Source organism: Cornus florida, unplaced genomic scaffold (assembly GCF_030987335.1).
Source record: "Cornus florida cultivar Cherokee Brave unplaced genomic scaffold, ASM3098733v1 CherokeeBrave_3.0.0_Hap2_Chr05, whole genome shotgun sequence".
NCBI lineage: Eukaryota > Viridiplantae > Streptophyta > Magnoliopsida > Cornales > Cornaceae > Cornus > Cornus florida.
Window position 1 is genome coordinate 103906374 of NW_026775575.1, and position 70120 is coordinate 103976493.

The following is a 70120-nucleotide window of genomic DNA, read 5'->3' on the forward strand; positions in this document are numbered from 1 at the left end:
AAGTGACATGTAGACTATGCTTTGACATTTCAACGTGTCACCTGGGTGTCTTTGTGAGTTAAGACTAGGTGCCATGTTGGATGTGCTTTAACTTTTCAACATGCCATGTGACTGCACTAATAAATCATAAAAAATCTTACACCTAAAATTTATAAACGCCAAAATATTATTACTTTAATGTTGATATTGTAGTACCTAAATTTTTATCTATCATTATTTCAAGGGTGATTTTGAAAATAAAAGTATGAAACTAATTGATGCGAATTAAAGAATAGGTTTAATGGAACTAAAAAAGTTTGGGATAGGTGCAAATCGATTTTAGTGTGTTACATAATCTCAAAATAGAATGGGAGTAAGGCCTTATTTTATTAGGAATGCCTATATAAGTCTATGCTATTAAGATTTGAATAATCGGGAGTTTGATTATACAAGAAAAATGTGTTAACCCAAAACTACATCCACAACTAATATGTGGTTATTAGGTACCATTTCTCTAACTGAGCAAGTGATGAGGTAATTATATGAAAAATGCTTTTTAAAATATGAGGACTTCGGACGAATGAAATGCAAGTGTTAGATGCATTCAGTGGGTCTAAGTTGGGTCCCATCTGAATGTTTCAAACAAATGCAATCCAACAATATATATAACACTTGTCTTGATTGTGTTAATTTGATTTTTTTTAGTAAATGAAAATTGAATTAAAAAGAGAAGAATGGAGAGAATATAACAACACGACAATTCTAATCATAATTTTGGTTTAATCCGGGGAAAATATATGACTACATGGTCTACAGGGAAAGAAAAGTGGGGTCCATTGATCTTAGGTTCAAACCAACTGTTGGTAAGATGTTTGTACATTCATATTCATCGTAGATTTATAATTTTTTTTTTTTTTTTTTTTTTTTTTTTTTTTCCGGAAGGTAAATTTATAATTTTCCTAAGCATAGTGTCCATAGATGCAAGCCACCTGCTCCCCTATGGGTCTTTTTTTTTTTTTTTTTTTAATATTTTATTATACTTTTCTCAAACCATTCCAGACCAATCACAATCATATATCTCTACATTTATAAAGGGCTTGGGACGGTGGTGAAGGTTGGCTCCTGATGGAATGGGTGTCATGTGTTCTAGACGCTAGCAATAAATTCAAGAGGTTTGGAGCTCAATATTTTTTTTCTTTGTTAAAATCTTCCACACATTATATAGTTACTAGTTAGACTACTTTCAATGCTATTGTGGAAAAAGCTGTAACAAAAAAGGAATAATGCTGCCAACAATAATTGATATTTTGTGCGATTTTAATACATAGCGTGTATCATGATACATAACATGTATCACAAACTCTTATCCATATATAAATATATATAATTATTTTTGACAAAAATAAGAATATTATTCATCAAAGAAATTAAATTACAATCTGTTTGAACCTCCAACATGATATCAAAATTATGAGCTATATGAGAGGTTAAGAGATGAACTGAACTGATAATCTCGTCATTAATGATAAAATTGGGAATGGTGTAAGTACTCTTATCTGTATTAAATAAGAATAAAATCTCTCATCCTAAATTGTTTTTTTTTTTTTTTTTTTTTTAATGATTTTCACGTCATTTGATAACAAAAGCAGATATAATTAATTAAATATTTTTATTTTAAGATAAGGGTTAAAAAAAAGAAAAGAAAGTGAATTAGCTAGGGTGTCTTAGGGATAAGAGAGCACATTGTTTTGGATGTGGAAAAAAAACAAAAAAACACAGAAAACATCTTGCACATGTAATGTAAGAAAGCTTGTGAAATGGGCTGAAATTTCTTGACTAAATTTTCTTCATCTGGAGGTTCAACCACCACCTACTTTTTCCCTTGGCCAACAAACGATTTTAATGTAACAATGAATTCATTTATCAGTTACCTCTTTGTTATAACCCCATCTCTTTCTCTCTCTCTCTCCCCTCCATGTTTTAAGAGTAGCACTCGCACACACAAACTCTTCTCAAATAGCTAGAGGAGTCAAGAAAGGTTTGTGCATGCTGGTGGGTTATTTCCATGACCCATTTGCAGAAAACCTAATAGTACATCATTCCATTCTTCATCTCTTGCCTTTCCTTTCTTGGTTATGTGTGGTTTGCCTATTAACCTAACATATATAGTGTGATCATTACCATATATACATATATATATATATATATATATATTATCAATGACACATTCTCAGTTAATTATACATTAAGCATGCAAATGTATATGCCTTAACATCATCGATCTTCCTCCTGATTCTCCCTAACTCCCACCTATTTTTTCTCTCTCTCTTGAGGTTAAATATTACATTTTCTGTGAAATGGAGGTTCTGGACAAAACCAGATCAATTTTGACAATAGGAGGCAGGCTTATTAATGAAGTCCTGAGCTTCATTGTGTTCTCTATTCTAGACCTTCTTGATATCCTTCTATGCTATGTTTACAAGGCTTTCGATTTCTTCATTGAAGCCGAATGGAAGCCTTGTTATTGCTCTTCCGCGAAAGAGGCCATCACTAGCAGTGGACAAATCTTGGTCTCCGAACGAGGCGAGTCCAAGATTGTTTGCCTCAGTTCTAGCAAATTGCAGCTTGAGGAGATCTCAGACACACTCTACACCCGTCCATCTTTGGTGTCTGATGTCTCCAAATCTACCGTTAGCGAGCTCAGGAGGCTGAAGATGGAGAAGACCATGATACATTCTTGCGAGAAGGTCAAGAAAGGGTCTGTCCGATCCACATTCACCATCAACTCTACCATCGTGGAAATCTTACAGGGGAAGATGGGAGGGCAGCAATCTCAACCCATTCCGAGATGGTCTGATTGTGATTGCAAAACTTGCACTTCTTGGACCTCCTCTTGCAAAGAAACACTCTTTGTCCGAGCTGAGGGACCAAAAGGTAATAATATTTTTATGTAGTCGATCCTAAATAGTTAGAAGAAGATTTATTGATTTGACTTAGTCGAGAATTCTAGTTAAGGGATTTTTATCATTGAATAAGGTCAAAGTTTTGACTCTATTCAAATAGTAATCTCTCAATTTCTACTAGTTTTGTTCTTTCATTTTGATAATCGGAGTGTTCGGAATTAACGACTCCTTCATCCGAATGGATAAGACTCGAATTATGTCAAATTGATCGCACTTGATTGAGAGGATTCAAACCGGAGACTTAATGCTTCATGAGACACTGAGTTCCAGAGTTTCACCATTGAAGCCAACCCCTTAGAGTTTTGACTAATAGTCCTAAGAATCATTATCCTTGTTTTTTTTTTTAACTGACGGTTGATTTTGATGTATCAGATAATGTGCAAGAAGATGTGCTGTTCATTCATGGTTTTATTTCATCTTCCGCATTTTGGACGGAGACATTGTTTCCGAACTTCTCTCGGTCAGCTAAATCCATGTACAGGCTATTTGCGATCGATCTGCTCGGTTTTGGGAAGAGTCCCAAGCCAACTGACTCCCTTTACACCCTGAGAGAGCATTTGGACATGATTGAAAGGTCTGTGATTGAGCCACACAAACTGAAATCTTTCCATATAGTGGCACACTCTTTGGGGTGCATTTTGGCTCTTGCACTTGCCGTAACGCATCCGGGGTCTGTTAAGTCATTAACTCTTATTGCACCAGTAAGTTCTATTTGTTATTCAAAAATAAAAATAAAAATAAAAATAAAAAATAGCTATCATAAGAGTGCTCACTATTACTGTTAGATCTCAAGATCCTCTTTTGTGGAGAACAAATTATGTGCCTCTGTATCAAAACGGTACCACAAAGAGTTCAAAATAAGGTCTGCATTGTGTTCCGTGTCTGTGCACAAGATTCCTTTTAATATGAATCTAGCAGCTTTAAGTACTGAAGTTAAATTATAGTGAGAGCACTCTGGTGATAGTATTATAAGTTATATATTTTTATAAAATATTTACGAATTGACAAATATATGTATATTTACACGGAAACAAAAATGGCAGCCATATTTTCCAGCACCAAAGGGTGAACAAGCCACACAATATGTGATGAGAAGGGTAGCACCGAGGCGCGTGTGGCCAGTGATTGCTTTTGGCGCGTCGATTGCTTGCTGGTATGAGCACATCAGTCGGACAATTTGCTTGTGTATCTGCAAGAACCACCGGTTGTGGGAGTTTCTCACCAAACTTATCACCAGAAACAGGTATTTAATTGCAAGTTTCCAATTTCTATTACCCCAGTTTGCACTTAGCACAACGTTGAACTCACCTAACGTTAAGACCATGCTCTTACTCTCTCATCTATTGTTGCGTTTAATTATCTAAACTACCCTCCAGCTAATATATATATATATATATATATACATATATACATATTTGTCAAAAATTTTAGTAAAATTACACATACTTAAAACATTGGGGAATTTTTAAACTTTAGGAGAGATGATTCCATCTGACTTAATTGCCCACTATTTAGATATATATTGAATAAGTGCCTCAATTAGTAGGTTAACTTGTCAAGAATCAAAGATAAATTGTATTATGAAAGTGGCGGACATATTAATTGTGCATCTTTTTCTTGGTAGGAGTGGTATGTACATATATATATATATATATATACATACACATACGCATAAAATCTATAGGAGCAATACCTCACGACCAGTGCAGATGATCTGTCCATATCAAAACCCAACTTTATAGTTGGCCTAACCATGATGGTTCCATTCACTCACTAGATAACATTTGTCAAAGTAATACTGAATGAAATGGGATATATAGAGAAAATGAGTGAGCAGGCTAGTAGGCACTGAAACAAGAGGTTGAACCATTCATTGGTTAACATATAGCATACAATGAATGAGTGAAATTATATGTTCTCTTCTTTTACACTTTTTAACTCGTTATATATGTTTTTCAATACATTACATTTAGTTGTAAAAAAATAAATATAAATGTGCTACAACATAGGTCTAATAGTGTTAAAAATCACTATAGTACCAAAATTTACAATTGAAGGTCTGGACGCCACGTGAACATAAATATTAGACTAGCCATATGACCTTTTATTCGGCCTAAATAATAAACCTTGGGACACTTGATTGTCACGTGAGTGGTAAATGACTCTCGACTGTCACATAAGTGTGGTGAGTGTGTAAGGCTCTCACGAGACAACCGAGAGACTATTGTCGCAAAGTTCAGTATGGTCACTTTATTATATATTATGGTATATAGTACTAGCCTAAATTGGACATGCATTACAGTTTGGGCTCTTGAGGATGAATGATAGAAATGGATAAAATTAGAAATAGAGATAGATCTCAATGGATCTACTGATCGATGTGTTATTTATTGGCCACCGACCCCTTCAGATGGAGAAAATGAATGGTCTAGCTTTGCTGTTCCTTCTACATGTGCAGTACATGTTCATATGAAACGCAACTAGTATCTGATGTGCTGCAATAAAAATAAAAATTAAAAAAAAAAAAAAAAAAAAAAAAAAAACTTGACATAGCAATTCCTGTAAAGAATTGTAAATAGATGATACTTACATGTAGCATAGTTGTTGACTATATGATTTTCCATTTTTTGGGATGGTACTTGCATGTTAAACTAAAGTTTAACTTTTAGAAGATTCTAGAGGAAGAAGATCTAGAAAGATTAAAAAAAAAAAAAAAAGACATAGTGTCACTTATTGAGGGTATATCAGTCAATTTATATGCTAAGGGAACACACAAGTCAAATGTAGTTAAGAAATTTCCTTGAAAAGGATGGACGCAGATTCGGTGTTGGTAGTAAATTGGTTTTCATATTTGTTGTACCATCTTGAATCCTCTGGTTCTAAATTATAACACATAGTACTAAATATTAATTTTTGAACCATTTATACAGAAAGCGACTTGTTTCTACTATTGATATTTGCATTGATTGTAACTTTGTGAATGCATAAATATTTACAGGATAAGGACATATTTGATTGAAGGGTTCTGTTGTCACACACACAACGCAGCATGGCATACCCTACACAACATTATTTGTGGGACTGCTGGTAAAATTGACGCATACTTGGACGCACTTAAGGACACCCTAAAGTGCGATGTCAATATATTCCATGGCAGAGATGATGAACTCATCCCAGTTGAATGCAGCTACAATGTACAGTCTAGGGTACCTCGTGCCCGGGTTAAGGTGGTCGAAAAGAAAGATCATATCACGATTGTCGTCGGAAGACAGAAGGCTTTCGCTAGGGAACTTGAGCAAATTTGGAGGAATTCAAGGGGCTAAAGGGCTTATGTTGGCGCTAAGAAGAGAATATTTGAAGTACCAAGTCACCATAAATTTCTATCTAGCCAAAAACATGGATATAGATAGTCTGAAGTTCGCAAGTTTTTTTTCTTTTTTCTTTTTGGCTTCGCTTTTCTTCTCTTCATGAAGTGTGAAGTTTTTAGTTAGATCCTGTGAAATATTACCCATTATTGTTGGGGTGTGAATGCTTCATATTGTTACTTAATTTAATAACCAACCCAGAAAAAAAATAAAAAAAAAATTCCCTAAGATATCCACTTTATTTAGTTAATTATAGAGCATGCTTTGGTCTTTATATATATATGTATCTTGTTTTGAGATCTTTATCATTATTATTATTATTATTATTATTCTTAAATATCTTATCTTTGAATTAATTGTATTGAAATTATGACTCACTGCATTCATGTGGCAGACTCATTGCTCATTGTCATACTGTCATAAATAAATATAAATTGAAGGTTGGCTGTTGCTTCTCTTGAGCTGGTTCTTCTTTAAGGGCCATTAATTATTGGGTCACCTTCTCCAATATAAACGACTTTAATTTTCATCCTCCACTTCTAAATGTCACCAATTATATTTCTTTCCAGTTTCTGTCTAAAGTAAGTACGTCCATTGACCACAAAATAAGGCCAACTTTCAAATTACAATGACTTGTCAGTTGTCATCAACCTTTTAAGTGATTATTAGATATAGCTCGATCAGAATCTATCTTCTTTTTTTTTTTTTCAAATTCCAATTAAAGTGAAGAACGATGTGAAAACAAATAAAGAATGAGTAATGCAAGTCAAGAATTACAAGTTGAATGAAGAGCAGCTGTGTTGGTGCAGTACCTTTATCTTATCATTAAGTGAATTTTATTTATAGTGTTCGAGAATTTTGATCTACAGTAGAATGTGCGACACATGAACATTCATGATGATCTTGCTATAAAGACTATTATCGCACATGATGCGTCTTACTTTGACTAATACGGATGTGATCTTCTAAGTTTGTTTATGCCCGACGTAATGGATTAAGAATGTTTATCTAACTATCATTTTACTTAAGTCATTTCGGCCCGTACCATGTCTTTTGAACGCATGCATCGTCCGTCCCGGCCAAAGGAGCCATGGTCATAATTGTTTATTCAAAAGAATAGATTCTATTGCGGTCGCAGAATGAATCATGGTATTTTTGTTAACGTGGTTTAGAGTGAATCGGCTTAGTCATGCTTCTTTCACCTTTTATTTACATTTCGTTACGTTACACTAAGTTGAAACAAATACCAATTTGAATTCAAACAATATGTAGTGAACTGTTTAATTTTTTGAACGATCATATATAATTGATCAATTCTATGAAAATGTTATTGGAATATTCTTTTGGTATTTCTTTCCCACTTCCTTTTATTATTAATTCAAAAATGAATCCAATAATCAAAATTCTATCAAGTAGAGCGTGAAGTTCAATTATTGAATTCGTTTTTAACAAACAAGTAACTAGTTTATCGGATCAATTGAAGTAAAAAAAACAGAGTAACATGAAACCACAATAAATTTATTTATGATTAATGAACATTTCTTCACTCACAATTCCCAAAATGTTCATAACAAACAAGCAACCGCAAGCTCCAAAACTGCAAATTAATTTAATTTCAGCCAGAGCAATGGACAATTTATAAACTGATCTCCAAGTCAAACAATGTGTGTTTTCCATTTGAAACCTCAAACTGCTACAACAGTAGTATATACTCCACAAATGACATGCTTTTCTGAATATTATGTACCCTTTTAAAATAGAAAATACACCAAAAAAAAAAAGAAAAAGAAAAAAAGAACAATTATGTTGACAAACTGAATACACTTAAAAAACAGATATTGGCAATGAATGCTAATTGATTTTTATGATAAAGATGGTTGGCCTCATTTGAAAAGTGGTGATGCTTAGTTAGTTCTGATCTCAACTACTACCACCTTGAAATGCCATATTTTTTTGGTGGCTTAGCGTTTAATGAGCGGTTTCAGTTAATGCACCTCTCTCTCAGCTATACTCTCCATTTTCAAACCTCCATATTTATGGTGGGCCATACTTAATTAATTCTGGTTTTGATCAGATGTTGCCGTTTGGTGATAGACAATTTTCCTGCCGTTTGACAGCTACCTTGTAGAAGCTTCGTCTTCCTTGCTTTCAACACGTACTGTTCATATTTACTCATTTCTAACTTCACTGGCCACACAATTTGTCCTCCATGGATGTTCATTATAATTAAGACTTGTCACATTTTTTCTGCCTCCGACAAGACTAATTTTCCATCCATCTCCAATCACGATAACGCTATTCCTGTAAAATAGAGCACCGCCCTATATGAATGCTCAAAGAATCGATAGAACTGACTAGTACTGGAATCGAAACTAATACTTTGATTTTGATTCCTAACGATTCCGTTCTGATTTCAATTTCTAGGAACTACAGGGAACAGTTCCGTTTACAGACTCCGAAATCAGAACCCAAATTGTAAAACAATTTTATATATATATATATATATTAGATTTTTAATTGTATAATTACTAATATATATGCCTATTGATGTCTACAAAGACATAGTAAATGTTTGTTCTTGTGAGTGTTTCTCAAAAAAGACACGGTATTTATTTTGGGGCAAAGAGAATATATATCAAAATGTAATTTTGGAACTGGAATCATGTGCACCCATATGAGAATATATATCAAAATGTAATTTTGGAATTGAAATCATGTGCACCCCTATGCAAACGTATTTAAGTCTCACTCTTTATATTAAAAATTCAGATAGCAAGGATTAAGACTAGATCCCACAAAAAAAAAAAATTTAAATCACAATTCAACAATATAAAATTATACGGTCAATTAAATTACAATTTTAACAAGTGAAACTCCAATTAATTGATTGGAGAAGAAATGACATATGATATACCAGATTAAAAAAGAGAATTTAAGTGGCTAGCTCCATTTGTACGAAATAAAAGACACTGATAATGTTGATGATGAACCCAATTCATCAAATATCTATAATCACATTACACTCAAATTTTTAAAAACATAATGCCTTGGACATTAGGACCACAATAAACATATATGAAGTAAATTTATGAAACCATTTCTCGGATCTTAATTGTAAGTTGAATTAGGATGGTGCGGTTTTTCTTTCGGACCACAAAATACATATATGGAATACTTGATGCACTCTTTACACAATTGTGTAATTTATGAAACAATTTCTTAATTTTCTTGGATCTTAATTGTAAGTTGAATTAGGATGGTGCAATTTTTCTTGGATCTTAATTGTAAGTTGAATTTTTCTTGGATGTGTTATATCCAATTTTGAGCGTGATGCAATTTTAATTAAACCATATAGGAAGTGCGATTCCAACACAAAGGACACACATTAATTGCTTCCAATATATATATGAGATAAGTGCATAAAACACTCATAAAATATACTTAGTGTAATACTTTTATCCCCTATTTTAAAAAGTGTATAAAAAATACCTGTAATCTTTTCACATTGTGCTGTAATACCCATTTTGTCTTTTTACTCTTCTGAAAATGCCCAATGGAATATATATGTTAGTATAAGAGTGTTATGTGCATATTACATTTTACCTATATATATATATATATATATATTGAAATTTTTCCTTTATATATATCTCTAAGCCTTTTTTTTTTTTTTTTGGAACTTTGAAAATTTGTAAAACAAAGATTTGAATTTTTTGACATTTCAGTTTATGTTTTCTACTAATTTTTTTTTTTTAATCTTATATATATATATACCATCACTGTGAAACAATAAATAAATAATAAATCCCAATATCAGTGTGCACTGATTATCGAGTTTGGAGCAGATTTGTTTTCTTTAGTTTGCACTTTATTTTTGTTTCTTATTTTTTTATTTTTGTCTTTACTTTTCTTTTATATTTATATTTATATTTTCTATTTTTATCTTTACTTATCCATTACCAGTGTCCTCCAATAGTGTCATTTTTGGTCATTATATAAAATTATTTATTTTTACATATGTTATAAAATGGTTCAATAAAGGTAATTTAGTTAACTTAGGGTTTAAATTTGTCACTAACCTATTTGCACTAAATTGAAACTTTAGGTTTTTTTTTTTGCACGTGAGGGGTGTCTATCAATAGTGTCATTTTTGGTCATTTTACAAAATTGTATATTTTTAAACATTTAAAAAAATAGTTCAGTAAGGATAATTTAGTTAACATAGGGTTTAAATTTGTCAAAAAGACCTATTTGCACCAAATTAAAACAAGTTTAAGGGTATTTTTTTTTTTTTTGGCACTTGTGGGATGTGGATATGCACCATAAACATATTTTCAGAAAAATAATAATAATAAAAAAAATAAAGACTCAAATATGAACACACCTTCTCGAAAAGTTGGGTGCTCTAAATAATGGCCTAATTGTTTCCAATATTCATATAATATATAGGTTGCTGTTGGCTAACCTACGGAAATAAACCCAAAAGTGATCTTAGTCCGCACGGCCTTTAATTAGTTCCTGAGTCCTGAACGGTTGGTAAAGGAAACAACCTAACAATTACCAGCTGTAATCAAGGGATTGTTCTTTCATTTCTTAAGAGTTCAGAACATTCTCGAACAACAGAGTCTTATCTGTCACTAATTCTGAAGCTCCATATATAATAATATATAGGGAAAATTACATATAAATGGAGTCAAAGTTCCATATTTACTTAGAGACTGAGTCAAAGTTCCATATTTCTCTAAAATGGATTGCTGAGGTGGCACATGGTTTTTTACTGTTTAGAAAATTGTGGTGCCTAAAATGCCCTTCTCTAACAAAAAAGTAGTACCTTCAGTGCAAAAAAGTAGTACCTTCAGTTCAAAAAAGTAGTACATTCGGAGAAAAAGTAGTACCTTCGCGGGTGTTTAAAAAACATGGTACCTGGACGCCAAAAAGTAGTACCTTCAGTTCAAAAAAGTAGTACCTTTGAAGAAAAAGTAGTACCTTCGCGGAAAGGTATTTTAGGCACCACAATTTCTAAACAGTAAAAAACCATGTGCCACCTCAGCAATCCATTTTAGAGAAATATGAAACTTTGACTCAGCCTCTAAGTAAATATGAAACTTTGACTCCATTTATATGTAATTTTCCCTAATATATATTTATATTCAAAACATCCTCCAAGAACGGAGTCTTATCATTCACAAATTCTAAAGGCCCAATTTTATATAATCTATTTATCTAAGAGAAGATCATTTATGGAACGAGACAGAACAGCTGAAGATTCACACGATTGTGCTTATGTGAGCTTTTCGACTTGTGGAGGGAGTGAATATGCATGGGTTGGTGATTTCAAATTTTGAGCTGGACCTGGATACCGAATTGGGCCCCTCCCAAGCCCGAATTACGCAATCCATAAAACGTCTCCACCTCCACCCACATTACATGGATAAGGAAATCTGAAAAAAAAAAAAAAATTTAAATAACAAAACTGAATATTTACGTTTCCACCATAATCCTCTTATTACAATATTTTAATGAGCAAGTGGAGCCTGTAGGGTGCTCTTAGTAGTCTCGCATACTCTTATCACAACATGGGTTCTTGCACCACTAAGTAATTTCGAGTTGGTTTGGGCTTAGACTGGGTTTATTTATTGGGCTTTTTATTGGGTTGCCTAATGCTCGGCATGATTGTATGATCCTCATGGATCCCCCTCGTTGTGCTTACTGGGCCTGATTCTTTTTAGGCAAAGTTTCCATTTGTAAAGGTGCATTTGCTTAATTTTCCCGAGAAAAAAAAAAAAAAAAATGCAAATGAATCAAGGGCATTTAAGGAAAGGTGCATTTGGTTCTTTTCGTTAGTTTTTTTTTGAAAATTAAAAAAAAAAGAGGAATAATACGTAAATAAAAAATTGGGAAACTAATATATAATTAAAACAATATTGGAATTGCTAAATTTGTAGAAATTGCTTGTGTATTTAGTTCCAGTTTCTTTTCCCCAGAATTCTGCCACGCTTAGCTTGACAATGGGAATGGCATTATCATCCGTCCTCCTAATTGCTGGCTACACCATTAACAGAGTTTTGTTATCTCACAATAAATCTTTTCTTTTAACAGAATTTTCATTGGAAAAAAAAATATCAACCAAAAGGTTTAGCTATAATTTTTCTTTTTTTAAAGGTTTACGGCATTACTCAGTAACCTAATTGGATACATTACCCCACTCCTCAAAAAGGTGTCCCCGTGTTTGAGTTCTCTCCCCTAATTTGATATACAAGATAAAGGATGAGTCACCATTAGCTTAATAAGTGTCCACCTTCAACATTTGTTTCATCTTGACTGTGTTAACCAAAGGTCTAATTCACAATTTAACTAATGCTCCAGGTAGAACCAGTTTCAGCGAGACATCTGTGAGTAATAAAACTCCATTTTTTTTCTTGTCAGATCGAATTCGTCAAAGTTAGAGAATGGTTGCCTAGAAAACTTGGCTCCATGGAACAATTTGATCTTTGACTAATGAAAAAAGTAGTTCACCTAGGTTTACCTCATACATCTTGAAGGGAAAAAATTGACATGTTTAGTTCTACGCATTAATACACAATTTTAATCAAGAAAATACGTAATAATAGAGAAAATGAATTTTTTATATTTATGAGTAGAATGCGGTAATAAATGCAAAATGCCTACTAAAATTGTGATAGCTATGTTATTTTAAGTTATTATCACACTTTTTCACCTTTCTTGTTTTTTTTTTTTTTTTTTTTTTTCAACTGAGATTCGAACCCGACCTCCCTTTAAAGAAGAAGGGGTGATACCGCTGGGCCAATTGGTCCTTTGGTTTTTCACCTCTATCTTAACATAACATGAGACGATTAATTTTGTTTTTGTGATAAATTATTCACACACAATTTTATTCAAAGATGGATCCTTTTTGAGAGTGGACTAGAGCCGCTTTGACAAGTAAATTTAATCATCTAAGTAAAAATAGAAATAATTCTCTGGAGTTAGTGCCTTCTTTAGTAATTAGTATTAGGGATTAAAAGGAACATAGTGACATTTGAGGCATCAGGCAATCCCTTTGATTCCTCTCAGTACTCTCTCTCTCTCACACACACACACACACAACTAAAAACTAACTTTAAAAAAAAAAAATTTTAAAAGGTCATTTGTATTGTAAAGTCAATCCACTTCCAAAAAAAAGGCTAATAAAATACAATTCCCAAATTGCATTTTCCCAATGAGACAGCCAGCCAGCCAGACATCATGCATCTCAACAACGATGTCTTAAATCAAGTACATAACCAAATCTCCACACAAAGTAATATAATTAATAAAAACAACTTTTTATTATTATTATATTTTTAGGTAATTAAATTTTATTTAGAGACAAAAACAAAAGGCCCAACAAATGAGTCATTAGCTGAGATAACATATCTTTATATTTTGATTACATTATATTATTAATTAATTGAATATTGACCGGTAGTGGTAGGACTCAATAAATAAATATATTTTTTTCTTATATGACATTATATATTAGTTAATCACACTAATGAGGTGGTATCAGCAAAGTAAGAAAGTCTTTCTTGAACAAGAGGGCCAACCCTTCGAGGGCAACAAACAAAAAAAACAGAACCCAAAATGGGCAGCTACCAAAACAAAAACAGTAACAATATGGCACAAAAACAAACACAAACGAAGACCTGAGGAACACAAGAATCAACAATGGACTTGGTGAGTCTCTGTCTCTGGAGGTCTAGGAGTGGTAATTATAATACAACTTCTTTTTCTTTTTTCTTTTGTAATTAATTGAGAGCAGCCCCAGACATATTTTAGAACAATCTTGCAGTGAGCTGCTTCTGTTAGTGGATGCTTTAGTGCCATTAGAAATGTTTTTTTTTTAAAATAAATAAATAAATAAATAAAAGTGCCATTACAGTTATTTAGCAATTTATTAGAGTTTATTTAGCAATTTATTAGAGTTTGTTTAAAAAGATAATTTGAGTTTTTGGTGTTGTGTATGCATGGACAATAATGGTACTGTTCAAATGGAAACTTTAAGTTACACATATGTCAGCTGGACTCAGGAGTGATAAACAAAGATAGATTTGGGGCTCTAAAATAGCTAGAGATGCTGAAACTGAAAGAATGAGCTTAACAATAATACTAATATATGTGGTTTAACTTTTCCATGCCAGAAAGACCCTCGCTTTTTTTGGCTTGCATTTGGGAGAAATCCTTGGGAGGTGCGACCTGCATAACTCCAGCTGACATCTCTGTCCCAAGATGCCTCATTAATTATTATAATTAATTATTATTTTTTAAATATTGAAAAAAGAAAAGAAAAATAAAAATTAGTAGACATGTCTTAGTCCCATTTAATCAGAGTCAGTGGTAAAGAGGAATCCATGCATGGCACAGATGTTGATGTTGACTTTACTCTACCAAGGTGGGGAGAGAGAGATTGAGGCCATTAAAGGCATTAAGTGTTGTATATGATGCCTCAGCTTCAGGAATTGATGACACAATGAAGCTTCAGTCTTCATCACCCCGTGTTTGCCAGGGCTCTTGTCTATATATATGAGACGACACCTTCTTCTCTTTTTTCTTTTTTTTAATTTCCTCTGTTGGAAGGAGAACATTTACTTTGAAATTTCAATTTAACTTTTGATAAAACTTTCATCCAAGTTTTTAACATATATTGACAGCAAAATGAAACATAAACATAGACATATACGAACACATTAAATTCATCTTGTCTTTTCGTTAATGATATCTTGCATTGGCCTACCGCCTCCCCGTGAGTGTATAGTATAGTTCCCAACCCTAGGTTCAATTAAGTGAAGACATATTTTACCCAGCTTAATAATGCAAGTTGGGATTTTACCACAATTTAATGTTCCATACTTTTTACATGTTCTTCACCAAACACATTTTATCATGGTATGCCATTTCTGTTTTTTGGTGCTTACTTATTGAGATATATAAATAATAAAGTTCCAAGCTGGTTTGAACAAAGCTATGATCCATTTTAGTTCCACTCCACAGATCCATATTGAAGAGAAACATGTTAATTTATCTAATTAATTATAATTTTTTCTGATGATTATGCTTACAAAGTATTATCCCACAACATTACTAAATGCTCCACAAGAAATCATGAAAGTCAGTACAAATTCCAAGGATATTACATTGCTTGAATTCCAGGGGAAGAAAAAAAAAAACTCACATATCATGAAATGTAGAACTTAAATCTAAAAACAAAGGAATATATAGAGTTCAGGTCCAAATTGCACCTATTCAAGCATAGTACTACAAGGTCTACGCAAGCATCAGAGGTCCGATCTCTCACATCAATCAAATTCAAACAATTTGCTTTTCCTGATAATAAGCTGTACTGCTATGGCGGAAGGGTTGCTTCTCAAGCACAACATCTTCAGATTTTTCTTCAATCAGTAGAAGTAGTACACTTTCATATATTAACATTTTTTTAATCAACCTTCAAGATACAAACATAATTTAACATCATTAAGGAGAGTGAATGAAAGAAAATCATAACAGAAATTCAGAATCACAAAAATACAATTGCTGTATGAAGACAGTATACACTATTAGCTCCAAAACATCACTTCATAAAAAATTAGGCCAATCTCTTCAGTCATGCAAAGGATGGATGTAATGGGTAGCAATAACCTTACCCTAGATGAAGCAGATAATGTAGTAAACTCAAGGTGAGCATGAATGAGTCTTAGATCCAGGAGCGCACTTTCACAATCTTTCGATCCAACGGTTGTGGGATCGAGGATGCAAAAGGAAATATGAAAAATGGATTTGTATATATTATTGTAGTTGTGAATATATATATATATATATATATATATACACGTGTGTGTATACCTAATTAATTATGAAGAAGCTAAGAAATGAAAATTAAGAGCATTTGTTTATGGCCGATGATTGATTTTCAGATAGGTTTTCAAGGGAGATCATGAAACCCTAATAAGAAAAAGAAGAAGGATGAAAATCATAAGGTAATGATGAATGTTAATAAAGTCAAAGCAGATCAGTTCAGAAACGGACAGAGGAGATTCTTGAAGACATCATGACCAAAATCATCATAAAGAGTTAGAGAGACTGACAAAAAGAAACATAACAACACTAATAAAATTTAGTAAAAAAGTTAAAAGAGTAATGATGATAGCACCTAGCTTTCCCCTCTTTTGTGACAGAAAAGCAGTCAAAATGGTTCATCATTATACCAATCTTCTCTTGCCCATTACCTAATTCCTACATATATATCTATATCCATATATATGTGTGTGTACATATTAGAACAGATATATATATAGAGAGAGAGAGAGAGGAGAAAACCCAGCTTCAGATCCTTTAACCAGGGATGATTTGTGTGAAAATGGAAGCAAGAATTGGGGGGAATGAAGCCTGGTCCGAGACACAAACACATGATCAAACAACTTCTCGATCTCAATTGTTTGATCAATTGAGATGAGATGATAGATCAGATCTAGTTGGTGACCTCGAGCCAGACAACATTCCCCTCAATAGAGAAAGGCTTCCACTTCTTCTTCACCTGTAATTCAACTGTATTTTGCACACTATTTGTGTGTGTGAGGGAGAGAGAGAGAAAAAAAAAAAGAGAGAGATGGGTTTGTGTGATTACAGTAGAAGAAGTATGATTTGGGGTGTGTGAGATAGAGAAAGAAGGGAAAGGATAGAGATGATAAATAAAGGGATGGAGAAAGAAAGAACTATTTTTGTGAAAAAAGGACAAACAAAGTCATAAAAGCATAGAAACAGACCACCACCCACGACCCTACAACTACATCTTTGATGAGTTGGTTCCACAAATGACCACCACCCACCCCTCCCCCATCCCCATTCTCTCTCTCATATTTCACTTCTCTCACCTCACTCATCTCTCTGAGTCTCTACCCATGCAATATATATACACATATAATATATATAGAATTCAGCTCCCTCTCTCTCTCTCTAGCTTCCTTATTGTTTCTCTCTCCACTCTGAAACCAAATCCAATATCTACCACAAAAATCATCATGACCTAATCACACCATCAGCTAATCGCTATATAATAGTATCTTAATCTTAACTAATCCAACCCAACAACAAAATCTATCCTTATTATTATTTTTCGGTAAATAAAATCTTCCCTTATAAATATATAGAGATTTTGGACATAAATCTACCCTTATTTGCAAACTCCATATAATCAACATTTAACACAATATATACTATTATAAATTTATATTGATGTTATTTGAGCCGTAGGATTGGGAAGTGATTATGGTAATGTAAACAAACCAAAGCTGAGTCAGAATATTAATTAATTTATTGATTTTACATAATATATAAATAAATAAAAATTGCATATTTGGGGGTTATCATAAGTTTGTAAAATACAGTAATGAGAATAGTAAATGTTGTACATGAAAAAGGGAACCCTCGTTCAGTGCGCAACTTTTTACTACTATGCTCCTTGGGGTTGGAGAGAGAGAGACATAAATTACTCTGCCTCTCGCTAAAAAAAATTCAGGTGCTCTCAGGACCAGTGATACCGATAGGTTTTCCCATTTTGATTAATAGTTTTTGGTGTCACCCCTATTTTCAGGGACTCTGACAATTGCTAGATGTCCACTTTTTGGTTTTTGTTTTTTTGTTCATGCATCCCAATTTAATTTTCTGAAATTTCAGCCTTTGAATTTGTTATTCATTTAATGCATTTAGATTCTCAATTATCATTTAATGGTTGAATTATTACATTTGATTTTATTTTTTTCAAAATTTAAAAGTATTTTTGAATATATATATATACTTTTCAAATGAAACATGGCTTGTTAAAATTGAAAAGAGGGATAATTATGTTTTGATATTATCTCACCTCATATTTTGGAGTTCGAATATTTTTTAAGTCACTTCAAAAAAGGATTTGGATATTTGTCCGATACACCACCATCGACAAACAAAAAGAAAAAGAAAAAAAGAAGAAAGATAATGACATTTTATTCACATAATGTGGAATTACTTCATCAAGTGATTTCAGTTCATGTTCATATTACATTTGAGTTTCAAGTACACACAGTTTAAACACTTCAATATATCATATAGGGATCCTAATGTAATTAGCCTCCTTTAAATTCAAATGATTTATGCCATAAAATAAGACTTGAGGAGTCATTAAGATCGAATTTCTCTAATTCATGTGTATTATGAATCAGTTTTATATATATATATATATATGTTCACCAACAATTGTTTTGCCATATATCTTCGTGAAATGAAATGAGAATCTCATGGCCATACCATAATAAATAAAAAAGAATGTTATGGGTCTTCAACACAATTGAACCATTGGCTTCCACCGAATCTCTCTGAATTATGGTTTAAGCCTCTAACATAATTATATGGACATGACTCTAACTTAATTTGATTTGTAAATCTTAAAACCATATGCTCCAACTTTATATTTATGAATGTTTTTTTGTGTATTAAAATCAACATATAATGAAAAAAAAAAAAAAAATCCATGTGTCATGGACTCATGGTGAACTGAGGCCATTTTGTTGTCCAACGGCTCATTCAGAAACTTTAAACATAATGTTAAAGCTGCTGTATTGAAATGATAATATATATATAGATATATAGATTTGTTTATGTGAAAACAAACACACCCTCTATAGCTTTTTCCTGCGAATTACCATATGAAAAGGTGCAAAGAGCAGTTGAAAAGTGAAAAAGGTGCGTCCCTTTAGTGCATAGCTTTCTCTCCACCCAAGCTTTTGAGGGTTTGATTGTGAGGAAAGAAGATTCTTTGAATACAAAAACAAGGGAGAAAATTAGAAACAAAACCCAACAACGTACATTGATGAAACACAAAAACATAAGCACACGACAACTTGGATTTCGTTTCCATCCCATATTTAATGGAACAATCTCATCACCACCTTCTTGGGGCCTGTCTACTGCTCATTTTTAAACCTAAAAGTGCGCAGATACTTGAACAGCCTGTCAATTCATATTATATACTACTGATATTTAAATTACTTAAATAAGTTTGGGATATCTAAAACCAATTTAAATTTCACACTTTTCTCCAACTACTCTACCTATTATATTGGGCCTTGTATATTTCGACAGATTGGTCTTACAAAGGGCCACATATAAACAGGCCTCGTTATGGGCTTGTAGTCACTCTTGGGCTCAGTCTATAGATTAATTAGGGCATTATAGTCCAAGGAAACTCCTCTGCTCTAGTCTTGAATGCTCGATGTAATGTTTCACAATGCTCTACATTGCTCTTCTTCTCTTGTCTTTGAAATCATTTTTTGCTGTATCTGCAGCTTGTGCTGAGGCTCATTGATGCAGTTTTGGGTGTTGTGATTCCTCCGAAAGAGCTCTCAGTTTTGATTTTTGATATCAAAGAAGCACTGAGTTGGTTTAAGGAGGCGAGCATCTCGCATATTTGTCGGGAAGGTAATTCTGTTGCTCATGCGGTTGCAAATATTTTAAGGAATCTTAGCCAACCTGATAGGCTGATATGGTGTTAGAGCAAGTGCCTTCATCTGTAATTGAGTTGACCAAGGCTAATTTGTTTTGTGTTTCTATGTAATGTTTGCTTGTTTGCCAGGAGTAGGGAAGAAAAAAAAAAAAAAAAACAATGCTCTACATTAATTATTAATGATTGCCTTAATTTCCTCAAAATAAGAAAGCATATTTAATGCAAGGCCACATAAAATAATAAATATTTATTGACCGGGAGTATTACGAACCAGGATTCTGTTTAGAGTGGTCTTATGCATTGTGTGCACTGTACACAAAAATGATGTCGTTTTGGTGCACGAGTCCAAAAACAGATTGTAAAAAATACCAAGAAGGAATTTGTATTCAACTTCGTGTTTGTGCACCAAACCAGTCCCTCCAAATAAGAGGGGATTTGCTGCGGAATACACATAGTAGATACCTCATCTGTCTCAAATTAAATGTTCATTTTTAGGAATCAAATTTTTTAAGAAATTGTAACTTCTAATTTTAATTATTTGAAGATTAGTCCCTAGTTTGGAATCAATATTCGTAAGTTTTACTATTTTTCTCGCTTTCCTATATTAAGATCTTTTTCTATATTAAAAAATTACTTTTAAAACACACAAATAGCTGATAAATAACTAGTCACCTAATTCAAGATAAAATCATAAATCAAAATTAGTAAAGTATACCATTTATTATTGTTATTATTATTATTATATTGTTAGTGAATGAATTATTAAATATGTTCATAATGGATCCACAAGATATGATGGTTTACTTTATAAGTTCAAACTTCAATGTAAAAAGATTAAATTGGTAATGTTATAAGAAATGGTATTTTAACTTTTTAAAGGGACAATTAAAAATAAAAATATAGACATCTAATTTGGAGAGAGAGGCAATATTTAGAAGTATTCAACAATTTTCGAAGTTGAATAAACACAGACATTCTTATTTAATAAAAGACTGGTAGTTAAGTCGTTCGAAAAATGACCCGATAATAAATACTAGAAGTTTTCTTGTTCAAATGCATCTGATTTTAATTTTGCATCTTCGGCCCAGCATGCAGAGCTAGAAGCTTTAATTTAGTAATAACTTGGGCCACAGCCCAATAGAGAACGGATCTCATTTGTTACTGGGGAATATTAGATGAACTGTAGATTTACAAAAGTGAGACTTTTATTGGATCATATTGTTGATCATATCCATTCTATTTCATGTCATGCAGAATACTCGGGTCCAACAAGATTTTTTCAGGGAACACCTCCGACTTTCTTTTAATTGAATTTTAATTAATAAATCCAAAAATTATGAATAGATTTTTGGATTAAAGACCTTGGATAATTTTATTATGAAAAATATTATATAATAAATTCAAAACACGCTATAGCCTAAAGGTAAAACAAAATCCAAAACCAAATCAAGGGGATGATGTGGATTATCTTGGGCTAATCTTTTGTATGGAATAAGGATAGACAGGCTGCTAGTTATGCTGGTTCTTTGATTATAGTTACACCATATATAGTTAAAATATAATTTTAAAAAAAGAAATAAAATAATTAATTCTCATAATGTTACTCGTTTTGACAAATTCAAAAAGAAAGAAATAATATATTCATATTTATATATACTACGTATATATGTGCATGTGACTGTTTGTATATATGTATACCTCATAAAACTGAGAGAAAAATAAAGTGAGAAAGATAAGAAAAGGTTAAAGGGCAATTTTGTCTTAAAATTTTATATTTTATATTTTTAATTTTCATAAAGACAGGAATATCTTATAAATGAAGGTGTAATTATAGGATTTGTAAACGCAACTGTAAAAGTACTTCTCAATTAATTACATGCAAGTGTGTAATACTATTTATTGATCATGTTTGCTTGAAAACATGACATTCTTATCCTTATTACAAACTTACAACACATAAATTTAATGTAACAAAGACATTTAACATGTTACAACTTACAACACATAAAATTGATAAACTACACGATTATACATAATATGTTGTAAGGGAGAGACTATAACACAATTAAGATTGTAAGTACTCATTTAATTAATTGGACTTTTTAAAACATAAAGTTTTTATTCAAAATAAATAAATACCAGTTAAAATGAAGTAAAAAAAAATTTTTAATAAATTACACTTGGCATTGAACACTGATATTTGAAATTTTTTTAAGAATAAAATAGAATAGTGTAAGTTAATACTCGTAATAATTTTGTGCATTTAAAATTTCCATTCCTTAATTTTCATGGAAGTCGCTTTCTTTGATGAACGGCAGGTATGATGCCACGTTTTGCCAAGGCGAACAAGTGTGTGTCAAAAAGAAAGGAACACGTACGAGGGTTTTACGTGTTGACAAACAAGACGTGGCATGCAGTGATTGAAAGGACAGCACATTATAAAAAAATTATCCTGACTTCATTTTCCAAATCCATTTTCATATGACTTAGTCTTTGCTACAACGTGTCAACGAAATGTCGGACGAGGATTAATCATGTTCCATTTTCTTATCTACTAACTTTTGCGGAAGACCACCTTTAATAGAAACACAAATCTCGCCTCTCAACAAATTGCAGGCTACTCGCTTCTTCTGGATTTTAGGTCCCCACTTTTCCTGCACATCGATCTTTGAGGAGATATATGACTGTCTGTGTCCGATTTGAAGATGAAGACAAGATACGGAGTATTAATTAAACACACTATGACTTTGATATGATACAATTAAGTTCTTTGTCTAAAATTCTTTAAACAATTAAGTTTTGTTTTTAGTTTAGAGTCGGTACGTTATGTGGTAATTTTTGTCGACTTTTAAAGAATTATAATATTTTTTCAAATATTTTGAATTCTATAAATAAGATAATTAGGTTTAAGCATTATGAATTGAGAGAAATGTAACTTCTGTAAAATCGCAAGTACATTGATGAAGTAGAGAAAATTAAAAATTGGTTCGAGTGAATGACGAAGAGAGGAAGCCTACCGCTGCTGACAATTATCTACTATAATTTTATAGTAAAATATCTATTTTATGTCATTTTATTTCTATTTCTTTCAGCTTTATCTTTGCTGGCTAAGTGGGGAATTGGAATGTCAACTAAAAATCATTAGAAAAATTTATATATTATGTTTTTATTCGGAATTTATATATGTGTGTGTGTGTGTGTTTGTGTGTCGGTTGGTCATAGTAATGGACGTCCTAGTAGAAATCAAATGACCATGGAAATTGGAGAAATCTAGCATTAAAACACACGAATGAACAACAGATGTGCCAATGAAATGAAGATGCGAGTGTGGGTATATGAACGTCAACATCAGCATCTGCACAGCTGGTAAATATATTCACACACCTTTTTATTCTGATATATATCAACTCATAAAGGCCAAAGACAGATCTAACCTCTTGATCATGCTTCAATCACGCCTTTAAATTGACTATATAATATATCCTCACTCTATAGACTCTTTTAACCTCACTCTTACAACTACACCAGCTAAAAAGAATGTACAACTCTCCGACAACAGCAACAGAAGCAGCTTTATCAAACGCTTCTAGGAATCAAAAGAAGAAGAACAAGAGAAGATTTAGTGATCGGCAAATCGAGCAACTGGAATCCATGTTTGAATCAGAGTCGAGGCCCCAGCTGCGGACGAAACAAGAGCTGGCTAACAAAACCGGCCTACATCCACGCCAGGTTGCAATATGGTTCCAGAATAAACGTTCTAGATCGAAGCCCAAGCAAGTTGAGCAAAGATACCAAAGACTAAAGATCAGTTATGACACACTAGCTTCAAAGTTCAACTACTTAAAGAAGGAGAACCAGTGCTTGCTAACCCAGGTATCACTCTATATAATAATACTTCACAAACATATACATACGTTTCGTTTAGATACTTACAAAGATGTATTGATGTTGGACAGTTGCAGAGATTAAGAAATCTGATGGGAAATCCTCAAGGAAGAATTGACTGCCGGGAGAATGCAGAAACCAAACATGAACCAGAAGAGAAGGCCAACCATGAAACAGGTGTGACGTTGTGCGGTAGTGAAAATGTTGAGTATTTTGGAGAAGAATTTGATGTTCTGAAATTGGAAGAACAACCTAATGATTCCTTGATACAATCTGGAAACTGGAGCAGTTTTGAGTCCAGTTGTCTTCCCGACTACTCTAGTTTTGAGTCCAGTTGTCTTCCTGACTACTCTGGTTGTTCACACTGGTGGGACTGTTGACGGTTGATCAGCAACACCGTGCCCAAGGATTGATTCTGTGAAGGTAATCATACTAATTTGTTGTTGGAGAAGGATGTCTCTCCAATTAGCTTTCAAAGGATTAAGCTTCCACAGAAGAATGAACAAACATTCATGTAAAAGGTCGGAAGAAGTCTTGGAAGGAGCAGCATAGCATGTCTGCCACCTTTATGTGTGCATTTGAGAGGAAGAGAGAGAGTGTGTTATGAGTTCTAGTTTTGAAACAATTTATATATATTTATTTATATTTTCACCTAAATTTTGAAACAAATAAAATCACCAACAGAACTCGGTCTACATCAAATTAATCCTCAATCTAATTCCTAAAATTTACCAGATTTCCCTGGTTTTTTTCTCCCCACAAAGCGATTCCCCTGTATTTCCGAACATACATAAAGCCAATCACTGCACCTCACTGCAAATTGTAAAACTAGTAGAACAACCAAAACAAGCCAGAGTATCCTAGATGACTCACCCAAAACAAGCATCACAACTAGAACTCAAAAAATTAAAATTAAAATTAGACGGGCTTGCCCAACAAACACTAGATATATTGTGACCACCCCACTCAATTTTGACGAAATATTTTCCTAACAACAAAGAGTTTTAAAGAAAAAAAAAATTGAGAGCCTGCTGAAATCCATCCTATATGTTAACATCTACTGAGTAGGTACTTATTTCTAGCTACCTACCTTTGAAGACATCTAATCCATGAAGGAGAATTTCATACAGAGCTTTAGTATATCCTTGTGAGGCTAATACGACAGTCGGAACATAGGAGAGTGTATCTACAGGGCCTTATAATAGTTAGACACTTTCACATTATTAGTCTGAAGGTTAATGACAGAATAATAACAAAGCTAAGGAAACTAGAGCAGAGGAAATTTAATAGAGCAGTTTGCAAGTGTTTAGGGAAAAATGGCAAATATGGGGGAAACAGTAGTCATAGAACAGGTCTTCCGGTCAGTCTATCCTGTTTCAGGAGGCAAAGGGAGAGAGCTCGCTACAGGAACATTGGATTTGGACATTAGATGGGAACATGATTACAAGTCTCCTGCTACAGCGGACAAAGATTTGATACTAAATTCACTAAACCTCGTATGCGACCATAAAAAATGAGTAGAACACATAACAAAGAAGCTATCACACATATGCAAAGCTCAAGCACGGAGCAATCTCACTGGTGATCCGTGATACTCTCATGGGCAGAGACAACCCCATATGTTTGAAATAAGCAATGAATTCATTGGTAAATTTAAGAATTCCATAAAAAAAATCTAATGAAAAGACAAAGCAACAAAATGTTTTACGACAGAATTTCAAGATTGAAAAGCAAAAAATTATTTCAGATGGAATATAGTGATAAAACAACATATCCGAAGCAAAGTCCCAAATTAAATTCTAGTTTGAGTTTTTAGACTCTTGAAACCCACCACCAGGCGCTTTGCCATGTCTTCATAATCACATCTACTTGATCTTCTTCTTTGGCCTCAACTGAAATCCAAAAACAATAAAAAGAAGAATCTGTTAGCCCACCTAGAAGTGGTGAAAGACAAACATTGTAAGAATGGATGTCAAGCCTGCATATAAACTGTTTAAAAAATGAACCTGGTTGCTGTGTCCACACTTCTTCTTTCGGCAGTTGACAGCACGAGGATGCAAACGAGCATAACACCTAAACAAAAATTGCAATTTTAAATCAAAACATGATATGCATGCAAAAGGCTAAAGCAAGAATAATAATAATATTGGTCACTAGAATGTATGAATCTAAATTAAGTGTTCAAATATAACAAAGGAAAAAGAAAAAATGAAGGGAAAAGAAAACAATTTTCCATTTTAATTAAATCAAGTAACCAAATAATTTGACAAATCTTATTGCAAAAAGATCCTACAAATAAAAAAATGAAAAACTAATTGGAAGTTTAACTGCTGTTTTAAATGAAGTTAAAAATATCCCTTTCAGATCAACATGAGCTTAGTAGAACATACTTTAATGAATTTCAACTATTAACTTCTTACAGTAAATAAATACAAGCAAGAAAAGTATAACCTAGCACCAATTTCTATAAGTCAGACAACACTTGGAGCTAAAGATTTGACATTATTTTCCTAATAATTTAAAAGGCTTAAGCAAGTACAAAAAAAGGGAGAAGTAGTGAAACGGGGAGATCCAAGGGAGTTCCACACGTCAATCTTATGTCAAACAACTCATAACCCTAGAATCTCTTAGTTAAAGATTTGACATTATTTTCCTAGTAATTTAAAAGGCTAAAGCAAGTAGAAAAAAGGGGAGAAGTAGTGAAACGGGGACATCCAAGGGAGTTCCACACATCGCTCTTATGTCAAACAACTCATAACCCTAGAATCTCTTAGTTTTGCCTCAAAGTGTCTGACATGTTAATACTTGGTATCACCATCCCCATGCCAAGCCTTACACATCATGTAGAGTGTACAAATTTTTTATTGCATAGACCTTCCCAATCTATTTTTTTTCTTTATTTATAATTGGACGATGATAATTTCAGTAATTTCTTTGACCGAGAAGGAATCCAATCTGATGTGGCAACAGACTGTGTTCCTATTCCCATAATGCATTAAATACACATTCTTTTGTACAAAGATACCCTTTCATCTCCTTTCCCTTTTTACTCTGTTATAATCAGATTACTTTACAAGTTACAGTGACTCTGTTGGAGTGAATGGAACTTTTGTTTTCTTTAACTTATGTTATACATGCTTAATATGATTTTTATGTAAAAAATTATAAATTGAGAGAAAACATTCTGAAGGTGGGTCTCATGGTTAAATTTCGTGTTTCAATTGAATCTACTCTAACAATTATAGGTTTCCAAAAGATATATTTGGTCTAGTTCGGATGAGATTGTGGTCGACCAAGGGTGATCCAAGACCAAAGAGGTTTTGCCGAGGGAGTGCGATCCACCTAATTCCAACTTTTTGTTCTTCCATTGTGTTACCTGGTGATGGTAGTTCATGCAGTGGCCGCTATGTGTTGTTGGATTGCAGGCCTCCTTGTTGTTAGGAGTCCTGGATTTTTTTTGACCTTACCAGTCATGACTGCTATTCTAGTACACTTGACTTGGATAGGCGAAGGAGAGAGAGTTATGGGAAAGAGAGTTAATTTCGTGTTGAAAAAATTATTTTTTCAATGTACTGCAAAATTTGAATTATCGGACTGCCACACCACAAATCGGTTTGCGTTCGGTCAAATAATTCACGTCATGTATCATTAAACTTTATAATCGCCTCCATATTCAATTGGGTAATGATACAATAGTCAACTTATTTGACCGAACACAAACCAATTGTTGATGTGACAATCCAATAATTCAAATTTTGCAGTAACATTGAAAATATAAATTGTTCAAGACGATAGTACCCTCATTCAGGATATGTGCTCTTTCTTTCCCAGCGAATTACAAACTCCTCCCCTCTCTCCTTCACCTGTCCAAACCAATTGATCTTGAAGAGCAGCCATGAAAGGTAAGGAGTCAAAATATATATATATATAGGACTCTAACAACAATGAGGCCTGCAATCCAATAAGACATACATAGCGGCCATCATACCAAATACCATCACCACGCCAACATAAAGGAAGAACAAAGACATGGAATTAGATGGATCGCAATACCTCTGCGACTGCAAACCCTCTTGGATCTTAGATCGACATTGGTCAACCACAATCTCGTCTGAACTAGATCAAATATATCTTTTGGAATAGAGATTATATCCTTAAAATTGTTATGAGTAGATTCAATTGAAATCTTAAACTTAACCTAGATTAACAATGGAACCCACCTTCAAAAAGTGAATCTTCATAATGTTCTCTCTCATTTGTTTTAAAATTTTTACATAAAAATCATATTAAGCATGTATAACATTAGCGAAAGACAGAAAAAAAATTCCATTCACTCCACATAGTCACCATAACTAGTAAAGCAAATCCAATTATAATATAGAGAGAAAAAAAGGAAAGAAAATGACTAATGAGGAAGAATAGGGTGAAAGAGTATTTTTGTACATAAGGATTTGTGCCTTTAATGCAATATGGGAATAGGAACACAGTCTGTTGCCACATCAGATCGGCTTCGTTATTAGTCAGAGAAATCGCAAAAAGTATCATTTTCCTATTCAATTTGTACACTATGGATACAAATCTACAACCTCAATGGAAATGAAATGACCCTAAACCTCACCATGATGCAAGGGAGAGACACATGTACCATAAAGGTTCACCATAAGTTTCAAATAGTAATAACAATAAAATCAAGAATTAATGCCAACCCTTGAACATAGCCTGTTGTAGTTTAATATTCAACAATCCATTATCAAACTGTTATCATTCCTTTAAGCATAACAGAAATTCAGAATAACTATAAACTATTGATAAAAAATAAAAATAAAAAAGATTCAGACTCTTTACATGATTCACTCATTACGCGACATTCAGAGGCAACATGCTTTCAAATGTTACTCTTTACATGGATTACTCATTACAAGATGTTCAGAGGCAACATGCTTTCAAATGTTTTAAGATTGATAACTACATGCATTAACGGCTACTGAACAAATAATGTAATAACACGATAAAAATATATCCTTGAACTCACTTGCGGCAGATCATCTTGTCCTGGTTATACTTTCTTGCTAAAGCCATTAATGAAGGCTCAATAATCCCACCACGAAGCCTCAGCACCAGGTGGAGTGTTGATTCTACAGTGTTTTCATATTTTATTAAATCCGATTATACAAATTTATAACAGACAAAATATAAAAACTACAAACGCTAAAGAATTACAATATTTGGAAAAAAAATTAGTTAATTTTGAGCTAACCTTTCTGGATATTGTAGTCAGCAAGTGTTCGTCCATCTTCAAGTTGTTTTCCGGCGAAGATCAATCGTTGCTGATCCGGCGGAATCCCTATCAATTAGCAAACAGCTATGATTTAAATAGAAATACACATACATAATATAGAGAGAGTGGGGAAGATATTTATCAATATCTATAGAGATAGAAAGAGGAATACCTTCCTTGTCCTGGATTTTAGACTTCACATTGTCGATGGTGTCACTTGATTCGACCTCAAGCGTGATGGTCTTACCAGTTAGGGTTTTCACGAATATCTGCATTTTCTCTCTCTCTCTCTCCCCGCTCTCTCTCTCGGTAAATGATAGTTGTCCTCTCAGTGGGTATATCCGCGGCTGGGAAATTAGGGTTTAGAACTGTCGGCTTTAATACTTTTTTTTAAGGCTTAGAGCCCAATGCTTCCTGCAAGACTCAACCTTAAAACAGCCCAACGTGGTAAGCCTGTCACAGTAATGGGTTTCAAGCTTGGTGACCCAGAAGGCCCACAACCCAATTTCATTCTAAATTTGACGATTGATCTTTCTGCCCTAAGCCTTTGCTTTTAACACCCATCTAAGTGATACTATGTTTCGCTCTGGAATTGCCCACTGTATTTGTTGGAGTGTGGAGGGACCACCATTTTTGTTCCTCCACACAGGATGAACTGATATGGGCAGCTGCATAGTTGCACATTGCCACTGGACACTAAATCTGGGAATTCTGGTGGCACCAGATCCATGTTCTCTTGGGACGACCAAAATATAGAATGGGAAAATCAATTCCGAATGTAAGAAAAAAACTAAAAAGGGAATAAAAAGGCCGAGTAAATGGGTTGCGTTTGCACGTTGGGCTGAATATTGTTATTAAAAAAGCCCACGCCAACTGTAATACGTTCATATATATATAGCAGCCAGGGAAAGCCTCACTCGAGCCTAAATTTGAACGAGCGAAACCCTAATTCACTTGAAGGAGGGCCCAATTTTGGTCCTATAGTTCGGTTTGTTTGCGTTTGGACAATCTTATTTTGCGCATTCACATCCAACCGACCCTTCACACAGGTACGGTATCCACTGATACGCGGGCAAATTCGTAACTAATTTTTAATGGTCCGATATTATTACACGCTTTCATGAATCGGTCGTTCGACTAATTTACACTGATATTCACTCGAATTCATTACACCACAATTGCAACAAAAATTTTAAAATAATAATTGTGCGAAAACAAGCCCTATGAGTATAATATTGGGTAAAGAAGAAATGCTATCTCTATAAATTTTATTTTAGGTTAGAAACGAAATTCCAAATAGGTAATTTATACATATCCAACTTCTACAAGAAATACATATAGATAATATGTACGCCTAATATATGTTGGGCGACCTTAGATAATACAACAAACTATTGTGTGCTAAAAAGTGTTCAAATGAAAACCACGTCTTTCAATATCATATTTGTTAAGTACTGAGGCTCGTTCACATACAGTTTTCACCAATTAAAATGCGTATGCAAACTTTCAAATTGCCAAAGTAATATTATGTTGTAAGCCCTTAATCAATAAGAAATTTACGGAATAATATCCGAAAAGGTTTCTTGCCATTGCCAAATACAGAATTGGCTTATGACACACACAAGCTACCAATAATTTTACTTCTGTAGTTGTACATTTCTCCGCATTCAACCAGAAAAAAGGTACTAGTTTTGGAAGTTATTAGGGCATGGACCTCCCTGGTGTTGTGCCTGAGTCGCCTTCTTAGAAATCATTTGCTAGCTATACCTCTAGGTGGTGCAATCCCTCTATTTGCTGAAAACCTTCGGATTTACTGCGAGATGCAGTGGCATCAGGTCTTTCTCTTTCCAGATGTTCCAGGAAATCCATCACATGAGGATCAGTCCAAGGACATCCGCGTGGAGCTTCAGCACCTGCAACCCACCCTAAATGGCCACCTTTAGGTGTAACTATCAACATACAGTTTGGATTTTCCTGAAAACAGCAAGTGATAAAGAGTGTTAAAAATATTTTACTAACCCTTAGAAAATCTACAAAACCACGCACACATGCACATACACACTGCTGTAAGGGATTTGAGATTAATCGTAGACCACCAATCCACCCAATGCTACAAAACCAATATTTGAGGTTAACATGAGAGGCAGTAACGAGTTGGCATTCCTTGGACCCCTCAAAATGCAACTTCTAGTCACTTATACTCCGTATTCTTTTTCTGTCAATGTGTGGTTAAGAGGCCAATACTCAATGTTGGTCCCACTCCCATCAATGAAGTACAAATTTATAACGATGGAATACCCGAGGGTTGATCTAACATTTGACATTAATTGCATAAAAATATGTACCCTCATATTTGAGCACTATTCCATGCTTGGCAGCCAAACATTTACCATCACATCAAGTAATCATCTTTCCCATCATCTTGTGAGAGTCTGCATTAGGATAAATCTCATTTTTCTTCTGTTTCTAGTTGGGAAGATAACAGAGGGAGAAATATATCTAATAGTTGTTATACCTAAAAATCCAAATAAAAAATATAAGAAAAAAATAAGAGGTCGATTTGAAAAATATAGTACTGACTATTTGTTACATCTCAACAAGGAATTGGAAATTTGGAACATCTCAAAGAGGAAAGTGGACACTTATTTTGTGACATTAACACACTTATTATGGGATGGTCGTAGTATAATATTTCATCTGAAGTTCTATTTTACCATTAAGATTTGAATGTTTCTGCCCAGATCAATGAGACCATGCAAGCAAGAGAAAATAAAAGTAAAGTTCTCTCCCCCGATCCAGATTTGAAATAACTGGCAAGTGAATAGCTACTACCCACCAAAAATAAAATCAGGGGGAGAAAATTCCTGTGCTGAGAATATCCTATGGTCTAGTGATGAGATTATAAGACAGTCATATATTGAAACTAAAAGCACTGCATTTACCTTAATATCTTTACGAGGAATTCCCCTAGATGGAGCAATTGGATCATTTCCAGCCTGCAAACAATTGAAATCACGATTATTGTAGAAAGAACAAGTGCAGGTTTTACTTGCACAAAATTTTAGTAGTTGTCTCACTCGAGCTTTAAAACCAAAACAATAGAGTAATGGTGGCCTGGAACATCAAAATAAAGGATTCTGGAATAAATTATTCATTTTAAAAAAAACTGTGTGTCAAAGGTGGCTAGCAATTAAAAGCATCTTTTATCCGGGCTTTAAAGGTGGTTAAAATCAATTTACAAAAGCAACAAACAATGAGCAAGATTATCTATTAATACTGATAAACTTTTTAAGCTACGAACAATAATATCTAATTTAGCTTGGCAGACGAAAACTGATCTTCCTACCACCATAAGTCAACAAACAAATAGCTAAGCAAAGTTTCCTTCTTCCTATATTTCCTCCTCTTCTTTTTCTTCTTCTTCTCCTTTTTCATTTTTTTTTTCCTCTTTTGGCAGTTTCAAAGCTCCATGTTACACATGAAGTCAGCATTAATGATGGCTCCTAGAAAGCACAATAAATGCTAGGGGCTTAGAGAAATATTGATGCAGGCATGAGGAAAATTTGAGCACTTTACTCATTTGAGAAATGCAACATATTCCCTAATTCGAGGAACATATTCATTGACAATTTCTATCTGTAAAGAAAAAAAGAAAACATAGCACACAAATATTGAGCCATTCGAACATCCCTTTCTTATGGGTATGACCCACACACGCGTGTGTCCAACAGAACTTGAATCACTGCAACTCGCCTTTGGGAGTGTCAGTGACTACACTCAAGCAAATAGCCGGTGGTTGCCCTTCACATGACATAACCTGTACGAAAGACCTCATCATTTCATCATATGTTTGGCCTTCCAAAACAAGTCAACCTAAAGAGGCAATTCTAATAGGCCCTACAAGTCCAGTTATACTTTACAGCACTTGAAACTAAAGAATAATTGAGCTGGGACAACGACAATAAGAGCCCAAAACAAGTTGAGTAGCTCAGTTTGATACCCAAGCATTGCTGCAAGTAATAATTAGACAAATAGGGAAAAAAGGAGGAAAAAGATTTCTGAACTACTCAAAGAAAAATGGAGGCAAAAACTGCCAAAACTTACAAATGAACACAGCTTATGTTAGGCCATATTATCCCTAGATTTAATTAATAGATGTCCAATGATTTAATTTGCTACAAAAGCTAATAAAGCTCAAAATTGTCAAAATAATCTATAGATTGTTGAGTATCAGAACTAACTTTTTAAAATAATATAATAAAAGGTAAAGATATATTGCCTGGATGCAAAGCAAAGGAGTGCACACGTTTTTTATGGAATCTGAACTACTTGAGTTGGAGTAGTAGTCATCCACTGACTTGAAGCCAAATGAAACTGCAAGATAGTACAGAAAATGCTGTGAATAGCCACACGCAACAGTGCAGGAACAATTTCATTTTCAATAACAAGAAATAAATACTTATAAAAAAACAAAAAATAGATACCTCGGGTAAGTCCTTCATCAAATTCTCTGACAGACTTCGCATTGGCAACCATTGGAATGTTATATTCACCTCCCATGTCTTCAAATAGAAGAGCATGCCTATGAAAACAAGAGGTTTCAATGAAACAATTTACAAAAAAGAGATCAACTCTAACATATGGTAACTGAAATAAAGACATCCATATCATTACAAAATTACTTCTTGAAAATTTTGCAGAGACTAGTTGCAAGAGCTTTGTCATAAACATTGTTAAAGCCCTTATGGAAATCCTCATCGGCAATGACCAAGTTGAAAGGATTACAAAGGGATACAGCACCAGAGAGAGGGCAAGTATGAGATTCCTGAAAAGAAGACCCAGAATTATTAATTGAAAAGAAACAGAAACTTAGTTTGGAGAAAAGAGAGTAAACTAAAACCAGTCCTTATGAATAGCTCCTCAGAATGAGCTCCACAAAACATAATTAAACTAGCTCATTATTTTGACCCAAAGGTCCAAGTTATGAAGCATATTACCAAGGAAACTGTTGCAGAAACAATCCTCAATCCGGAAAAATAGATAAATAAATTAAGTGTTCTCAAGCCAACATCTCGACTATTTGCTGTCAGCTTATCCACTAGCATTCCTCTTCTAATGCAACATCTTCAGCTAGACTAGATTCCTTTCCTCAATTAAGAAACAGCTACCACTGAGCCTGAAATCAACCTATCATTTTCCGTTCACACCCATTTTGTTTCTAGCTTTTCCCGTTGCCCTAAAAAATCCTTTGGCTACAAAGGAATGCAGGACAGATTGGACATAAAGCATATGCATATAAGAGAATCACAGGAATTAAACATTTAAAAACAAGTCGAAAACATCAGTAAAACATTGTCACCTCTCTTCTTATCATACAGTAATTTATAGGAGTTGGTTAAAGCTTTGTAGGTGTCCCAACCAAAGTTTTAAATTTTCGTATTGGTCATGGTATTACATGCAGTAATGGTTGAAATGTTGAATATTACAAGTCCAGTTTGTTATATTTCTTCAGTTAATTTATGACCTGTAAGAACATATTTGGATACGAATATTGAATATTATAACGGTTATTAATAAATTTGCTTTCTTACTAGCATTTTCACTGGATAGTTTCTCAATTAATGTTGGTAAAAGTTACTTTGCTTATTGATCTCTTATCAGTTTTATGACTAAATCATAACAAACTTGGGAAATCATAGAGTTAATATAGTCAGTATCCTTTAATGATACAGATGATTAGCTGAATATACAATGATCTACCTCCAATAATATGATGCAACTTTTATGTTTCTTCAAGCTAGAAATTTGAACTTATATATAGATACACTAAAGTTAAACTCTAATTAACTCTAATGCAAAAATCAAGTTTCCTAGTTTTTAAGTGTAAGAAGAGTTGAAAAAAATGAGAAGAATGAGAATTGTAGAAGTTTTCAAGTTAGTGTAAAATTCAGCTGTTTTAATGAGTCATAACAGCCTATATGCATGACACTACAAACACTTAAAAAAGAAAAAAAGAAAAAAAAAAATGAAGAAGAGTGACAGCCAATGCAAGACCATAAAGGTAAATCACAGCAGCTATTAGTTTCACACCCACTAATATATTAGCCTATAACTTAAGGATATCATTGCATGACAGGTGCTATGTAACAGTATTAATCAATATTCAAAACCATGGTCCTAACACTACAAAATAATTAGAAGCTAACGGTAGAAGTTACTTTTGGAGGAGCAACATATGCAAAGAACCCTTATAGAGAAAGCATAAATTTGCAAAGGTGCGCCAATGCCAACTTAGACACAACATCAACAACCATGAAACCTACCTAAGAAACAACAAAAACTCATTTTCTAACTCAAATTAAAATTTTCAGACACCAACAAGGACATATTTACTTTCAGTAATGAGATGCTAACAAAAAGCAAGTGCCTTGCACATGGATAAACAGTTTCAGCCACAGAAGACAGGGATGATAATCAATTGATATTACTTCAACCAACAACATACAAATTGGCCCCAGAGAGTATAACAGTGTAAGAGGAAAAGGAAAAAAACATTGCTAATTTAGTAATCCTACCTGACCCAGATATCGAACAAGAATATTTGCTCCAAGAGACCACCCAGCAGCATACAGATTGGCTTTTGGGTACCGAGTGGAAACATGTGTCACGACTTCACGAAGATCTTCTATAAATGAAGCTGAATAGAACTGCATATCAGCCAGTGTTATGAAGTAAATTGCAAAACATGTAAATGTTTCATTGAACTTTAAGTACGCAACTTGATTATTCTAAAGAAAATTATGTGAAATATAAGAAGAATATCCGCAAATAAATTCATGGTTTCTCAAGGCTCTTCATTAGATCTCAGCAATAGCAATGCTCAAAATGAAATTATTTTGAATTCATGTTACTGTGCCCGCCCCGAAAACCATTACTATATGTAGAAGGTTAGTACTTAGTACTAATGGTTGAACCGATTCAAATGAATTTGATTACATGAATTCCAAGTTTGGAAGGAAAACCCCATATTTAAGATCAATTCAATTTTTTTAAAAAAATTGATCAAAATCAACTTGGTACCTGAGGTGTGATCACAGGGCTATCTCCACAGCCACGACTGTTGAACACCACAACTCGCCATCCTTTACTTCTGGCTCTAACCAGCATATGCCTCACGTAAGTATCCTCACTCCCTCCAGTTAGACCTGGCTGCAACTATCCATTTATAAGCACCATATCTCCACTACCACATAATTACCAACTTTAATTCACAATTGACAACAAGTCCCAAATTCGTCAAATACTAGCAACCAATTCAAAACAGGTTCTTTAAATTAAACCCAGATAATGTTCAAATTATATGGGGTCTAGTAAAATGTTCAGAGTGTGTGTGTTTGTGTTTTAGAAATAGAAAGACAGAAAGGAGAAAATAACACTGACAAGTAAAATGAGGACAGGGGAATCGGGCGGTAGCTGATCGTCGTCGCCGGAGACCCAGTCGAGGGAGACGGCGCCGTCATCCTTGGTCCTGAGACACACACGCCTGAATCTGACGTCCGGGAGAGAGCGAAAGAAGGCGGCAAAGATGGTCTCGACGTGCCGATTCCATCCAATTAGGGGAAAGGGATTGTACGGACGGTTCAGAGTTGTGAATGCGGGGAGGAAAGAGCTAAGAGCTCCACCGACAACTTCGAGCGACGGGTGGGGATGGTGGTGGTCGGGCATTGTGGCGGCGGTGGTGGTGGTGGCGTGTACGGCGGAGCGGAGGCGGAGGGTATTATTTGGTGTGAGCTTTGGCGGATATGGGAGTCGTGAGGAGGCAAGAGGGGCTGCAGAGCCTATGCAGGCTCTCACCATTGGTGGGATGTTGTCTACCGGTAGATAAGTGGGGCTGCTGCAATGGGTCTTCTAACTCCTTCCCCATGAGTAGTTGGAATCGGACGTAACCGGTGATGCCACGTCACCAATTGAGTGCCGACACTACTTTCCTACCCTCTTATAAAATCGAGTAAAAAGTAATTTAATGCTATTTAGCCCTTAGACAAAAATTTAAAAAATATATATATTCCCCTCTTTTAACACCACCAAAAAAAAAAAAAAAAAATGTTTTACTGTATATTGGTCTTTGAGCAATAAAATAAAATGGATGGTGAAAACTTTCTTCCAATTATATTTACAAGGAGATATATCCTTGATTGTCGGGATTAATTTTTTCAACCAATGAGCTAGCACTCCTCCTATTTTATATATTATTGTAATCAAAAAAATTTAAAATAGTCTCAGATCATAGGTTACTTGGTACTTCAATCCAATAAAATATATATCTAAATTGACTTTTCTAAATTGGAGATGAAAAAAATTCATGGTGTATTATTAATTAATTAAGCTGTGTCATGCTTTGACCAATAAAAAATTTCATATCTCAACTCTTAAGTAAAAAATATGTGTGTGTTAGTTTTTTAAAATTGTTACAATTAGTATTATGTACATGTGTCTTCTTTTTAATGCGTGTAGATAGGAAGTTTAAAAGAATTTATTACTTTAATCATCCTACTCCGTATAAGAAAATTTAGTACGTATGAGCCCCATTAATTATGAGAGAGCTAATAATAATTATTGTACATATTTGTATTATTATTATTATTTTTTAGCCGGACAATAGTTAATAAGTTAATTGGGAGAAGGGGTAATTGAACCTAGAAACAGTAGGATGAGAGAACTTTACACCTGAATCTTTTTATCACTCTGGCCACACATTACAAATTTGTACTTCATTCATTTATATAATAGGGGTAGAGAAAAAGAAAAGAAATATCTTACAGCCTATAATGTTTGTTAAATAAAACTGTGTCATGTGACATACTTTTAAGATTTGAGGTTGCAGAATGGTGGAAATTTTGGGAAACCACAAAATGCATGTATAAACATTGTGCTGCTTTCAAATGAATGCCACTACCTATTAAGTCTATTATATGAAGAAAGTTGGTTTTATGGACCACTGATTTTGATTATATTAAAAAAAAAAAAAATGGTTTGATCTTTGTCAAAAGCCTAGCTACTTTACAGGGCCATTTCAGACTTGTAAAGTTAGTAAGTAACAAAAAGATCAAATCTACAAATTAAGATATTGAACTCCAATGAAAAGGTGTAGCTAGCAGCATTTCAGATAATTGATCTTATTAAATGAAAACCCCAAGGTCAATCAGATGTTATTCAAATAAGTAGTGACTGTGACAGAAACAGAACCAATACACAATAACCAGATAAAAGAAAAAGTGCTTGAACATTCAAAACAATGTTGTATCATGTATAGCCACTTTCATTCATCGACCTTCTCTAGGTACTTCTTCTTCTCTTCGTCCTCCATGAACGCCGTGATTGGGAAGGACTTTCCGATCCCCATTGGAGTCTTGAAATTAATTTTCTTGCTTGCAGGGTCTTCAATGCACATTTCAACTATGGGCACCCACAGAAACATTTGCTTGCTCTTAACACCAGTCATCTTCTTCATTCTGCACTTCTCTACGTGTGCAGTCACCTCCTTGGCGTAGCTCACGCGGTTATTTGTCCCCACGAAGAAGTGCTCGTATGGAGCCTTCTGTTTCATCCACACGAATCCGGTCTTGTGAACTATTCCACACTCTTCAAGGTCTTGGAGGGGAAGGACACCTCTTGGAAATCCCAGCTCTTCAAGGAGCTTCACTGAATGGCGATAGCACTCTTCCGATCCATGGATAATCTCAGCTCCTGCGCGCTCATCTTCCCGGGATTTGCCACTAGCCATTTCAATATAAGGGGGTTAGATCACAATGTTGATACTTCTAAAGGCTGAATAATGGAGGATGATGTATTATGGTACTTTGGGGTTTTAAATATATGAAGATAAAAAGATGGGTACAAAGGTTGTTTGCTGGGAGTTGAGCTGAAAAGGGCTGTAGGTTGACAGGGTTGGTTACCTAGCCAACAACCACTTATTTGCATTGTCAATACTGATCTCACCTAAATTTTGATTGCAATGAGAAGAACATGTTTTTATGCATAAGCAAATTGGAAATGAATTTGAGTTTCATCTCTGCCAGATTATGTCCTCTTGGCACATCATAGGATTAGTTCTAGGATTTCATATTTTCCCACCTTTGGAAGATCAATCCTAGAATCGTTGTCTTTTTCTTTCAACTTTTGTTGATTAGAATTCATCTTCTCCAATAAGGTTCTTATAGCAGTGCAATACTATAAATGTGTGTGTGTGTGTGAAATACCAGGCTGTTAAAAAAAATTAAAAAATTACAAGGTGGAGAAGGTGGCTATATGATGAATCAAATATAGAATGCTTCATAAATCAATAAGAAAGAAATAAAAGACCAAAAAGGGAAAAAGTGGAGCACAAAAAGGCATCAGAAGGTCAAAATAATGGAAAAAGCGCTTATTTGGGGACAATCTGAGTTGCATTTCTCAAACATATAATATTGGATACATAACTATAACTGTATTAGTCACACAGAAATGGTGAGTAGTTGTTACCAAATAAAAGCATATTTTTTAATATCTCATATCATACTACTTTCATGCCCATAAAATAAAAATTATTAGACAAAAATTTTTAATCATTGTTAATTCATTTTTCATGCCCACAAAATTATTTTATTCAAAAGGAGGGAAAAAATTTTTTGAACAACGCCCACCGTGGGGCTCGAACCCACGACCACAAGGTTAAGAGCCTTGCGCTCTACCAACTGAGCTAGACGGGCACTTTTGAATGTAGAGTACCGATAGTACCCAAAAGCGTAGCTGCATGCTGTGTTTCTAATTGTTTATGGGGATCAGGATCCCCTCGCGAGTCGAATATTTTTGTGTGTGTAGCGTAAATTGAAATTATCTTTCTCAGAAATCAATCTCCTCTTCTCCCTCTCTCTCATTTTCTCTCTCTCCTCTTGGATTCATTCTTTGAAATCAACTCTCTCTTGGGTTCGTCAACAGTGTTCTTCCCCGGCGAGGAACAACAAAGACGAGTAACCAATTTGAAAAACTCTCTTTCGGATTGTAAGATTTCTTGTCAATCAAAATACATTGATTTAATAGATATTGCATGTTGTGTTTGATCTTGTACATATTCTTCATGTTTAAAATGTTATACATGATTAGGGTTTCTTCATCTTCATCAACCTCATATGAATTGGGTCGGCTATATGAATTCTCCCTCTCCTATTCGTTTGCCATTTCCCCAAATATGTTTTGTTTGGTGTATTTTTAATAACTTCAATTGAAAAAGACTTGGGCTCGAGTTTTCTCATGAAGTATCGGGTTTTAGGATCAATTCAAATTCATGCTAGATGCAAATAATTTCTTGAAGAAAGTGTGTGAATACCAATTAAAAAAAAAAAAAAATTTAATAAATTTAATAACTTCATTTCATGTTACTTTTGAATCCCCAACTATATTTAAATGTTTTAAGTTATTTTTAATGACTTCATTCCATGTTCGCCGTCTCCGTCTCTTTCTTTATCACTAGTCTTCCTCATTTCATGGGTTGGCAAAACCATCTAAATCTACTCTCAAATTTTCTCACCAATGGGTGCTACGCCTATCTTTTTTTCTCACAATTTCATCAGGTACCTTATCTCTTTTAGTCACACATCCATCTTAACACTCTCATTTCCACTGCATGAGGGGTTGTTCTTGCTCATTTCTTAGTTCCCAACACCCCATACAACATAGTTAGTCTAATAACGGTCCTAGAAAATTTTCCATTGCTATCATTATATTATCAAGTGCTATCATTATATAATCAATATTCAACTCATTGTTAAATTCACATTGTATGTACTCGGTTTTAGTTTTATTAACCCTCAATCTATGAAGCACGGACACGGACACGGACACGGATACGACGGCACGATAAATTTCAAAAAAATAGGACACGGACACAGCGTGGATACGCCAATAAAATTATATATATATATATATATATATATATATATATATATTTATATGTTCAAAATATAATTACTAGAACCTTGCATATTCATTTTCTTAATAACAAACAGGTATATATAAATACAAAATTGCAAATAAAACAACAACAAATAACAGGACCAATTTCAATAATTTAATCTCTGTTATAAGAAAACATAGAGAAGACAAAATAGAAAATAAATGAAAAATAAAGTTGAACCAAATTCCAAACGAAGATGTGCAAAAGAGACATAGCTATAATGGGCTAAATATGTACATGAATAAACATATATACTTTCAGTCTTTCACAAAGTCTTGTTTATGTAATTAAAAAAAAATATCTTATTCATGTAGAGAGATAATTGAAGAAGAGGAGAGACTAAGAGAGGAAGTAAGAGAAAATAAATTTTCTGTGTAATACTCTGTTGTTTGAAGTTGTTTTTTTTTATTTTTTTCAAAATTTTACTTTTAAACTTTTAAAATTAGTAAATTACATTAGGTACCCCATTTATCTTAAAAAAAAATTACAAAATATACCCAACCGTGTCCCTCGCCGTGTCCTATCTTTAAAAAAATTACAAAATATACCCTACCATGTCCGAGCCGTGTCCACCCCGTGTCCTCCGCGTGTCCGAGCCATGTCCACCCCGTGTCCAATAAAAAATAATTTCTGGACACCTCACAGAAGTGTCGGACACGTGTCCGAGCCTTGGACACACATGTCCGTGTCCAAAAAGTGTCCGACATTGGTACGGAACCTCTGGGAGGAGTGTTTGTGCTTCATAGCCCTCAATCCTTTCAATTCTAAAGCATTTATCCACATCTCTAGTTTGGGTTTGTTACACCCGCCTCCCCTTTGTCTTGGCATATTACTGTAACCCCCTCTAGTTTGCACGTTTGTAACAAATACCCCCTACCGTTAGCAATGATCAATGCTCATGTGACCAAATTTGAAGATTTATATGATGAAACTACCCTTAGATCATTTTTAGTTAAACTTATACTTATATACTAATAAGGGCATAAGGGTAATTTCAGATAACAAACTTTAGCACTCATCACTTAGAAGGGGTAACTATAACATGCCAAAACATAGGGAGGTAAGTATAATATGCCAAAACACGGGGGAGGTAAGTTTTATTGCTAAGTTCTCTTTTGAGGTATCCAAGAGCACGTATCATCGGCAAACATCACACACCATGGAATCTAGGGTTTATGTTTTTTTTGGTTTATCATATCTTGTTAATTGAAAGGCAAAAACTATTTTTAGCTCCTATCGTATCTTGCTGTTGAGATTGAATGATTAATACCATCATAATGATGTTCCGCTGGAAGATTTGACTTAGAGTGACCATCTTGAGATGGAGCTAATCCTATTGTTATTATTATTATTATTTTGAGTTCTGACATACTTAGATTACAGAAACCTTCATTTCATTTAGTTCGGTAGATGCAATGAGTTCCTTCTCTTTTTTTTTCTTTTGTTGATTTTGTTTTATAGGCCCGCAATGTAAAAAATTCAGCCATATGAAAGAATTTCATCTTCATCACCATCAATAATATTTTTGTTTTAGCCCTAGCAAATATATTGAATTACTACTGAAAACATAGATCGAAAGATGAGACTCAATCAATCAAACTGATTTTTAATGCAATCCAGTGCCACCTGTTTGTTAGTCAATCTTTATCCTTCTCTTCATTATTTATTCATAACATTTTATTGATGTTTTTCCCACTCTAATGATTTGATATTGTGACATCTTCATAGTGTTCTGGCTCTTCTGATTCACTTCTTCTGCTACTAATGCACATTCACACTGCATCCTTTCAGCATAAATCATGGGGAGTTCGATTCTTTTTTCAAAAGTTCAAATTCACCAGCAACATGGATCTTCCTCCCAAAACAGAGCACAATTCCTGCATAATTTCATTCATATAGTACAATTCCTGACTCCATTTGTTAGCTTTGAAATTAGAAATTTAGAATCAGCAAAAACATGGTTTGTTAAAGCTCACCTATTAACAGGTTTGGCAAAAGCATGGTACAGATCCTTTGTAATGTAACTATATAGAACCTGAAGCAGTGCCACACTGCCACAACAAAAATTTCATACATGGGTCAAAAATGCATAAAACTGATCGCAAGTATCTATTCCAACAGTCACACAATGCAGCTACCAAGTTCAACTGTTCAAACATTCTTCAGCTATTCTCTTTTATATATTGTTTATCATGTAGATTGACACCTAAATTGCATATCTTCCATGAAATGGGAAAATAATCAACAACTCAATTCAACAAATCATTAAATTCCAACTTCTATAGGTGAAACATTTTTAGTAAATCAATAATAAAAAGTTTAGTACTGGCAATTAGTACCTGAGAAGTATTCTGGGCTATCATCCAATTGTTTCTCATCTTCTATATCTACCTCCAAGATTTCCTGAATAAAAGTCAAGGTTGTTAAAATTGCGATTCTAGGTCGTAGAATCGCACGATTTTATGATCCTAGACCCCAAAAACGAGTTGAATCGTATGAAAATAGTTCGTTTGGGTAGAATTGTACAATTCTACACGATTCTACTGTTCACCACTTTTCTTTTCTTTTTTTTTTGGGTAAATAGATTAATTGATTTCTTAACAGTTTTGATATGTATCATGCATCGTGGGTATTTGATGAATTTATTTTTTTGTTTTTAGTTCGTGGTTTTTGAGTTTTAAATTTTTATTTTTGCTCTACGTCTGTACAATTTTTTTCGTTCTGCTTCTGTTCCGACTTCTGTGCAATTGTTTTTTGGTTCTGATTTTGTTCCATACGTTTTTGTTCAGCTTCTGTGCAAAAATATTTTGCTGTTTTGACTTCTGAGCTTTGGAGAATTGAGATTGTGCAATTTTTTTGATGTTCTAACTTCCATACTCTTTTATTTATAAATTTTTTTCCAAAGTTTATGTTCTGTTTTTAAAATTTAAATTTCTACTCTGAGCCTTGGAGAATTGAGATTGTTCAATTTTTTTTTTTGTTGTCCAAAATGATTCTACGTAGAATCCCTATTTTAACAACCTTGATAAAAGGTACAACATTTCCACCAAGAGAGCAAGAAACTGTATATTAAAGTTACCATCTTTAATCATTGATGGTAAAAGGTACAACATTTCCACCATGTTTAGCTTTACATTTATTATTTATATCAAATATGCAACACAATCCAATATTGCAACATTTCCTTTCTTAGGCGTAAATTTCTTTAATTATTCTAGTTTTGTAACACTTGCATCATTTACTCTAATGATCAAATGCAAGGGTGTATAGTTTCTTTTGTGCTTATTCTAATTCATTCAACACTTAATATGTAGATTTCCATTAGAAAATGAAGTTTAGGAGTAGGAGGGCCAAAAGGAAAGCTCCCTCCAATGACGTAGATGGAACTTCATCAAAAAAGGGCATGCGGCCGCCCACACAATATATAAGATTCAAGTAATGTTCATGTTATCTCATGTATATTGAAATATTGTATGAAAATTTTGGTTTTATTTTTTTATTTTTTATTTTTTATTTTGTTGTGGGGGGGGGGGGGGGGGGGGCGCGGCGGGGTGTTGGTGTTATTCTATAATTTAGTTACATTGTTTACAGGACGCAAGACATTCAAGACCATAAAGAAGAGTTTGGTTATGACTTGAACCAAATTAACAAGGTTGCAGCAAAGGTTTGTAAAGAGATGACTGAGGAGGAGAAGGAGCGAAATAGCTTAGCCTATGAGGATGACACGGCAAAGTACAAGGCTTGTCAATATGTTTCGAACAAGAGGACAAACAAGAATAAGGAGCCAAAGATGACTAATATGTCTGGGGTAGGGAATTAGTCAAATCGACTAAGATTGAGAACTGCTAGGATTGTTTGTACACATACTTGATTTAGATATCTTTTTATCTTGTAGGATACTAGAGTAACTGCAATGCTGGTTGGTAAATTTATGGATGTAGTGTCAACGTTTGGTGGGAGGATCCTTTTGACCATAGTGATGATACACAGGGGGTTCATGGGCAAGATGAAAATGCACCCGGTGTTGATATTGTAGTGGTTGAGGGGGACGATGAGCAATTATCACAGATAATACTAGTTGACGAAGCCATGTCATCACCTAGACTTCTTCGCACTATCAACCCGTCAAAGTACAAGAGGCCCCCTTGGGTTAGTGAAGCAAAGAAAAAATTAAGTGGTCAACTGAAAAAAGAGAACTGGAAGTTTATGAAGTACATTACATGTACCGATGGAGACAAAAGGTAAGTGTATGTATTCTCTATTTACCGTTGAACACGGATAATAATTCTCTTCTTTCAATTATAATGTGGTTGTATTGTGATTTTACAGTGAAATTATTGTGGATATGCATGGCCATCACATCACTCGAGCTCACATTCAAATATTATTCAGCAATGAGTGGATTACTAGCCCGGTGTGTACAAGACTCTACTTTAGCATGAAAAAATATCATACTTTAGCATGAAAATGTTATCAAAACTAACATAATGACCTATTCTAATTAAATAGGTTATTAACATGGTTGGGGCAGTGATAATGGCCAGCCAGGGTCAAAACCGGAGCAAATGGATTTTTGACACTATGCTTGTGGTACTCATTATATTAATCATCTATCCTTGACACGAATGAACCATGTAGCAGTTCTCCCTTTATGAATAATCAAATCTCCTTAACAGATGTTTCGTATGCAGCCCCATTTACTGGAAAAGTGTAGGATGTTTGCAAGAACTAAAAGGGCATATGAGGAAGAATGGGAGCATTATTGCAATTTGCTACGGACTGAAAGAGATAACCTAGGACAGTATAGAAAGGTAAATGTCATGGTCTACACTAATAATTTATTAGATTGATGAATAGTCCATTATCTCAAACGAATTATTTCCTTATTGTCTTTTGCAGTTTTTTTTCCCATCTTGTATCAACCATCACTGGTGCCTCTTTGTTGTTGATCTTGAGTCCAAAACTGTCGACTATTTGGACTCAATGAAATACTCAAAATTTTCTAAAAATGCACAAATCATGGTCTGTCAACTTTGATGAAGCTATTTTTATTGGTTGCATAAATTCAATACTGGTCTTCAAATTTTGGTATTGTTTGGAACTGCAGAAAGGGTTCCTCGAAGTTGCATTTGGCCAGAAGTTGCCAGACTGTAAAACTAACATTGTTAAAGTAACAAAGCAGCTGGACGGGTATGCAATGTTTTCATGGATGTTGGTTCTAATAATGCTTTTTATGTATACTCTATTTTCTCTGATTTAATTCCTTCTCTGTTTAGGGAGAGTTGCGGATTGTTTTTGATAAGGTTTATGCAGCGTTGGAATGGTGGTCAATCCCTCGCATTGACAGATGTTAGTGTGCATTTTGGATAGGGTTTGAATTTTATAACCCACTTTAATATGTCTTTATTTATATCTAAATATGTTTAAATGTTTTGGATGCAGGTGGATCCACATGAGATGTGTACCCAGATTGGCCTTGATCTCATACTAGATGAGAATAATACACTAAAGGATGCTATTGTTACCAGGGCTAGAGGACCATAGTTGTCATTACATCAGTGCATCTTTGTGCTTTCAAGGTAACAAAACTTTGGCACCCTAGGTCATGTCTCAATAATTTTGAAAATAAAAAACAAATTTCTTGATAAATGTTTGAGTGTGCTAGTGAGCATTTCACTTTGGCCCTTTTCTAACTATTGTCAAATAAGAAAAATGTTAGCTCAACGTATTTTTAGAGTGTTTTTGTTTTTCACTTTGTATGAAATTTGAAAACTGGGGATCATATGCTTTTATATATATGTATTTTAAAATTTTGATCTTAGAATGATTATCCCAAGACACATGTAGGTTGATGGAACTTCATGCTTTGGAGAATTGTGTCTAATATTTATATCTATGCCCATGTATGTAGTGCACAGTGGAGGCAACATCTTTAAAAGGGGCACTTTCAGTTTACAATAGGGAGCTTTGAACTAGTGAAGTTTATGTTAAAGGCTGTAGAGTTTTACTAAGAGGGATAGAATTTGTTTTTGGCTTCAAAATCATTGTAGCTTTTGGTCATCTTTTGTTCTTGGAGAGAAACTATAGAAAAACCATATCCCCTTGTCGTCTTTGTAATCTCTCTTCTTGATTTGTGCAGAATGGTTATTTTGGCCTTTTCTGCTCTCAGAATTGTAAATTTTGTAACACAGTATCTACGCATAATGGTTATTTTGGTTGCTTTATCTTTGCTGCAGTTGAATTATCTACGTCACGTCTCATACAAAATTAGTTCAACCCTGCTGGGCTGTGGTTCTTTGTTTTATCTATTACTTTAAGGGATTGATTTGCAGTGTGTTTTTTCTTATTCATCTTGAAAATGTCTGATTGACTACAATTCTTCCAACATCTATATTAACTTCGTAGTGGGTGCGTACTGATTACTAAAGAAAACCCAATAATTTTCTGTTACCAGTAAGTCCTCCTAGACTAGCTTTGGTCACTTTGTTCGAAAGAACGAATTTTGTAGAATTTTGGTCATTACATATGGATCCGCTAGTAACAGCCAATTTAAATAAGCATGACAAAAATAGGCATGAAATTTTTTAGTTGCATAAATGGTGGTTGCGTAACAGATGCACGGTTGTTGCATAAGCCATGTAACCTGCTGCATAAATAATGTACAATTAAGTTTAAAAACAGAGTCAGCAGCCATCAGTTAAGTCCAACGGATGGCGTTTTCAACACATGATGGGATCACAGGATAAGTCTAAGAAAGAGGTGGAACAATGTATTTCAAACTCTCACGCGAGTTACCTTTTTTATACCTTTGTAGTTGTAAGTTATACAATTCTTATATCCCCCGAACAATACAAATGGAGGTTTTACTAAGAAGCTAGAAATTTCATGCAGATGGGAGGCTTTATTTTAGCCAAAGCAAGAATTGATGCAGGAAGGGTCCACAGTCCTTCACCACAGATTAAACCAGAAGCAATTGCTGGGACCATCAACTCGGCATTCTTGGGGTTAAGTTTGTGCCATACGAACACAACCAAACTCCCCACACACATATCGATAGCAAAGTAGGCGCCAACTAGAAATGGCACAGCCATGGCCATCGGTAGCGGCATCCATTTCCCAATCTTGGGAGGGGAAAAATCTTTCACCAGGTTTATTCCCACCGCAAAGGCAAAGAACCCGTAACAGAGTTGCAAACAATGCTGAGGCAATGCTGAGAAGCCTTGAACGCCTAGAATCGCCATGTTTCTGTATATCACAGCGTAAGGAGCCTTGAATTCTCCATTTGGATTGCCCACGTCGAATGCCTTGTAGAACAGAAAGAAGCTCAGAGGAGCTACCACACATCCTATGGCTGTGCCAATGGCCTGGCTCAGGAGCATTACGCGAGGGGATGTGAGAGTGAGATGACCGGTTTTTAAGTCTTGCATCAGAATGCAAGAAACTGAGACAACCGATTTGATGAGACCACACCCTGCCATCCCCGCCACCAAGCCATGTTCTTTACCAGACAATGCGGCCAGCACAAAAAGAGCTACTTTACCATAGTTATACGCCATGTTTATATCAGTTAGACCAGCTCCATAAGCATTGCAGAAGGCTAGAGATGGCGCGAAAATGTAAGCTACAATGACAAAGTACCACTTGAGCTCAGGAAATAGGAAAGGAATAGCAATCACGGAAATAATGGCGAGGAGGACATATCCAATGGCTGCTACCCAAATGGGAATGCTTTCTCTAATGAAGACTTCGTTTTGTTTTAGATCATCGAGGGCCTTGTTCTGGCTACCCTCAGCTGCAGCCACAAGATATATATATATATGTTAGTTAAAACTTTGAAAATTGCAAGACCCTTTCCTGTAAGTAAACTAGTTCAAGTACTAAAACTTGCACTTCACTTTGTTCACTGAAAAAAAAAAAAACTTTGATATGCTCCCAATTTTACCAGAGTTGAGGTTCTTGTGTTTCAATCTGCCACAAATATTTATGATGGTGAAGCCCATGATCTTTATGAAAGTGTATAGGCCATCACCTAAGATGAGAGCAATGGAGATAAAGACCTGCCAAAGAATTATAAGTTAACAAGATGTATACGGGGTTTTTATTTTTTTATTTATATATATATATATATATATATAATTATTATTATAACATCCATAGAAATTGGAGAAAAGAGATTGGATTTAGTGACCTTGTAGCCATTTAAGCTCTTCATGTTGTGTTCATCTAAATTTGCAGGGAACCAATCTCCTTTAAGCCTATTAATAAGTGGCCACATTATACCCCATGACAGCACAGCTCCAAGAAGCAATGACAAGTTCACAATGTGGGGACAAATCATTCCAGTTCCCACGTAAGTCATGCTAAAATCAAAGTAGAACCTGCAAATTGTAAAAACATGTAAGTAGGGATGATCAGTCAATAGTCAGGGTCGATGAAGCAGAAATGAGAAATATAAAACAGCACAGAACAGAACAATACTACGCACGTTTGCTTCCAAGCTTGCAATCCAAAAGTAGGGAAATGTGAGAATCCACAATTCTCCATTCCAGTGTAAAACCATTGGAAAAACCCCCACAAGAAACTGAAAGAAAACAACTTCATGAACCCGCGTACCTGCTTCCTGCAAATTAATTACATATATTCATACATCTGCTTTTTTAGGCCTCATTGTTATATATATATATATATAATTGTGAGAAAATTTGGTAAAAAGAAAGGGAGAAGTACTTGGCCATTTCGTCTCCCCGGGTATGAAATCCATTAATGAGAACTGCAGTCGCCATGCCACTTGGAAAAGTCAATTTGTAGTCGACTATCAATATCTGTGGACCACTTACAACTCAATCTCCTTTTAATAAAGCTTGAAAACAGGTACTTTTATTGATGGCTGTCTATTCTAACTTTAGTGGATGCAACTATTAGTAAATTTTAGCCCCACATTCATCGATAAGCTGAAGAACATCTTAATTCTTTATGAAAGTAATACTAAATCTGTTTTGGTTTACCATAATCAGCAAGTAGGATTAATAAAGTTATACATATAATCATATACCTTTCTGAGAGGAATCAACACAAACAGACCAATGAAACAAACTAGGAACAGATAACCGGTCATCCAGCCAATTCCAGGTTCCTTGTAACTTCCAGGAGAATTTCCTTCGGTGTCAACCCCAGTCAGCTCATATGTCTTCTTGTTTAATCCCAACAGATACGATCCAAATCCACCTAAAATTGTTTTGGAAAACAAAAAAACAAAAAATCAAACATCATGAAGTAGTAGAATGAACAAATTGTATTGCAAAAGTTGTAAAATCAAGCGTCAAACCTCCAACAGCAATGCTATAACATGCAACTGAACAAGTTTGAATCATGGTATTTTCCTGCCTAGTAAAAGGAACCGAGACAACTCCAGCCTTCTTAAGAAGCTTTGCCCATGTACGAATGAATAGAAATGCCAGAAGAGCAGCTGAGACGTTGAGATTAGGAGTAAGCCCGGTTGTGAGGTTCAGTTTCATGGCTATCACGCTGTAGATGCTCCCCATCATAATGCTAGCAATCACTCCCCGTATTGTGATCTGCTTTGTCCATGGTTGGATTCTCTTCGAAACATCAGATTCGTCGTGAACTTCTTCCAACCCATCTCTCCCTATCTCCTTGTCATGATTCAGTTCTTCCATGACTCAATGGAATATCTGCAACATGTAATGCTTCATTACAGTACAGAAAATATATGAAGATATGAGACAATGAATATATAAATACAGAACAAACGACATATACCCGTATAGCCTTCTTGTATTTTAATGTAATAGGACAAAACTGCCAGATGGTTCTTTATATACTTTAATCTACTTATTTCACTACTTGTTCAGAAACTGGCCATTTCCAAAAGCTCCATGTAGGTCTTTGTCAACATTCTTGATCTAGCTACCTAATCTACTCGGGTCCATCAGGAAGACAGCCCATACTCTGTTATAACTCCACTGAAATACTAAGATTTGAGTATAAGAATGCAAGAGCTTGGCATATATAAGATGCTATATATATATATATATATATAACTTAGGCAATAATGTTTAACATTATATATCTACCATTAAATAAATTATTAATATAACAGAATTTGGATTGGACATGCAAACCTTATCATTGACTCCTCTTTCTCCTCCACACTCTCTGTGGTGGTAACGATAATGCTTCAGAGGATCTTCTTTCTTCAAAAAGTCAGGCCGCGTGACTCGAACACGCCATACATAAAATGATAAATTGGCAAGATGACTAGTGAAAAAGTTTATTCTTCTTCAAAAAGCTACAGATTGTGTGGTTTCAAAACTTTTCTCTCTGGAATATTACCATGTATTAACATTGGGTGGGTCAATCATACAAAGAGGTGAAAGTGATATATCAGCTGAGAGTGAAAATTGAGTGATGTTTCATGTCTTTGCTCAACCTGTTCATGTTTCTATAATTCAACTCTGGCGTGAACGTGACTGGTTTGTCATCTACTTCATTCCATTTCCAACAACTAAAAGGCCGCTACATGAGGTTAGAGATAATTCAGGGATAAAAAGATATATCATTCCCTTCATGTCCATTTTTTCTATTTAGTTGATGACGTTCTCCATCTTTCAATTTAGAGGTATCCCATATCAGTTATCTCATTTGGAAAATCAAAGTAAACAAGATTATATTTTCAAAATATAGTAATATGTATATCTAAACTTAGAAGGACAACTTAATAATTTTAGAAAGGAATATCCCCTTAAAAATTCCTAATATCTAAAGTGGACAACGAGAGAGTAAAAAGACAAGTCCAAAGATTCCTTTGTAGTTCAAACTATATTTTGCTAATTTTTTGTCTAATTCATTTGTTTGGATGTAAAAAAAAAAAAAAAAAAAAAAAAAAATTAAATTTTAATTTTTATTTTTTATTTTTTTATTTTTTTGGTGTTTGGTCATCATAAAATATTTATGAAGAAAAGAAATATTAAACTTAACAAAAATAACTTACTCATTAATTTTCGACAAATTACTTTACAAGCTCCACTCGATGAACTCGACTTCAACTTCAATAACCTTTGCCAAATATTGAAAAATAAAAATACAAAATATATTTTACCTAAAAAAAATATTTTTCGAAAAAGATATTTTATGTCAAAACAAACGAAGACTTAATCTTGCTAATTATACTCAATTTAAGAAATTTAAAAAGAATATAGATCCCTGGGATGATGAACTCATAAGTGTTGTAAATAGAATTAAGTGGATGGCTCAATAGTTTTATACGTGAATCTATATGAAAAAAATTCCTAACTATCTATATAAAATTACTCATCCTTTCGTTTGGACATAAAATATTTTTCTTAGAAAAGATTTTTTTTTTTTTTTAGGTAAAATATATACACCTATATATTTATTTTTTTTGTGTTTGACAAAGGTTTTGATCGAGTCCATCTGATGGGACATGTAAAATAACTTACCAAAAATTAATAAATAAGTTATTTTTGTTAGATTTTAATTTTTTTTTTTTTTTTCTTTATAAATATTTTAACCAAAACATAATAAAATATTTCCTAAAACACATTTTATTTCTAAACAAATGGAGAAAGGAAAACAAAGGGTGAACCTTATAGGCTTGTACTTCTTCATTTGCTGATTGAAGCCCAAGCGGTCAAACATGTCTACACAGCGCATACTGTTGGTTGATTGATCAAATAGTATATTATTTTCAAGCCTTTCCTTTTTGTTGGTAAGTTACACACCTACCGTATCTTTAAAAAATTTAAGAAAGAGTAAAAATTCAAAGTTCTAAAGTCAGATGAGTTCAATTGATTTTCATGAATGATGTTGATATTACGATGATGCCATTAATATTTACAATATCATTATTTAAATAAAATTATCGGACAGAGAGACTCCCTCTAATTACTCTTTACAAAAGGAGTCCAACAATATATTTCAAAGTAGTCTCACAAGTTACCATTTTATACATACGTAGTTGTAAATTACAGAATTCTTATATCTCTAACAATAGCAATGGAGGCTTTTCTAAGAAGCTAGAAACTTCATGCAGATGGGAGGCTTTATTTTAGCCAAAGCAAGAACTGATGCAGGAAGGATCCACAGTCCTTCACCGCAGATTAAGCCAGAAGCAACTGCTGGAACCATCAACTCAGCATTCTTGGTGTTAAGCTTGTGCCACACAAACACAACCAAACTCCCCACACTCATGTCAATAGCAAAGTAGGCGCCAACTATAAATGGCACAGCCATGGCCATCGGTATTGGCATCCATTTCCCAATCTTGGGAGGGGACAGATCTTTTACCAGGTTGATACCCACCGCGAAGGCGAAGAACCCGTAACAGAGTTGCAAACAATGTTGAGGCAATGCTGAGAAGCCTTGAACGCCTAGAATCGCCATGTTTCTGTATATAACAGCCCAAGGAGCCTTGAAATCTCCGTCTGGGTTGCCCACGTCGAATGCCTTGTAGAACAGAAAGAAGCTTAGAGGAGCTACCACACATCCTATGGCCGTGCCAATGGCCTGGCTCAGGAGCATTACGCGAGGGGATGTGAAAGTGAGATGACCGGTTTTCAAGTCTTGCATCAGAATGCAAGAAACTGAGACAACCGATTTGATGAGACCACACCCGGCCAACCCTGCCACCAAGCCATGTTCTTTCCCAGCCAATGCGGCCAGCACAAAAAGAGCTACTTTACCATAGTTATAGGCCATGTTCATATCGGTTAGACCAGCTCCATAAGCATTGCAGAAGGCTAGAGATGGAGCAAAAAAGTAGGCTACAATGACATAGTACCACTTGAGCTCAGGAAATAAGAAGGGAATAGCGATGACAGAAATGACGGAGAAAATGATATATCCGATGGCTGCTACCCAGATGGGAATGTTGTCTCTCATAAACACTTCATTTTGTTTTAGTTCATCATCCACGGCCTTGTTCTGGCTTCCCTCAGCTGCAGCCAGAAGATATGTTAGTTACAACTTCAAATTTTTCCAACGCCCTTTCTTGCAAGTATAACTAGTTAAAGTACTAACACTTGCACTTTGTTCATTCAAGCAAAACAAAAAAACTGAAACTCAAGAATAATCTAATGGAGAGGTTTAAGCCAAATTGGGCCTTGTAAGGCAAATTACAGGGTTTTGAAGCTCTTGAAATTTTAGTTTGATAAAAATAAAGGTTGACATTGAAAGAGGTTTTTCCATAATAGGCCAGGACCAAAATTGATGTGAAAAATGAATTCAGTGTTGCAATTTGGGTGTATGAACACAATTCGGTTTAAGCTGCCATCCTATGAAAGGGAAGGATCATAAATCCAGGAATGAAATTTCGATTTGGCGCGCCCTACTTGATCAGCATGTGAAGGGGAAAAATAACCTTTTATATGCTCCCAATTTTACCTGAGTTGAGGTTCTTGTGTTTCAATCTGCCAAAAATATTTATGATTGTGAAGCCCATTATCTTTATGAAAGTGTATAGCCCGTCACCTAGGATGAGAGCAATGGAGACAAAGACCTGCCAATAAATTATAAGTTAACAAGAATTATATTTATATATATATATATTTGAATATCCATAAAATATGGAGAGAGATTGGCTCTTGTGACCTTGTAGCCATTCAAGCTCTTCATGCTGCTTTCTGGTATATTTGCAGGGAACCAATCTCCTTTAAGATTACTAATAAGTGGCCACATCATACCCCATGACAGCACAGCTCCAAGAAGCAATGACAAGTTCACAACGTGGGGACAAATCATTCCAGTTCCCACGTAAGTCATGCTAAAATCGAAGTAAAACCTACGAATTACAAAAATATGTAACTAGGAATGATCAGTCGGTAGTCAGGCTTGATGAAGCAGAAAAAGAGAAATATAAAAACAGAACTATACACACGTTTGCTTCCAAGCTTGCAATCCAAAAGTAGGAAATTGTGAGAATCCACATCCATCCTTTCCGGTGTAAAACCATTGGAAAAACCCCCACAAGAAACTGAAAGAAAACAACTTGGTGAACCCCTGTACCTGCTTCCTGCAAATTATTATATATAATCAATACATCTGCCCTTCTAGGCTTGATTGTTATATATATATATATATATATATATATACACACACACACATAAATGGAATTGTAACATTAATTCATTAGATATAAGGAGAATTACTTGGCCATTTTGTCTCCCTGGGTATGAAATCCATTAATAAGAACTGCTGTCGCCATGCCACTTGGAAAAGTTAATTTGTAGTCGACTATCAATATCTGTGGAAAAGTTACAACTCATTGAAAGTGGTATTTTAATAATACATCGAACAAAAGTAGCCAAAAAAGGGTAAGATTAAATGAACACCATGTACCTTTCTGAGAGGAATTAAAGCAAAAAGACCAACGAAACAACCAAGGAAAAGAAAGCCGGTCATCCAGCCAACTCCAGGTTCCTTGTAACCTCTATTTCCTTCAATGTCAACCCCAGTCTGCTCATATGTCTTCTTGCTTAATGCCAACAGATAAGATCCAAATCCACCTAAACTCGATTTAATAAAAAATTAAGCTTTTGCAAACATAATAAAGGAGTATAATGAACAAATTGAACAAAGATTGTTACAAGCCTCAAACCTCCAACAGCAATGCTATAACATGCAACTGAACAAGTTTGAATCATGGTATTTTCCTGCCTAGTGAATGGAATTGAGACAATTCCAAGCTTCTGAAGAAACTTTGTCCATGTACGAATGAATACAAACGCCAGCAGAGCAGCTGAGACATTGAGATGAGGAGCAAGCCCGGTTGTGAGTTGGAGTTTCATCGATATCACGCTGTAGATGCTCCCTATCACAATGCTCGCGAAAATTCCCCGTGCTGTGATCTGCTTTGTCCATGGTTGGATTCTCTTCGAAACCTCAGATTCATCCGTAACTTCTTCCAAGCCCTCTCTCCCTTCCATGTCTGTAACACGTAATGCTTCATTATGGGAAACCATATGAATCCTATAACTTAAATAAGTACATAGTGAAGTTATGAGACAATGAAAATATAATCAAATATACAATACAGAATAAATGACATATACTTGAATATTCTTACCTTGTACTTCTCTTTGCTTCAATGGAGTAACTAGAGTGTTCTACTATATTAATTTCACAACTTGTTCAGAAAACTGGCCAATTCCAAAAGTTCAATATGGTTTTTTGTTCCCTATTCTTGATCTAGCTAGTCCTATATAAAATTCAGCAATGTCCTTCTAACTCTTTTCAATGACTTTCATATTTTTCTTCACATCTGCTCAGTGGTCCATCAATAAGAAAGCCCTTACTCTATTATAAATTTATATTACTCCACTGAGTTACTAAAAATTAATAACAGCAAAAGAGGGACTTATTGAGTATAATAAAGCAAGAGCTTGGCATATGTAACATGTTATAAATACAGAACTTAGGCAATATCATCAAGTAAATTATTACTACTTCGAGTGTTTTTCTTGCCAAAAAAATAAATTATTGGTATGACGGGATTTGGATGGGACAGTCAAACATTGTCATTGACTTGTGCTGCTTCTCCTCTGAATTGACAATGAAATGAAACCTATTACAGAGGTCGGCAAGATTGACCGTTATGAAGAAGATTTTGCGTTCAAAAGGCTATGGACTGTGGTTACCTTGTACTTGTCTTTGCTTCAATGGAGTAATTAACTAGAGTGTTTTACCATATTAATTTCACAACTTGTTCAGAAAACTAGCCAATTCCAGAAGTTCCATATGGGTTTTTGTTCCCTCTTCTTGATCTAGCTAGTCCTATATAAAATTCAGCAATGTCCTTTTAACATTTTCAATGACTTTTAATATTTTTCTTCACATCTGCTCGGTGGTCCATCAATAAGAAATCCCTTACTCTATTATAAATTTATAATACTCCACTGAGTTACTAAAATTAATAACAGCAAAAGAGGGACTTATCGAGTATAAGAAAGCAAGAGCTAGGCATATGTAAGATGTTATAAATACAGAACTTAGGCAATATCATCAAGTAAATTATTACTATTTTTTGGAATTTTTCTCCCCTTCCAGAGTAGAAGGTCGGATTCGAGTCCTCCTAGAGACATGGTGTGTTTTTCTTGCCAAAAAAAAGAAATTATTGGTATAACGGAATTTGGATGGGACATTCAAACATTGTCATTGACTTGTGCTCTGCTCCTCTGGATTGACAATGAAATGAAACCTATTAGAGAGGTGGGCAAGATTGACCGTTCTGAAGAAGATTGTGTGTTCAAAAGGCAATGGACTGTGGTTAAAACTCTATCAATGGAAGATCTAACTGGATTTTGGGTGGGCCAATCGATGGTTCATGTCTTTCAATTTGTACATTTGTCGTGAGTTGCGTGTGAAAATGAATGGGTTTGTGGATTGGATCCAAACGACTTTCCCATCGAAGCCCGTGTGTCTGTATGACTAAATGTTTTGTCCATTACATCATTAAAATAAGAATAATGAAATTAAAGGCCACTAGTCGACGCTATAGATAAACACAACTCTCTTAGACTCGAAGCCTAGATCGTCACGCTCGTCCACTCTCCAGCAGTAGTTCGGGACTAGAAATTTTAGGACATAATTAATAATGATTAAGCACGCATTACTATTATTTCTCACGTGCCCACTTTTGAAAACAATGCTTAACAAACTAGAAATTTGAGGCGCACACAAAAAATATATATTATTGAATTCACTTTAATTCGAATTTCTAAGGAAAAAAACTATCACAGAGACACACTTAAAATCTAATTTTCGTTGCACCCACGTTTTATTTGTGAAATTGTGATATGAATTTTGTTTCATTTCAAATACGCCCCGCAAAAGAGCTTTGTGGGTGGAGAAAAAAAAAAAAAAAAAACTTCAATTCATTTTTTTTCTTGCAAATTGTGAATTCAATTTTAAAACTCTTTTGTAATTCAATATATAATAGAGTTTACGAAGGATTTGTGTTGTGAAAGATTTAAAGTGAGAGAAATAAAAGATTGAGAACTGAAATTTGAAAATTAGTATTTCTCATCAAATTTTTGTATTTTACCATTGTAACGTTATTAAGATGTTTCTTTTGGGTTGTTATCAGGTAATTTGATTTTTCCATACTTAGATTTAAAGAAACAAACCAACCATAATGTGTGGAAGAGGAAAAAGGTCGGCAAAAAGGACAAAATAAACTTGTCATGAAAGGTGCCCCTACCTCCAACTAAATAGTCCCTTATAAAAGTAATAAAATGGACATAATTAATAATTATTAAACACCTTTTAGGGCATAATTAACAATTATTAAGGACGCATTACTATTATTTCTCACGTGCCCCACGTCACAAATTAGAAGAAACATGCCCCACGTCACAAATTAGAAGAAATTTGAGGCACCAAAAAGTGAATTAAATATGATATATATATATATTATAATCTCATTCGTATTAGGCGTTTACATGGTATGATATTATCCATTTAAGTCTGAGCTCGCACGTTATCCCAAAAAACTTCACACCAATTAGAGTGACACGCCTACATATAAGCACTTCACATTTCTCCTACCCAGGCGATGTGGGATTGTGCATTCATAACTCGTCAGTGTGATAGCCTGTCAGTATCTCACACTCGTTCTCGTGATCATTACAGTTATTTTAGAGTGAGAGATATACAGGATTGAGAAGTAAAATTTGAAAATTTGTATTTTTCACGCAATTTTTACGTTCTACATACAGTATATATTTACATTTATGTTAGGAATTTGACATCGAACTTCATTTCACACTTGTCCTAACGTTATTAATATCTTTTGTTTGGGTGGTTATCATGTAATTTGATTTTTCCATACTTGATTTAGACAAAACAACCACGACGTGAGGATAAGGAAAATGGTGGGATAAAAGGACGAAATACTCCAACCTCAACATGAATTAGTCCCTGGAAAAAGTAATAAAATGGGTGGTGTATAGCCCTCACTGTATAGTGGATAGGAAATTGTATGACTTTGCAGGCCATGTTCTGTCGCTTTTTGGAAGAAAATTTGGGCAAATTCAAAGTACTGGTTGGAATTTACAGATCCTTCCAAAAAGCAGAATTATTAGGGTTCCTCTCTCTTTGAAAGCAGTTGACAAACTTCTTCCTACGGTCTTTTTCGATGTTGAGAAGAGAATCGTGGCTATTGACCAACGCTGTCCTCGCATGGTGTTAAACACGAGTAGAAGCATCTGATATTTATTAATTGGTTAATCATCATTATTATTCAGTGTGATCTTTGTTGATGAGAATAATGATCTGAATGCAGACCTTATATGCAGAAATTCAACTCTTATTATTATTATTATTATATAAAGCAATGGCCTTTATTTATTCTAGGTTTTGATCATTAGCTTCACCTCATAACTTATAAATAAATAAGGCTAAAATTAGGACTTTTATCTCCAAGCTTGACTCAATAAATTGTTTGCATTAAAAGTAGGTGAGGTCATGCATGAAGTGTTAAGTCTATCTCATTCAAAATGAAAATAATTCTTAAACGGTGGCCTTATTTGTTCTCAGATTTAATAATTAACTTGAGCTCATAACTAACTAAAAATAAATAGATGCATTATTGCTTACACGTTTCAAAATTAAAAGGCTTTAAAGGGAAAATTTAATGTACTACCTGATAAAAGTAAAAAGTATGTATTAAAAATTAGAAAAATATGAATTTTAGATACTATGATTTTAAGTGAAAAAATGGTAAGTTAGGAATCTCTTGATACTTGTTTTAGTGTTCAATGATAAGTAACACTTCAAATTATTTTTTCTAGTTATATTTAAATTGGACTAATCAAAGCAACTTTATAAATAGTCACTTAATTTCTTCATTTTAAAAACCAAAATAAACCATCAAACAAAACAAAAAACTATGAAACAATAGAACACTCTCCTTCACTGGCTACACAGCCATGAACGCCACAAATTCCTCTCAAGATCAATGAATTTTTCAGCCAAATGTCACGGGCTTAGAGTTTCAGTACCACTCTAGCTGCTCCCGTGCGGCACCAAGACGTTGCTTTCACTCTCGCAAGTACTTGGTCAGCCTAACTCCCTTGCACACCTTAGCCAACACACTCCCCTCGTGCGCTTACTAGTGTTGTAGTTGCCCTCGCCCTCTCCTCACTTGGCTTGCACACTCACACACACTAAGGCACTTAAGTTGGCAAGGAAAGAACACTTCTATTACTTCAAAGAATGCTTTGTACAAGGCTAGCACTCAAGCTCTCTACAAGGCTCTCAAGACTCACTCTAGGACTTGTTGGTTGCAAAATGAAGTCCTACTCCTATTTATAGGCATCCCCATCCCTAATGGATGGCTAGGATGCATTTTAACCAACGGTGGAGATTGATTTTCTAGAATCTTCTTCCACCTTCTACACATCTCCATACATATCTACAACATTCTAGAACCCTCCATACTACTCCACACAATTCTGGAGAATTCTAGAACCTTCCACACACCTCTAGAATATACTACACATATCTAGAATCTTCCACACAACTCTAGACTACTCCGGAAGACTCTAGAAACTCCACTTGCCATGCAGTTGCCATGCAGCATCCTCCTCAGCGTCTGCGTGTCGCCTGCGTGGCACAACCTCCATAGGCGGGGCGTGACATTCTCCCCCACCCATTTCCGTGACGCCCTCGTCACGGTTTCTTCAACTGACCCAGCCTCTCGCAGGTCATCAGTACTTGCGCATATGTCCTTGGCCCAAACGTACGAGCGCCCTTCGGGAGATGTGAGGTCCTCACGAGCTCCATCGTGTTGATTGCCACCTCTGGACTCTCCTTCCTGCCCACGAGCGGCACCATGCATGCGGCCTTGTCTTCCTCGCCTCCAAGTATCATTAACGCACCAAGGCATGGTAGTGGTGCGGCGTTGTTCCTATCCATGAACTCCAGCCCCAGCACCATGTCGTGGTCGTCCATCTCCGCAACCTGGAAGTCAGCCTTGCCCTTCCATCCTTGCATGCATAGCTCCACCTCCTTGCACACTCTACTCACGCGTGCCTCCTCGGAGTTAACGGCCTTAATCCAGCCCTCCGTCTTGCGCATCTCCAAGCCAAGTCGTTGCGCCTCCTCCGGGGTAATGAAGTTGTGTGTAGCGCCCGTGTCTACCAACGCTTGCACGGCTTTGCCACCAACCTGCGCATCCACATAGCGCACCCCAGCTACCTTCTTTGCCTTAACCTTCTTCTTGGTGTCATGCGCCATGCTACTCAGCATCTGCATAGCCCCCATGCACCTATCTTCATCACTGCCCGCATCGTCCACCTTGCCCTTGCCCTTATCCTTCACAAGGGCGCTCATGGTCTTCTTGTTGGGGCAGTGTCGCAATATGTGCGGCCTTTCGCACAAGTAGCACTTCGGCTCCCACTTGCCCTTATCGCGGCGCTCCCCTTTGCCACTAGCCTTAGACCTCTCTCCATGGTCCTTGCCTTTATCATGGCGTGGGCGTCTCTCCTCATCGCTGTGCTCATCATCACTTGACTTGGGCGAGCCCCTTTTCTTGAAGCGACGGTCTCCCCCACCTTCACCGTGGTCCCTCCTGGGAGACGTGGCCCTCTTGTCATCGTGCCTAAAGTCTTCAAGGCGCTCCGCTATAGCCATTGCGGATGCCAAGTCTCTAGGCTCCCTCCTTCTCAGCTCTGTGGCTACCCAAGACTGCAACCCATCAATGAACAAGCACACGCGTTGCCGCTCCGGCATCTCTGGGATCTCCAGCATCAAGTTGGAGTACTCCTTCACATACTCCCGTATGCTGCCCTTCTGCTTCAGGTGCCTTAGGTTGATCATGGCGAGGTCCTCAACGCACTCAGGGTAGAACTGCCTCTTGAGCTGCCTTTTGAACTCCTCCCATGTATCAACTGCTTTTGCGCCCCTACCGGTGAAGCGCTGCCTCCACCATAGAGCGGCGGTGTCTGTGAGGTACATAGTGCCTGTCTGCACCTTCTCCTCATCATCCTCGATCTCCATGCACTCGAAGTACCGCTCCATGTGCCAGAAGAAGTTGTCAATCTGGCGAGCATTCCTTGCCCCATCGTACTCCTTGGGCTCCGGCGCTGTAACACCCCCACATTTTCCACGCATAAGTTGATCAGGCTTATACACGAAAAACGAGGGATATCAAAAACAATTGGCAATATACAAGCATGGAATACAAAATGATGATAATAAAAGAATTTAGACCGGAAAGGAACACTAAATAATACAACATCCATCCATCCTTTATTTAATACAGTACTTCATTACAACTTGGAAATCCTACGTCAGGGATCCCTAAATATAACCCTGAGAGTTCAACGTCAAAAGTAAATAAAAACTGAAACTGAAATACTACATAAAACTTCTACCCTGCGCTGGATCGTAGGAGTAGATGAGTTCGGATGATGGTCCCACACTGCTAACCTCAGCCTTGAAACGGATACTGACCGTATCCTGAAATAACAACAATGGTGGGTCAACCCCACGAGCAAGTCCTCTCTACTATGACCCAAATCAGAGAATCAAATAAATTAATCATTATGAATCGGATGAGTACTATATCTGTATACATCCTACGGGAACTATCCGATGTATAACATGACCTCAACCAGAATAGACGGTGATCACTTAGACTCACACTAGGTGGTTAAGTGTCGCCTTTCCCTACCCGGGAAATCAGCTATTATACATGGTGCACGGTACTGACAACACAGACTATGACGAACTACACAGTGATAACACCTCGCAAAGTACTGATGAATATACTGAGCATATAAATTAGGCAACACATGCCAACAATATTAATAAATATACCGAGTATGTCAATTAGGCAACACATGCCAATAATATTAATAAATATACCGAGTATGTCAATTAGGCAACACATGCCAATAATATTAAACCACATACCCCGACAGCCACACATCTGTCTATCGCAACGAATGCATAAGGTATAAATGAGTCTAAACTTATTAGTCAGCTCACATGGTTCTATATGGCAACACATCCATATAATATAAATGCGACATAATAAACAGTCCATTTATTCCCTGAAATGCACACAGCATAATAATCATGGTTTATATACGATTAACAGTATAAATATTCCATAATATATAATGGGTTATTTATATGAAGAAAACCAAGCACTAATTAATTTAACATTAATGGTTATTACAGTTTAATAAAATAATACCATTAATAGTCGTTAAATCAATTACATATGTTTACTAGCGATTCGCACTTTAACTGATACAATTAATATTTAGAAATATTAATCGGACATTTATAATAATTAACGAGAAATAAAATAATAATATAATGTCCCGTTAATTCCAAAAATGCCAACCCGAGGCCCCAAAATGTATAGTGAAGGTCCTGGTAATGACAAAACAGTCCCTAGGGGTATTCTGGACTTTTTCAGCAGCCGTAGAGGCCCTTCACGCGCCCCCACGCGCCTCCCAGAGTTCCCCACACGCGCCGCCAAGCTTTCCCACTCTCCCACGCGCCTCCACGCGCGTCTGGCGTCAGCCACGCGCGCACACGCGCTCCCACGCGCGTTTGGAGAGTCCCACGCGCGCGCACGCGCTGCCACGCGCGCGTTGATGGCTTCCTGCTGACGTGGCGTTCTCCGGTTGGTTGGCTGCATCATCCTTCCTACATGCGCGCCACACCGGATCATCTCACCCTATCTTCCCTCCATCCAACGCCCACAGATCCGGGTGTACCGCGGTATCATGGACCGCGATGCACCGGATCAATCAGACTCCACTAATGGCCAGGATGCGCGCGTACACCCTCCTATGGTGCGCCGCGTTGCACCGGATCACTCCGGTTGTCTCCCCCACTGCCGGCGACCGGAAAACTCGCCGGAAGGTCGCCGGAAATTGCAGAAAATGCCCGGAAAAATCTAGAAAATTCTAGAAAAATCCCTAAAGTCTTATTTAATTATTTTTAGCCATTATTAATTTCATAGGACATTAAATAAATATATACCATCCTATAATTAAAATTCCATTAATTTGAATAAAATAAAATTAATAATTTATTAACCTCTAAACCTTGGCTCTATGCATAAAACTAAACTAAACAATTAATTTATTAATTCAAAGGGGAAAAGTAGATAATAACTTGCCTTTTTGGATTTAAAATAAATCCGCCGGTCTGCGCGTAGTCGGGTAAAATTGCCTACACCGGTCCAAGCTTCTTTCTCTTTCTCCTTTCCTTTCACTCTTATAAAATAGCTCTCTAGAACTTATACTTTGCTTCTAACTCCCTTTATTTTTTTTTTCTAAGGCAAGCTAGTTAATTTATACACAAAATATATAATATAAATATTACAAATATCTAATTTATAATAACTTCTCACCCATTTCTCATATTCCTACCTATATGGCTTTAATTCCAACCATAACCATTGATGCAATCCTATCATAATCTCTAATTTCATCATGACTTTGGTTTAATACTATTATTATTATTATAAATATTATTATTATTATTACTAATATTATTATTAATAAACTTTTATTATTATTATTATTATAATATTATTATTATTATTATTAAACTAATATAATTATTATTATTGTTATTACAAAATAATATATTATATCATCATAATACTTTATAACACAAATATAATATTCTAATTAACTAATATTGCTTAATTAAGCATAATCAACAATTAAAATTAATTATAATAATACATGCACAATTAAATACATAAATTTACTATTTTAACATACACAATTAATTTACATGCACCATTAAATGAACTTAATATAACAATGAAGCATGCACAATAATAGGTACAGGAATCCACACATAATTGAATTTAAATACACTAAACTCTTTAATTAATTACGGGGTATTACATTCTCCCCCCCTAATAACGGAATTTCGTCCCCGAAATTCACTACATACCTGTATTAAAGAGCTCTGGATACTTGGCACGGATAATATCTTCCCGTTCCCAAGTAGACTCTGTAGCACTATGATGACTCCACTGTACACGTACTAATGGAATAGTCTTCGTGCGCAGTATCTGATTCCTACGATCGAGAATACAGTAAGGTTGTTCCAAATAGGTTGCATCAGGTTGCAACTCAATCTCACCCACATCAATGTGTTGATATCGGTCTTCGTCCCGTAGAAATTTTCGCAGCATAGATACATGAAAAACATTATGTACCCTATGAAGATTATCTGGTAGAGCCAGACGATAAGCTACTGCCCCAATCCGATCTGTAATCATAAAAGGACCCACAAAACGAGGCGATAACTTACCTTTTGACCTAAACCGCATTACTCCCTTCATAGGAGAAACCTTAAGCAAAACCTGATCACCAACCTTAAACTCCAAAACACGAGTTCGACGGTCAGCATAACTTTTCTGTCTGCTTTGAGCTGTACGCATCCGATCCCTAATGATAGCGATCTTTTCTGACGTGTCCTTAATAAATTCAGGACCCAGAAAGTTGTTCTCACCAACTCCAAGCCAACAGACAGGAGACCTACACGGTCTGCCGTACAAAGCCTCAAATGGTGCCATACCAATAGTTTTCTGATAACTATTGTTATAAGCAAACTCTGAAAGCGGCAAATATTCCTCCCAATTGCCCTTAAAATCAAGAACACATGCCCGCAACATGTCTTCTAAAATCTGATTAACTCGCTCAGTCTGTCCATCTGTTTGAGGATGATAAGCAGTGCTAAGATATAGTTCTGTACCCAAAGCCTGCTGAAAGCTCCTCCAAAATCCTGATACAAACTTCGGATCTCTATCTGATACGATGGACAATGGTACACCATGAAGTTTCACTATTTCTGCAATATACAGCTTAGCATACTGTTCTGACGTAAAGTTTGAACGAACAGGCAGAAAGTGAGCGGACTTGGTCAATCTATCAACAATGACCCAAATAGAGTTGTGATTATGCTGTGAAGTAGGTAATCCCTCTATAAAGTCCATGGAAATACTTTCCCATTTCCATTCTGGTATGGGAAGTGGCTGTAACGATCCTGGCGGTCTCTGATGATCAATCTTAATCATCTGACAGGTGCTACATTTAGAGACAAAGATAGCTATATCTCTTTTCATGCCGGCCCACCAAAACTGGCGTTTCATGTCCTGATACATCTTATCTCCCCCTGGATGTACCGAGAACTGAGAAGTGTGTGTCTCTCTCATCACAACATTTCTCAAATTGTCAGCTGAAGGCACAATTAAACGTCCCTTGTACCTCAATCCTCCATCAGTCCCTATAGAATAAAAAGGAACATCTCCGGAGGCTAACTCCGAAACCCGATCAATACACTGTTGATCTGAGAGTTGCGCTTGAATGACCTGATGAATGATAGAAGGAGTTACTACCACACATGCCATAAAAGCGTCTGCTAACTCATCAACAGTCTTCAAAGCATCCCACTCTGTTGTAAACAAAGCTGAAAGGCTGACATATGGTCGGCGGCTGAGTGCGTCTGCTACAACATTCGCTTTCCCTGGATGATACTGAATAGAGAAGTGATAGTCTTTCACGAATTCCAACCATCTGCGCTGTCTCATATTCAGTTCCCTCTGTGTGAACAAATACTGTAGACTCTTATGATCGCTAAACAATCGAAAAGTTTCCCCCAAAAGATAATGTCTCCAAATACGCAAGGCAAAAACCACTGCGGCGAGCTCTAGGTCGTGAGTCGGGTAATTAAGCTCATGAGGCTTAAGCTTCCTAGACCCATAAGAAACTGGTCGCTCTTCTTGCATCAACACACAACCCAAACCCTTCAGAGAAGCGTCGGTAAATACGAAATACTCGATTCCACTCTGAGGTGTGGCTAAGACAGGTGCAGAAGTTAACTTGCTCTTCAATTCAGCAAAAGCAGCCTGACAAGAATCATCCCATACAAATGGTACATTCTTCTTAGTCAGATGAGTAAGTGGACCCGCAATTTTGGAAAATCCCTGGATGAACCGGCGATAATACCCCGCTAATCCCAGAAAACTGCGAATCTCTGTCGGTGAGGTAGGCTGTCCCCACTCCATAACGGCCGCAACCTTGGCTGGATCTACTGCTAACCCTTCTTCTGACACTACATGTCCCAGAAATTTGACCTCTTTCTGCCAAAATTCACACTTCTCAAACTTCGCAAACAACTGATGTTCTCGAAGTGTCTGCAATACTGTGCGTAAATGTCTGGCATGGTCCTTCTCCGACTTGGAGTAAACCAGAATATCATCAATGAAAACAATGACAAACTGATCTAAGTATTCTCTGAATACTCTATTCATCAAGTCCATAAAGACAGCTGGAGCGTTCGTTAAACCGAAAGGCATAACACGAAACTCATAAGATCCGTACCTCGTGAGAAATGCTGTCTTTGGAACATCTTGTTCTCTGACTCGTAGCTGATGATAACCAGACCTCAAATCGATCTTTGAGAAGTAAGTAGCTCCCTTCAACTGATCAAACAGGTCATCAATTCTGGGCAACGGGTACTTGTTGCGAATAGTGACCTTGTTCAGTTCTCTGTAATCAATACAAAGACGAAGAGATCCATCCTTCTTCTTGACAAACAGTACTGGTGCTCCCCATGGTGAAGTACTTCTGCGAATAAATCCCTGGCTGAGCAACTGTTGAATTTGATCTTTCAACTCTCGCATCTCCACTGGTGCCATTCGGTACGGCGCCTTAGCAATAGGCGTAGTGCCTGGAGCTAAATCAATAACGAAATCTATCTCTCGACTCGGTGGCAAGCCTGGAATTTCCTGGAATACATCCTGGAATTCCTGTACTACCGGGATGCTGTCAAGAGATACCGCAGTCGCTTCCTGTGAGTCCTCCTCAAGAACGAATAAATAAGTGCTAGGCCCTCTATCAGGTTGTGGTACAACAAGAAGATACATCTCCTGTCCTGGTATAGAAAATACAATAGACTTTTCGTAACAGTTAACCTGAGCATGGTACTGAGATAACCAGTCCATCCCAAGTATAACATCATACGAATGCATATCTAACACTAACAACTTTGCAAGAAATCGAAGTCGGCCCATATCTATAAGGATATCACCGCTATACTCTCGTAAAATTGCGCCAACTCCCAATGGTGTATAAATATTAAGAGGTTGGTCACATAACTGAGTCGTCATACCAGATAAGATAACAAAAGATCTAGACACAAAAGAATGTGATGCACCAGTGTCAAACAGTATACGAGCAGTTCTACCATGTATAGAAAACATACCCTCAATAGCCTGAGGAGCCTGCGCATTATGTGGCATGAAGTTATAAACTCTGCCATGATGCAACTGCTGTGGAGGTTGTCCCGGAGGAAATGGTGGTGCTGGAAGTGCCGGAAAATTCTGAACTTGCCCACGTGGCATCGGTGGGGCCGGTAGAGGTAATGGCTGATTAGGTCTCGGCTGCCCATACTGTCCCTGCTTAGCTTTGGGACACATCTTGGCCGGATGCCCAATCTCTCTACAGTGATAACAACGTCCCGTAAAAGGACCTGCCTGCCTTCTCTGTTGATTTCCCGACCACTGTTCCTGTCCGGTCTGAGGTATCCCACCTTGTCTACCCTGATTAGGGACTCCATCCCTCTGCACATCTAGGTTTCCTTTGTTTTTCTTCCAAGGTTGATGTCCTTGAAATCTGCCCCGATCATTGGACTTGGCACCACTGCTGCTTCCTTTCTCCCCTGTCTGGTAGTCTTGGTTAGTCCGCTTATCTCCCTTGGACTTCCGGTAATCACTCCTCATCTGGCAGTGCTGTAAGGCGGCATTAACCACCTGGATATAAGTAGTATATGCCGGACTACCTAAGATCACCACTTTAATCGGCCATATTAACCCCTTCACAAAGCGGTCTCTCTTCTTTTCTTCCGTATTGACCTCCTCTGGTGCAAATAATGACAAATTTATGAACTTCTGTTCATACTCAGCCACAGTCATCTCTTCCTGTTGCAGATCCAGAAATTCGGTCTTCATCGCTGATCTTACTGACATAGGAAAATACTTGCCGTCAAAGCGAGTCTGAAATTCAGCATACGTCAATCTGGTCCTCTCATCGACAGTAGTAATAGACTCCCACCACTGTAATGCATTGCCTATCAGCATAAACGTAGCCAGCATCTGTTTCTGCACTTCGGTACAGATTACCATCCGAAGATGACGCTCGCTCTCCTGTTTCCACTGATATGCTAACAGGACATCTGTGGACCCCGCAAACGTTGGTGGATTTCCCCGGATGAACGAGTGACGAACTTTGTCCCATGACATTGGCTGTGCCACTGGTTCAGGAACAGGTACTATCGGAGGAGGTTGCTGGTTTCGTAGAGCAGATGCTACTCCTGCTGCCACCGCTCGTGCAATGATATCAGCAACTTGAGGAGAAAATTCCTGATTCTCATTTTGAGTTGGGGAAATACTGCGATGACGGTTCGCATTCCTTGTCCCACGCCGAGACATCCTTCTATTAAATTTAGAAAAATCTAACGTCAGTACATTATAATGGACCGACTAAAAGAATACAAAGAACCCTAATACTTAGGCTCTAATTATCGGAATACACAACGCGGAAGTATAGTAATCACAGATCCCTAAGACACTCGAACCTGGAATGCTCTGATACCAACTGTAACACCCCCACATTTTCCACGCATAAGTTGATCAGGCTTATACACGAAAAACGAGGGATATCAAAAACAATTGGCAATATACAAGCATGGAATACAAAATGATGATAATAAAAGAATTTAGACCGGAAAGGAACACTAAATAATACAACATCCATCCATCCTTTATTTAATACAGTACTTCATTACAACTTGGAAATCCTACGTCAGGGATCCCTAAATATAACCCTGAGAGTTCAACGTCAAAAGTAAATAAAAACTGAAACTGAAATACTACATAAAACTTCTACCCTGCGCTGGATCGTAGGAGTAGATGAGTTCGGATGATGGTCCCACACTGCTAACCTCAGCCTTGAAACGGATACTGACCGTATCCTGAAATAACAACAATGGTGGGTCAACCCCACGAGCAAGTCCTCTCTACTATGACCCAAATCAGAGAATCAAATAAATTAATCATTATGA

At 35.6% G+C, this 70120-nt stretch overlaps 8 protein-coding genes, 1 long non-coding RNA gene and 1 other non-coding gene across 18 annotated transcripts; 3 read left to right on the forward strand and 7 right to left on the reverse strand.

Annotated features, from left to right (window-relative positions):
• Positions 1-1930: 1930 nt before the first annotated feature.
• Positions 1931-6557, forward strand: LOC132308151 (probable lysophospholipase BODYGUARD 3). Its single transcript, XM_059806158.1, has 4 exons — positions 1931-2913; positions 3315-3643; positions 3986-4185; positions 5941-6557. The coding sequence occupies exons 1-4, from the start codon at positions 2337-2339 to the stop codon at positions 6263-6265; spliced, it is 1431 nt and encodes a 476-aa protein (XP_059662141.1). The 5' UTR covers positions 1931-2336; the 3' UTR covers positions 6266-6557.
• An 8871-nt stretch (positions 6558-15428) lies between these two features.
• LOC132308152 (uncharacterized) lies at positions 15429-17308 on the reverse strand. The gene is made up of 2 exons (XR_009482391.1): positions 15988-17308; positions 15429-15788 (listed from the first exon to the last, which is right to left on the reverse strand). It is a non-coding gene; the product is annotated as an uncharacterized LOC132308152 (long non-coding RNA).
• Positions 17309-23255: 5947 nt separating this feature from the next.
• On the forward strand, positions 23256-24362 carry LOC132308155 (homeobox-leucine zipper protein ATHB-12-like). The gene is made up of 2 exons (XM_059806160.1): positions 23256-23693; positions 23777-24362. The coding sequence occupies exons 1-2, from the start codon at positions 23358-23360 to the stop codon at positions 24083-24085; spliced, it is 645 nt and encodes a 214-aa protein (XP_059662143.1). The 5' UTR covers positions 23256-23357; the 3' UTR covers positions 24086-24362.
• Positions 24363-25325: 963 nt separating this feature from the next.
• LOC132308156 (ubiquitin-ribosomal protein eL40 fusion protein-like) lies at positions 25326-29339 on the reverse strand. The gene is made up of 5 exons (XM_059806161.1): positions 29156-29339; positions 28963-29049; positions 28738-28840; positions 25712-25778; positions 25326-25597 (listed from the first exon to the last, which is right to left on the reverse strand). Exons 1-5 carry the CDS (start codon positions 29256-29258, stop codon positions 25571-25573), a joined length of 387 nt encoding a protein of 128 aa, XP_059662144.1. The 5' UTR covers positions 29259-29339; the 3' UTR covers positions 25326-25570.
• Positions 29340-30394: 1055 nt separating this feature from the next.
• Positions 30395-36875, reverse strand: LOC132308153 (embryogenesis-associated protein EMB8). The gene is made up of 8 exons (XM_059806159.1): positions 36424-36875; positions 36064-36192; positions 35559-35690; positions 33666-33808; positions 33468-33565; positions 33263-33357; positions 31926-31979; positions 30395-30957 (listed from the first exon to the last, which is right to left on the reverse strand). The coding sequence occupies exons 1-8, from the start codon at positions 36838-36840 to the stop codon at positions 30745-30747; spliced, it is 1281 nt and encodes a 426-aa protein (XP_059662142.1). The 5' UTR covers positions 36841-36875; the 3' UTR covers positions 30395-30744.
• A 1289-nt stretch (positions 36876-38164) lies between these two features.
• On the reverse strand, positions 38165-38808 carry LOC132310440 (uncharacterized). The gene has a single exon (XM_059808613.1). The coding sequence runs from the start codon at positions 38765-38767 to the stop codon at positions 38303-38305; it is 465 nt and encodes a 154-aa protein (XP_059664596.1). The 5' UTR covers positions 38768-38808; the 3' UTR covers positions 38165-38302.
• An 850-nt stretch (positions 38809-39658) lies between these two features.
• TRNAK-CUU (transfer RNA lysine (anticodon CUU)) lies at positions 39659-39731 on the reverse strand. The gene has a single exon. It is a non-coding gene; the product is annotated as a tRNA-Lys (tRNA).
• An 80-nt stretch (positions 39732-39811) lies between these two features.
• Positions 39812-47210, forward strand: LOC132308158 (uncharacterized). Of its 6 annotated transcripts, XM_059806166.1 has the most exons (13): positions 39812-40023; positions 42767-42873; positions 44290-44410; positions 44567-44783; positions 44966-45216; positions 45305-45389; positions 45485-45565; positions 45652-45786; positions 45875-45997; positions 46083-46165; positions 46252-46324; positions 46418-46554; positions 46887-47210. In XM_059806166.1, exons 3-12 carry the CDS (start codon positions 44304-44306, stop codon positions 46517-46519), a joined length of 1257 nt encoding a protein of 418 aa, XP_059662149.1. In that variant the 5' UTR covers positions 39812-40023; positions 42767-42873; positions 44290-44303; the 3' UTR covers positions 46520-46554; positions 46887-47210. The 6 variants fall into 6 exon arrangements, with proteins under 6 accessions (XP_059662149.1, XP_059662148.1, XP_059662150.1 ...); XM_059806165.1 differs by lacking the exon at positions 42767-42873; XM_059806167.1 differs by lacking the exon at positions 42767-42873 and having other exon boundaries at positions 47115-47210.
• Positions 47211-47745: 535 nt separating this feature from the next.
• LOC132308157 (metal-nicotianamine transporter YSL1-like) lies at positions 47746-51293 on the reverse strand. 2 transcript variants are annotated; one of them, XM_059806163.1, is made up of 8 exons: positions 51118-51293; positions 50301-50667; positions 50028-50200; positions 49703-49797; positions 49461-49595; positions 49164-49353; positions 48918-49032; positions 47746-48767 (listed from the first exon to the last, which is right to left on the reverse strand). In XM_059806163.1, the coding sequence occupies exons 2-8, from the start codon at positions 50650-50652 to the stop codon at positions 47842-47844; spliced, it is 1986 nt and encodes a 661-aa protein (XP_059662146.1). In that variant the 5' UTR covers positions 50653-50667; positions 51118-51293; the 3' UTR covers positions 47746-47841. The 2 variants fall into 2 exon arrangements, with proteins under 2 accessions (XP_059662146.1, XP_059662145.1); XM_059806162.1 differs by lacking the exon at positions 51118-51293 and adding an exon at positions 50756-51018.
• A 1535-nt stretch (positions 51294-52828) lies between these two features.
• Positions 52829-56432, reverse strand: LOC132308159 (metal-nicotianamine transporter YSL3-like). Of its 3 annotated transcripts, none has more exons than XM_059806172.1 (8): positions 56079-56432; positions 55611-55981; positions 55352-55518; positions 55162-55256; positions 54891-55025; positions 54605-54794; positions 54398-54512; positions 52829-53952 (listed from the first exon to the last, which is right to left on the reverse strand). In XM_059806172.1, the coding sequence occupies exons 2-8, from the start codon at positions 55972-55974 to the stop codon at positions 53024-53026; spliced, it is 1995 nt and encodes a 664-aa protein (XP_059662155.1). In that variant the 5' UTR covers positions 55975-55981; positions 56079-56432; the 3' UTR covers positions 52829-53023. The 3 variants fall into 3 exon arrangements, with proteins under 3 accessions (XP_059662155.1, XP_059662154.1, XP_059662156.1); XM_059806171.1 differs by having other exon boundaries at positions 55611-55987; XM_059806173.1 differs by having other exon boundaries at positions 55611-55940; positions 56079-56431.
• Between the last annotated feature and the right edge of the window lie 13688 nt (positions 56433-70120).

Coding starts and splice junctions, on each gene's coding strand:
- LOC132308151 (XM_059806158.1), top strand. CDS start 2,337: ATGGAGGTTCTGGACAAAACCAGATCAATTTTGACAATAGGAGGCAGG. Junction 2,914..3,314: donor CCGAGCTGAGGGACCAAAAG/GTAATAATATTT, acceptor TTGATGTATCAG/ATAATGTGCAAGAAGATGTG. Junction 3,644..3,985: donor CATTAACTCTTATTGCACCA/GTAAGTTCTATT, acceptor CAAAAATGGCAG/CCATATTTTCCAGCACCAAA.
- LOC132308155 (XM_059806160.1), top strand. CDS start 23,358: ATGTACAACTCTCCGACAACAGCAACAGAAGCAGCTTTATCAAACGCT. Junction 23,694..23,776: donor ACCAGTGCTTGCTAACCCAG/GTATCACTCTAT, acceptor GATGTTGGACAG/TTGCAGAGATTAAGAAATCT.
- LOC132308156 (XM_059806161.1), bottom strand. CDS start 29,258: ATGCAGATATTCGTGAAAACCCTAACTGGTAAGACCATCACGCTTGAG. Junction 25,779..28,737: donor GACAAGATGATCTGCCGCAA/GTGAGTTCAAGG, acceptor ATTTTTGTTTAG/GTGTTATGCTCGTTTGCATC. Junction 25,598..25,711: donor AGTGTGGACACAGCAACCAG/GTTCATTTTTTA, acceptor TTTGGATTTCAG/TTGAGGCCAAAGAAGAAGAT.
- LOC132308153 (XM_059806159.1), bottom strand. CDS start 36,840: ATGGTGAGAGCCTGCATAGGCTCTGCAGCCCCTCTTGCCTCCTCACGA. Junction 36,193..36,423: donor CCCCTGTCCTCATTTTACTT/GTCAGTGTTATT, acceptor GGATAGTTGCAG/CCAGGTCTAACTGGAGGGAG. Junction 33,809..35,558: donor TTGTTCGATATCTGGGTCAG/GTAGGATTACTA, acceptor TCTTCTTTTCAG/GAATCTCATACTTGCCCTCT.
- LOC132310440 (XM_059808613.1), bottom strand. CDS start 38,767: ATGGCTAGTGGCAAATCCCGGGAAGATGAGCGCGCAGGAGCTGAGATT.
- LOC132308158 (XM_059806166.1), top strand. CDS start 44,304: ATGAAGTTTAGGAGTAGGAGGGCCAAAAGGAAAGCTCCCTCCAATGAC. Junction 44,784..44,965: donor AGATGACTAATATGTCTGGG/GTAGGGAATTAG, acceptor GATGATACACAG/GGGGTTCATGGGCAAGATGA. Junction 46,166..46,251: donor GTAACAAAGCAGCTGGACGG/GTATGCAATGTT, acceptor TTCTCTGTTTAG/GGAGAGTTGCGGATTGTTTT.
- LOC132308157 (XM_059806163.1), bottom strand. CDS start 50,652: ATGGAAGAACTGAATCATGACAAGGAGATAGGGAGAGATGGGTTGGAA. Junction 49,798..50,027: donor TGTTGATTCCTCTCAGAAAG/GTATATGATTAT, acceptor AGTGGTCCACAG/ATATTGATAGTCGACTACAA. Junction 49,033..49,163: donor AGAGCTTAAATGGCTACAAG/GTCACTAAATCC, acceptor ATTCTTTGGCAG/GTCTTTATCTCCATTGCTCT.
- LOC132308159 (XM_059806172.1), bottom strand. CDS start 55,974: ATGGTTTCCCATAATGAAGCATTACGTGTTACAGACATGGAAGGGAGA. Junction 55,026..55,161: donor CAGGGAGACAAAATGGCCAA/GTAATTCTCCTT, acceptor AATAATTTGCAG/GAAGCAGGTACAGGGGTTCA. Junction 54,795..54,890: donor TTGCAAGCTTGGAAGCAAAC/GTGTGTATAGTT, acceptor TGTAATTCGTAG/GTTTTACTTCGATTTTAGCA.